Source organism: Ascaphus truei, chromosome 3 (genome assembly GCF_040206685.1).
Source record: "Ascaphus truei isolate aAscTru1 chromosome 3, aAscTru1.hap1, whole genome shotgun sequence".
Lineage (NCBI taxonomy): Eukaryota > Metazoa > Chordata > Amphibia > Anura > Ascaphidae > Ascaphus > Ascaphus truei.
In genome coordinates this window covers 80,053,021-80,125,109 of record NC_134485.1, presented here as the reverse complement: position 1 = coordinate 80,125,109, position 72,089 = coordinate 80,053,021, and the positions used below count along the sequence as shown (strand labels likewise).

General features: G+C 43.7%; 1 protein-coding gene across 2 annotated transcripts; it reads left to right on the top strand.

Moving 5' to 3' along the window:
- The first annotated feature begins 22,286 nt into the window (after positions 1 to 22,286).
- Positions 22,287 to 51,323, top strand: EXO5 (exonuclease 5). 2 transcript variants are annotated; one of them, XM_075594404.1, is made up of 5 exons: positions 22,287 to 22,558; positions 37,045 to 37,103; positions 38,499 to 38,603; positions 43,523 to 43,695; positions 49,979 to 51,323. In XM_075594404.1, the coding sequence occupies exons 1-5, from the start codon at positions 22,356 to 22,358 to the stop codon at positions 50,444 to 50,446; spliced, it is 1,008 nt and encodes a 335-aa protein (XP_075450519.1). In that variant the 5' UTR covers positions 22,287 to 22,355; the 3' UTR covers positions 50,447 to 51,323. The 2 variants fall into 2 exon arrangements, with proteins under 2 accessions (XP_075450519.1, XP_075450518.1); XM_075594403.1 differs by having other exon boundaries at positions 37,045 to 37,319.
- Positions 51,324 to 72,089: the final 20,766 nt, after the last annotated feature.

Sequence of the window (72,089 nt, the reverse complement as noted above, 5' to 3'; positions counted from 1 at the left end):
TGGGGCCTCTGCAGCCACTGCACCCCCCAGAAAAATCTGGGCACGTCCCCCCACTTTGTGCACCCTGTCCTATACTATTAGGATGTCTGACTTGGTATTGACTGAATATAGATCTGTGATGATGACTTGCCAGCATAAAGAACCAGGCTGCTGACTCGACTCATCAATCACATACAGGAGTATCTTTTTGTCTTTACTAGATGCTGTAAAATTGTTTATTTGGGTATTGGGTCATTTTTGGGTTTTTCTCCAGTGGATATATCTTAAGGGAAGTACTGTGGTCATTTAGAACCCCAGGAATGGGCCTGAAGACGGACTCTGACCTGAAACGTTGCTGCCATTATGTTCATTTTCTTTGCTCCCACACCCATTTCCTTTTTTCTATTTTTGAGCTGCCCCCTACCCCCCCCCCCCCCACCTGCTCTCCTATTGTTCATTATCTGTCCTGTAGTCCTTCTGGTTACTCTTAGGCTAAGGACCCGCTGCGGCCGGCGGCGAGCGCGGCTGCGAGCCACCAGCCCCTTTCCTCCAGTCTGGCTCCTTCCGACGAGGCTGACTGCGTGCTGTGACGCATCAGCCGGCCGATGCTGCAAGCTTCTAGTGAACAGAAGCGCTGACGCGTCACGTGGTGCACAAGTCAGCCAATGAGGGAAGGAGGGGAGGGAAGGAGCTACGGAGCAACGGGAGGGAGGCGGCTAGGAGGGAAGTCTGTGAGGCAGCCGTGCAAGGCTCTCCCTCCCCCCTCCCGTGCATACATCATCATCTCCCAATACACGCGTAATGACCCCCTCCCCCACTTCCCATATCCTGCGCTCCCCATTTCCCCATGTTTGCTGATGGGGGACGGGGCGCATGGGAGAAAGGGGGGTGTCTCTGAGTTTGCGGGGAGCTGCAGAGACCGGGTGGGGGGGGCGGGGAGCTGCATAGACCGGGTGGGGGGCGGGGGGGGCGGCAATGTCTCTGCAGCTCCCCACCCCCCCCCGACCCATTTTGGCCACGCCCCCCACACGCAAAAATGCTCCCTATGGACCACAATCCGCCGGTAGTGCCTCTCCACGCGCCGCAGCAGTGCAGTGCTTGCGCACTGACTGAGGCAGCAGGGTCTCGGCCTTATAGAGATTTACTTAGACACTACCTTTTGTCTTTATTGTGTACTTTGCATAGGTTTGCATGGTGTTTACATTGTCCATTTGTATTACTTTCTTTTTGATTAAATATATTGCTTATATCTATGAGTGTGCAGTTTCCCCTCCATCCTTTCTACTGTACTGTATTTTAGTGTTTTGTGGATTCAGTGTCCCTCTCCCCCCCCCCCCCCGGCGTTCCTTGCACCTCTGTCTTCACTTCAGTTTGTTTTTCTTTTTTGGTAGTTCTGATCCTCCTCCTTTGTATTAGATTATTTTCAAGTACTGTCACCATATTCAGGGCCACTGGTGGGTTTTGAATTCAATATCGAGACGCTTTCACGTGTCTATGTACAGTGTATATATATACATATATATATATATATATATATGTATATATATACACTGTCACTATATATATATATAGTCACTTTTTTTACCCACCATAACTTAACTAATGTGTGGTGGATACCTATCCAAGCGTCAAATTGCAAAGCCAGTATTACCAGCCTCACACTGATGACACCCAAAAGATCGAAACAGCTGTCTGTGGGTAGGTTTACTGACTATTCATCTTAAAACAGGCTGTGCTGAAAAGCTATCCAATGCAGCAAGCATAAGCTTATAGGGGTCCATGTCAAAATGGATTTGAAGCAAAAGGTGGCTCATTTACATGTCATTGAGAATTAAAAATATTTTTTCTACTTTTGAGTGCTGCGGATTCTCTATTCCTGTATACTAGACTGGTTGGTGTTCCCTTTCCATCTGCAAGCACCCGGACTGTTGATAAGTATATTTTGGTCTTTATATATAGTGATTGTGTGCACCCAGCCTTTATCTTATATATATATATATATATATATATATATATATATATATATATATATATATATATATATTTTTGGAAAACAAACACAGTAATGTTCTTGAAAATAAAAACAATAATATAAAATACCTAATGGGATGGTAACCAAAAACTATAAAGTACCCCTGCAAATAAATTATAGAAATATAGAAAATAACAAAAAATACTCAAATATGCTATTTGCCACTCTCCCCTGATGGTTATGTTATGTTTTTGCTTCAAGAATTACATGTATGTGGATGACACACAACTGTATCTATCCACACCGAATTTTTTATTTGAGTAACAGTCCCAGGTCTCCAGCTGTCTCATAGCAATCTCATCCTGGATGGCAGCTTGACGCCTTAAAGTCAATGGCCCAGATCTACAAAGCTCTGTTAACTCGGGGCTCATAACGTTACGTTATCAAAATCAGTATGTTCCATGAGGTTAATGCCAATCCACAAAGCTAATTATATGCAAAAACAACAGCTGTTACTTATATCATTAGAATAGGCTTAATAGCATGTCACGTTAGTACTGCTTCGTATTAGCTTAACATGACTCAAATTACACCTGTCTTACCTAAAGGTGGCGTTAACTCCCTGCAGGTCAGGCTCGTCAAACTTAGAATAGCTTGGGGCCAATTCTTAAGCAAGACTCAGGCCACACCAGGAAAAATATAAAATAAAATCACTATAAGTTCCACGTACACTTTTTTCTTGAGCTTTCCTTAATACAAATATGTAAACATCACTGGTATCTCTCTCCCCATCCCCTCTCTCTTTCCCTCTCCCCGTCCCCTCTCTCCTTCTCTCCCCACCCCCTCTCCTTCTCTCCCCATCCCCTCTCTTCATCCAGAGACGTCTGGGGGGGAGAGGCTGTCTCTCTCCCCTCTCACTCTCTGTCCCCCCTCTCTCTCACTTTTCCCCCTGCTCTCTTGCTCACTTGCCACTGTCTTACTCTTTCCCCCCCCTCTGTCTCTCTCTCTTCCTCTGCCCACCTCTTCCTCTCACTCCCTCCCCCACAATACACACACAACACTCCCCTCCCCCACAATATACACATATATACACACAATATCTCCCCACAATACCAACAAAATACCCCTCAAAATCCCCACATTATCCCCCTTCCCCACAAAATAAACACAACACACACAATAACTAAGAATTTTAATCAGTTAGTGTTAGGACCTGCGATATTTGGTCATACCTTGATGTGGCTTGCAGGCTTAAAATGCTTTGGCCAAAGGGTTTAACTAAATGACCTTTTTTCAAGATATAATATATATATATATATATATATATATATATATATATAAGTATTTCACTGTGTATTTCTGTCATATTGGATGTAGCTCTGGGCCTCTTTGTCTTTTGTTGTATACATTTAGCTACGCCCAGTAGCCCTCATTTTGACGCTTATATACATTTACATATACACATATATATATATACATATATATATATATATATATATATGTGTATATATATGTGTATATGTAAATGTATATAAGCGTCATGTATATATATATATATAATGTGGTAATTTGGGGAGTTCAAACAAATCGTTAAAGAGTGGCGCTTAAATCTAATTCAAAGTTACTTAATAAGTGCACATGAATAATTATATAAAATATATAATTGGATATTGAGGTAGACCCTCAATTACTAGTGCTGCAAAGCATATGACCCACTTATGAAAATAAATGCTGCATCCGGATCTATGATGATATTCTGTGTGGGGCTTTTAGCATTAACCCCTAGTTGGAACAAGATCTGGCTAGGAAAATAAGGGATGTCAGGGAAAGGTCCTGAGACCCTCCTAGACCCCTTAATGAATCTAGCAACATATGATCAATTGGACCTGGGGCCCATGCTTGGGTGAAACGCGTTAGAGGCGCAGGGGATTGCCCCCCTCCTCTTGGTTTTTTAATCCATGTCCTAATAAAGAATTTTTAGCCCAGTCCAGCCATCTGCAATCTTTTCCTGCACAGTGGTGCCTGCTGATTCGCCCTCCCTCCTCCGGTAAGGGTGATTTTTCTGCCTATAAAATATATAAGAGTGAGATAAATAATCAGTGATATAACAAGGTGATAAATAAATGCAGCTTCAACCCTTCGTGTAGAGTGTTTTCTTCAATCCAAAAGATGTCAGGTAACCGGATACTGGGGAGCGCAGATGTATATAGAAAAGAACAAACACAAGCATATAGTGCAAATATGTCGGTTCAAGTGGTAGGTAATTTAGATCAATATGTCCCAATGAGATTTGTACTTACAAATTTCTCAAAGGACACATGTACTGTATATAAAGGTTTCTTTGTTAACTCGTAGTTTACATCCAAATCACACATAGATGTGTATGGTGGGACCTTGGTAGGATGAGACAAAAACACTGGACATAGCGCAGACTGTTCAGACTTTATATATTAAAACCAATGTAAAAAAGCACTCACATTTTGCAAATGTAATCAAGCAAATTGGGATAATATTATCCCCGCCAACTGTGTGTCTGCTTCCGCAATTCGAATGGTGTCCGACACCCGTCTTGGAGCGGCAGCGATTAGATCTCCCTGAGTAGTTGGAAGGAACGCCGTCAGTCAGCTGATAGCTCTCCGTGCGTCCTCCCCTCACATCGCTCGGGACCTTTGCGTCTCGCGTCTCCCATGACTCCTGATGAAACCCTCTTGGTGAAATGCGTAGAGTGTCAGTCTACTGTGGTGAGCAGAGGGATACACCGGAGGATTCCAGCCCGCCTATCTTCCCGCGTCCATAGCCGCCACGGAGCTAGTGCAGACAGGAGACGCGAGACGCAAAGGTCCCGAGTGATGTGAGGGGAGGACGCACGGAGAGCTATCAGCTGACTGACGGCGTTCCTTCCAACTACTCAGGGAGATCTAATCGCTGCCGCTCCAAGACGGGTGTCGGACACCATTCGATTTGCGGAAGCAGACACACAGTTGGCGGGGATAATATTATCCCAATTTGCTTGATTGCATTTGCAAAATGTGAATGCTTTTTAACATTGGTTTTAATATATAAAGTCTGAACAGTCTGCGCTATGTCCAGTGTTTTTGTCTCATCCTACCAAGGTCCCAACATACACATCTATGTGTGATTTGGATGTTAACTACGAGTTAACAAAGACACCTTTATATACACGTGTCCTTTGAGAACTCATTGGGAGATCTCATTGTTCTAAATTTGGGGAGTTCATCAGATCTTGCTGGGTATCTGTGAAGGTTAATATTGGTTAATCTCATCAGCTGATGGCCCATCAAGTGAAGTATTAACACTGCAGTGGTCCAATTGAGAAATTGAGAAGCAGAGACCCCTGCAGCATTAATCCTTACTGGGCCACAAAATGTACAGGTTTTGGTGCCGCGGATTTCAGCATGTTGGCCCACGACACCAAAAACAGTATGTCTTGCTACATCTGTATTTACCTTTGCCTTTGGTAATAGAATATACATCTTATTATATATTAGTGAAAGCACTGTATGCCTGTCTGCATCTTCCTGTGTCCCTAGGGGAAATCTCATTGGTCCCTTGGGCCGCCCGCCCCCGCACCTCTCATTGGCCTGAGGCGGAGTGACGACACACACACACACACACACACCTCTTTCTTCCCCCTCGGCCACACATACACTCTCTCTGTCCCCTCTCCCCCCCATCACACTCACCTCCCTCCCCGGAGCTCCACTTACCTCCCTCCCTCCCACTCCACTCACCTCTCTCCCGCTCCACTCACCTCCCTCCCGCTCCAATCCCTCCCGCTCCACTCACCTCCCTCCCGCTCCACTCCCTCCCGCTCCACTCACCTCCCTCCTTGGCGTGGGGACACCCGGCCACCCAAGAGGCGCCCGGAAGCCGCTCCACTCATCTCCCTCCCGCTCCACTCCCTCCCGCTCCACTCACCTCCCTCCCTCCCGCTCCACTCCCTCCCGCTCCACTCACCTCCCTCCCCGGCGGGGGGACACGCGGCCACCCAAGAGGCGCCTGGAAGCCGCTCCACTCACCTCCCTCCCGCTCCACTCCCTCCCGCTCCACTCACCTCCTGCTCCACTCCCCTCCCTCCTGCTCCACTCCCTCCCGGTCCACTCACCACCCTCCTGCTCCACTCCCTCCCGCTCCACTCTACTCACCTCCCTCCCGCTCCACTCACCTCCCGCTCCACTCACCTCCCTCCCGCTCCCTCCCGCTCCACTCCCTCCCCGGCGGGGGGACACGCGGCCACCTAAGAGACGCCCGGAAGCCGCTCCACTCCCTCCCCGGCGGGGGGACACGTGGCTACCTAAGAGGCACCCGGAAGCCGCTCCACTCCCTCTCGCTCCACTCACCTCCCTCCCGCTCCACTCACCTCCCTCCCCGGCGGGGGGACACATGGCCACCTAAGAGGCGCCCGGAAGCCGCTCCACTCCTCCCGCTCCACTCCATCCCGCTCCTCTCACCTCCCTCCCGCTCCACTCACCTCACCTCCCCGGCGGGGGAACACGCGGCACCTAAGATGGCAGCGCCCGGAAGGACCCCCTTCCTCCCTCACGGACTAACTAAGATGGCGGCGCAAGGAAGGAGAGGTGACGTGTGTGTGTGTCACTGTGTGTGTGTGTGTGTCACTGTGTGTGTGTGTCTCACTGTGTGTGTGTGTCTCACTGTGTGTGTGTGTGTCACTGTGTGTGTGTGTGACACTGTGTGTGTCACTGTGTGTGTGTCACTGTGTGTGTGTGACACTGTGTGTGTGTGTCACTGTGTGTGTGTGTCACATGGGGGGGGCAGGAGCGGAGAGAGAGGGGGGAGCGGAGAAAAATACAGGGGGAGTGGAGAGGAGAGACCCGGAAATTTTAACCAACCCACCCCCCTCCTGTCCACTGTCCCCCCCCTCCTGTCCACTGTCCACCCCCCTCTGTCCACTGCCCCCCTCTGTCCACTGCCCCCCCCCTCCCATCCGCTGTCCCCCCCCTCCCGTCCGCTGTCCCCCCTCCTCCCGTCCGCTCTCCCCCCCTCCTCCCGTCTGCTCTCCCCCCTCCTCCCGTCCGCTCTCCCCCCCCTCCTCCCGTCCGCTCTCCCCCCCTCCTCCCGTCCGCTCTCCCCCCCCTACTCCCGTCCGCTCTCCCCCCTCCTCCCGTCCGCTCTCCCCCCCCTCCACCCGTCCGCTCTCCCCCCCCCTCCTCCCGTCCGCTCTCCCCCCCTCCTCCCGTCCGCTCTCCCCCCCCTACTCCCGTCCGCTCTCCCCCCCCCTACTCCCGTCCGCTCTCCTCCCCCCCTACTCCCGTCCGCTCTCCCCCCCCTACTCCCGTCCGCTCTCCCCCCCTACTCCCGTCCGCTCTCCCCCCCCTCCTCCCGTTCGCTCTCCCCCCCCTCCTCCCGTCCGCTCTCCCCCCCCCTCCTCCCGTCCGCTCTCCCCCCCTCCTCCCGTCCGCTCTCCCCCCCCTCCTCCCGACCGCTCTACCCCCTCCTCCCGTCCGCTCTCCGTCCGCCCTCCCCCCTCCTCCCGTCCGCCCTCCCGTCCGCCCTCCCGTCCGCTCTCCTTTCGCCCTCCCGTCCGCTCTCCTTCCGCCCTCCCGTCCGCTCTCCGTCCGCCCTCCCGTCCGCACTCCCGTCCGCTCTCCCCCCACCCTCCCGTCCGCTCTCCTCCCACCCTCCCGTCCGCTCTCCCCCCACCCTCCCGTCCACTCTCCCCCCTCCCCCTCCTCCTAGCGTGAAATTTAACTCACGGGCAACGCCGGGTCTCTCAGCTAGTATATGAATAATTATGCAGCAAGCAGATTGTGTAAGGTGCAAATTTGTTTGTCTTACTGCGTGGAAATCTGTGATGGACAGCAAGTTCTTCTGAGCTAGGACAAGATGAGATGCAATGACAATGAAGACAGCACCTTATTCAATGAACTAATGGAGCTCTTCCTAAACCCAATATACTAATTGGCCATGTGTAGAGGCCTTCATGTTATTTGTATGGATAAAGGATGTACAGTAGTGGTTCAGCAACCCACTATAAATGTGTTGGTAAAAGAGTAACTGGAAAATGGGACATTTGTTTGGAGATGTTTGGGGAATATGTTAACGCAGCAATCACGCACAGAAGCCTACATGAGTTTAACGCATATAATGTTAGTATATTGTCCCCTGATCATCTTTTTTTATGTGTGTTAAAAATCATGATTTTGTTTATCTACCGTATGGCTTCTCGGGTTACAATAGTACACTGCACTGGAGAGCTCTATTTAACCTTCAAGCACTTCATATTTCAAATGGTTATATCTCCTGAACGGAGCATCATATTTGAAAAATAAAAGCAGCATCAAAAAGAACAAGAAGAGCTCTATTTAAGTAAAAAATAATCGTGATCAGCATGGACTGATGTCCCAGTCTGAGGTATAAGGAGTTAGCCAGACCGAATTACAGTATATTTAGACTCATCCATATGGCAATGTAAAGTACATATCCTTTATTAAATTCAAGTTCATCTTGTTTTTGGTGTAAGTGCTCATTGCAGTTCCTTAAATTATTGCACAGCAGGAACATTGATCATTATTCTAACATACATGCACATTCTCTATAAATATTGGTAATTGTTTAAGCTACTTTGTAAATATGGTAAAATGAGACGTTGGGTTTTATTTTCACTAGCTGTTCCTTTTTTTGTGAGAATTTACAGCTGAAGCCCCTCTTCCCTTTTCTGTGTCCCCTTTCCTTACCTGTATTGGCTCTTTGACAATTAAAAGGTGGGATAACAGTAAAAGAAACACTTGGTTGACATTAATTCACTCTTTCAAAGCCCCAGATGAAAAATTAACATATTTTCCCCCAAAGAAACAAAAGCAGCAACATCTTTGCTTTAAGCTTGGATACTTTTGTTTAAGTTACATTTATTTAAGGAAGAGATTTAGAAGATAGATATGTTAGAAGTTCTTCACAATTTTTTTTATTTTTGTCAGCTATTTAAGGGATATACTGCATTCATGTTCTTTAAGTTCCGTTTTCCAGTTCATTCTTTGGCTCAGAGCATCCAAACCTTGACTGTCCTGTGGTGATTGGGCTGCTTCTCTGGTGGTAGTTCATCTTCAGTATCCTTGCATGTACAGAACCATCCACTCCAAGTTCATGCTTTTTTATATGGAGATCACACTTGCCCTCTAGTGGGGAGACAGTGCACAACAGCTAATAATAACATAGGAGTCAATTAAAATACAAAAAAAAATCCACTAATTTAATTTAATTCAATTACTGAAACACTATATAATTAGATAAATAAATTAGGATATTTTATAACAGGTAGTTCAACAATTTCAGGAACTGTTTTTTGTTTGTTACGTATTCTAGATTTTATGTTTTAAAAAAAAACTAACAAAGATGAGGATATTGATGCATAGAAAGGTAATAGTTGATATACACCAGCGGTGGTCAACGCCAGTCCTCAAGGGCCACCAACCGGTCAGGTTTTCATGATATTCCTGCTTCAGCACAGGTGGCTCAATCAGTGGCTCAGTCTTCGCCTGAGCCATTTGTGCTGAAGCAGGGATTCCACTAATGCAAAATTGGTGCAAAGTACCTGATATATTGTCAAGTTTTGTTATTCAAGTAATATACTGTAACAATAATTAATTTATTTCATATAGTGCTTTTCTCCCAATGGAACTTGAAGAGCTTCTCAATTAAATTATAGAACGGGGTACACAGCGCTGTTCATATATAATGTGGCTGCCACAGTCCCTGCTCCGATGAATTTACAATCTACACATTGTGCCTCGGGGAGATAAAGTGACTTGCCCATGGTTACACGGAGCTGACACTGGGATTTAAACCGGGCTCCCCTGCTTCAAAGTCAGTGTCATTGTTTTCAGAATCAGTACTTTTTCTCACTACTCATGCAGCCAAATACTTTAGATCTTTAGAAAGAAAAAAATAATACAAGCGGATGGTCAGAGACCTTTGTGCCAAAAAGTAAATAACCCATTCAATGTTGCCTAATGTATCTTCAAAAGAATATTGGGTTTCTGTTTGTGAGGAAGTGAAGTAAATAAGAACATCACATTCAACAAGTTTAATTACAGTAAATTACAAGTGTCAGGAATCCCATCTTGAAATGCAAAATCAAATCTTGCAAAAAAATAAGCAAATGTGGCTTTGAGGCAAATCAGCAAGAAATTGTCTGACCCACTGACAAACGGCATAGGTTGCCCATACTATGAAGCGTAACAAATATATTGATAGAAACAACCACTGGCGCATGAAATCTGTCAGTACTCCTGGCCCTGTCCTTAAACTAACATATATGTCCAATTTCTCTGAAATGTTCTTCTCCTCCTTTAAACATGCAGTTTGCACCAATTCTCAAAAATAACACCTTGCACCCTACAGTACTTGCCTTGTTAACTATCTTCCGAGTTCCAAGCTCCCTCCTGCCATTTGCTTCATACTTCTTTCAATGTCTGGTCTTCTTTCATATTGTGTTAGTCATTTTGAGTGAGTTTTGTTTGAAACGCAGTTTCAATCATTTCCAAATTAGTTTTTTTTTTTTACTGGTAAATAGCTTTTAGTATTTATTCACAGCCATTAACTTGAATGACTAGTAATGACTGCTAACATCTATTGTTCCTTATAGGGAATAACTCCCATAATCTCATGCCTATCGGTCATGTTAACTACATTACATTAAAAGGTCATTTTCAGAACCATGACCCTGGAATTTCACAGGGCACGGCTATGTCATCTGGCATTGGTAATCATCACCTGATTACAGCCTGCTGCATGTGAACATCACTCTAAAGCGAGTAACATTATACTGTAGCTGTGATTATGGTACAACTGTGCAAAAGATTTTGATTGCAAGACTGGATCATATAATTTGACTGACTTTACAAGATAAAATATTATGGAATAATTATAACTACCTATAAAGATATCTGATTTATTTACTGTAAATAAATTATGTTTTACATAGGTGACACTGAAGGATAAATGTAAACCGCGGGATGTAATTTACAGATGGAACTCTTGGTTAGGGCTCTCTCTCCTTGCGTGTCCCGTACGGCATCCTCCCCTGCATCGAGGGCATTCAAAATGTTCAAATTTTACAAATTCGAACGGAGCAGGGACAACTTGCCGCCAACTCGCCTCGAGGAGGGGAAAATTCCCATGTGACAAGCCAGAGAGATGGCCACGAATTGTCCCTGGAAAGAGGCTCAGAACTAGCAGTTCTATCTGTACATAAATTGCATGAAAGTTTACTTGTTTTTAATTGTGAAACTAATTGTGAGCTACTGTACTAATACAAGCTTTCTTAGTACTTCATTTGGAGTGTGAAACATTTAACCTTAGGTCTGTGTTTTAAAGAACTAGTTCTGTACTGGAGTAAATGTCTACTCCTTTTGTATCTAAAATCCTCTTGCAGCTAAAGCCTCTCTCACTCACTGACTCACACCTCTGGAATGCCCTTCCCCTCAATATCCAACTAGCACCCACTCTCTCCACCTTTAGGACCATTCATCAAACATATCTCTTTAAAGAAGCATATGGGTAGCTCTGCTGTCTGATACTAGACATCTCATATGCACTGACCCATGGCCCTTGCAGACGCACTTACCCGAACACCGTCCTACTGTCTCTGTACGTTCTCCCCATTTACCACTTTGATTGTAAGCTTTTCGGGACAAGGACTTATTTTCCTATTGTTTTATGTTTGAAGTACTTATTTTCCCTGTGTGTTAAAGTATTATGTCACGTGTATTGTAAAGCGCTATGTAACGGGATGGCGCTATATAAATAAAGATATACATACATACATACATACAAATGTATAATTTATGTTAAAGCATTATAAGGCCTGTTTTGTGGCGCATTATTTGAGATTACCTTTTGCTATTTACGTCAAGTGCAGCCACCTCCAAATTCTACATACGTCTGCAATGTTTGACCATGTCAAAATAATACTATGAAAGTGATACTCATAACCAAAAAGATTGAATCTACTTTGAGTACACCTTGCATTGGGCTTAGGGTCTTGCAATGAATTAAAACTATTTTGCTTAACACTTGAAAGGTGCATATTGCCACCGTGTGGTTGACAAAACAGCATAAACATTAGTAGAAACAGAAATCCTCAATATGAGATACAAAGCAGAGCTCTACTCCCAGTATTCTCAATGCAGTAACTTCCATTCATTTAAAGGAATAGTTGAGAGTGCAAAGTTTCAGGTCCCATATGGACCTTTTATCAGGACGAACGCAGTGTTTATGGGTTCTAGTACTGTTGGGTCTGACACTATTCCAGTGTAGGGATGTCCTGGTTTGCTTGTCTACCTCTGCTGCAGGGTGCCTCTTGAGGGAGTGTTCGGATGTGCTGCGGCGGCCTGGCAGCTCAGGCCGCCGCCATGTTGTTGCGCAATAGTAGGTGTGACTGTCAGAGCGGAGAGAGTTCGCGCATGCGCAGTGCAAAGCGCGCAAACGGCTGGCCAATCAGAGAGGCTTTGCAGAAAACTACAACCCCCAGGAGCCTCAGCGAAGTCACCTGACGCCAGGGTGCGAATAGGATTGCAAGGATTGCTGACAGGCAGGAAAGGGAAGCGTGGGGGAGAGACCACGCTAGCCAGAGGGAACCGGAGGAGCAAGGGGAGAGGTAGTGTGTTTGCAGGGGGTCAGTGACCCACCTGCGTAGGCCAGATTCCCCCTTAGGCCCCAGTGTATACCCTGAGTCACCATAAGCTTGTGGTGCTGCAGGGACGCCCTATATAGGTAGCGACAACTAGTCACTTACTGCATAGACAGATAGGGACACAGTGTTGCGGAGCTGCGGTGGTAACAGTCGTTTGGGCCCAAGCTGCTGGACATCATCCACTCGTGGGAGACTGCGCTGGATCGGCGGATCGTTTTCGAAGTTTGTTGCTGATCACCGCAGTGACTGGAAGGTATTTTATAAGTGCACCAACACCGGTACCAACAGGCGCTGATCCCGCCTTGGGGGAGGACTCTTTGGGGACACTGGGTTGAGTGACCAGAGAACTGCGCATATATATATGTACACCAAAGTGGACACGGTGTGGCGTGCACGCGGTGACGGGGAAGTGACATTTCTCTATAGGAGAGTGGCCGAGCCACTTGTAGACGTTATTGCATGTCAGTCAGTTCAATGCTATATCATATGTGTGTTATTACTTATAGTCAGTGGTCGACAAATCACCAAAAAATCTACTCGCCGAACAAAAAAATCTACTCGCCACCTAGTACCAAATGTGTGCTGCTTGGGCCAATAGGAGCTCGCCACGATGTTAAATCCACTCGCCCGGGGCGAGCAAATGTATAGGTTTGTCGAACACTGCTTATAGTTATAAGATAAGGTTCTACTTATGCGTATCAGTAAACGGTTACAAACTGAAGTGTGTTACTATTGTTCTTGCCTAGGGGAATCTCACTCATTGGGGATCCTGGGTAAGTGGAGGCGCTGCCAAAAGTATTATTATTACCCCAGGCTCCCAGTTAGCGGAGGCCCAGATCTCGCTGAGCCAGCAGGTGTGTACAGTACCAGTAGTCACTCTAGAGCAGCAGGAAAGAGGGCTACACCAGTTATTAGGTTGATGTCTTAGGCTTATTATCAAGTCTATACAGTATACAGTGGCGAGAAAAAGTTTACAAACCTCAATGATAATTACGAAAATTCCATAGTGTCTCCATGGTAACCATCTTGAATTAAAACCAGTCTTTTCTTAAATATTTAATAGGGTTTATATTAACCAATTCCATGTCTTTTGAAACAAAATGATGTATGAATTAGATAAACAATGAGTAATTAAGTGTCAGAGTATTTGCAAAAGTAAGCGAACCCCCGGATTTATCAGCTAAATTAAAAGGGATAATTACAATTGGGTGTTTAAATAATTAGATAGATCTTGAGGGGTGTGTTTGGGAGCCCCACCCTATATAAATGTAGCCATGTATCCTCTTGGCTAGAAATCTATCCTGCCTATCACCTACTGTAAGACCTGGTACCAGTGCAGACAGTGTTAGGGTTAATCCAGGTTTTCACCTGCAGTAAGCATCTCCCTTGAGTGATGGAGGGGGGGAGTGGGTGGGACTAGGCCTGTGTTCTGCCCAATCAGGGGCTCAGACCTAAGTCCTTCCCCCTGGGTACATAAGGGTCTGCACAGCCTAAATGTAGGGTTCTCTACCGAGTTGTTCTCTGAGTTGGAAGCGTGGAGCCAGGGTTCTGGCCATCTTCCTTCCCCTTGCGCAAGGGAGTGGGACAACTACCTCTTATTCCACCAGGGAAGATAGATAGACCCTTGGGGCCTCAAGCTCCCTGGGTTGAGTTCATGGACCATCCTACAAAGTATACCGGTTGTATGCTGTATTCTGTTGGAAGAATAAAAGAGCTGTTCCTGTTTTATATATTCCTGCCTGAGAGTGCAGTTATTCAGGGGGAGTACCAGAAAGCTTTCCTGCAGGGACTGCACCCAGTATCTGCTGGGGCCTGCGGAGAATGGAGCCGCTGCACCGAGTTAAGAACTAAGCGAGAAGCCTAAAGCCTGACCTGTCCTGTCGTCCCCACTAACACCAGCGGAAACTCAGTATCCTGTGAGCCTAGCAGGTGAGCAGTACAACAACACCGTCTAATAGTGAAATCTCCCAGAGGGTGGGGGAAAACCTGTTACATAAAGATCAGAAACTTTGTGAGTTTGGTGTTCATCATACAGGTGTGTGGAAACATGTCATGCCACAATCAAAATAAATCTCTGGGGACATCAGAAAAGCAGTTATTGATGCTCTTCAGTCTAGAAAGGGTTACAAAACCATTTCTAAGGATTTGGGGCTCCTCCAATCCACTGTCAGACCAATCGAGAAAGTTCAAGTTCACAGTCTCTCTACCCAGGTGTGGTCAGCCTACCAAAATCTCTCGAAGAACAAACAAGCAAATCACCCAGGAAGTCACAAAAAAACAGAGTTACAGCCAATGATCTGCAGGCCACTCTCGCCTTGGCTAAAGTGAGTGTTCATGACTCAACTATCAGAAAAAGACTGAACAAGAATGGGGTTCATGGAAGGATAGCCAGGAGGAAACCACTGCTCTCTAAAAAGAACATTGCTGCCTGTTTGAAGTTTGCCGAAGAGCACACAGATGATCCATAAGACTTCTGGAACAATGTTCTATAAATAGACAAGTCAAAGGTAGACATTTTGGGCGTCAAGCATGGTGCTGGGAGTATGATGGTTTGGGACTGCTTTTCTGTCTTAGGACCTGGAAGGCTTGCCATCTTTGACACAACCATGAATTCTGCATTGTATCATAAGATTATAGAGGAGAATGTTAGGCCATCCGTCTGTGAGCAGATGGTGAAGCGAAAGTGAGTCAAGACAATGATTCTAAACATACAAGCAGAACTGCAGAAGAAAAAATTCAGCTAGTTATCAACTCTATGTAGTGGTATGGAAATCCTTTTAGGAAGTGTGCGACGGAACTCATTTAAATATACTTTGTATAGTCATTAGCATATCTCCCAGCCAGGTCCCAGAGGTGTTTTCCTTTTTCAGCAAAGGAATGTCTCCCTAAATTATCTGGAGTGACGTTTGAGGGGATATATCTACAACTGGAGACAGGTTATATTCTCACCCGCTCACCCATTGTTCTATGTGTCTGGGAAAAAAAAAAATCAGAAATTATGGATTGCTCTTTTGGAAAGTGATCCATGGAAATTCCTGGATCAAAGGAACCGGCCGATCCAAGGCAGATCAAAATCCGCCAAAAAATACATTTGCCCAGTTCTACTCATTTGCATGGCATTGCCCAAAATCCATATCTGCAGTTTAACCCTTGTGCAGTAAGACAATACAGTGAATGAAGCCGTTTTGGGGAGCTGTGGACATGCAGATATGCTCTTGCCATTTACTATTTTCTTGCATTATTGAAGCTTACAGTACCGTAGCACTGCTTTATTTAATTTCATTGAACTGAATATATGATTGGAATTAAATACCATTGCCTTCTAAGTGAGAAGTTATCATTTTTTGAGACGTCACTTCTGTCTTTGAAAACTCAGGAGTTCAAACTGCAAGAATGAAAGCAGTTTTCTTATGAAACATAAAAATAAAGGCAAAAACATTTTCCCACCATGGTTTGTCATGCCTGAAATTAAAAGTATCATAAATGTAAATTATGACAGATCAAGTGGAACCTTCCTGACATTAACTCTGTGTACTGTTTGAACTTTGTGTTGTGTTAAAAACGACTGAAAGCTTCAGAAAACAAAAAAAATTAAATTCACACAACCTAGAGGTGCTTTCTGTGTGCTGGAGGATCAGCTGTTTTGCCAAATTCAATAAGCCCAGTAGGAAACATCTGACAGTTTTAATGCTGTAGACATAGTTCAGTTCAGTAATTAAAGTTAAAGCTTGATGCATATATCAGCAAAACTGGAAATAGCCTAGAAAGACAATGCCTGCTGCGTTGGAAAGCCAATCATTTCTAGGGGATATGCTGATGAAGCAAAAGGAGAACATAGAAAATCAGTGTTAATTTAGAGAAACAATGATCGTTTAAATTGCACACAGCTAGACGTGCCTAAAGTTAGAAGCAAAGCCGGCATCCATTAGTCCTATTATGGCAATAAAATCAGAGTCAGAATGGTTTGCTGATTGGGTTAAAGTGACACTCCCACTTACAAGGTGCAAAAATGTGTACTGCATTTTTACTGGTAACATTTATACTTAATTTGTTCACATAATTCATTTCATCCCCATTGTAATATTTCTGGAAATTGCTGTGAAATATAGCCGATCCTTTCTGCGACTTGGTAGTTAAATGCTTGCTAAACTGAAAAGATATGACCTTTTTAAATGAGTATTCCTTAAATGTACTGTAGAATATATTGTGGTGCTATATAAAATATGGATACAATAATATATATCCTTGCACACTCCCCCCCAAAAAATGGATGCTACAGTATAATGCACAAATTGTAGGGGTTCCTGTGTATACACAACATGGCAATAATAGGTAAAGAGAAAAGCACCCCATAAACAACAAAAGACATTTTGCTTTTTCAAAAATCAAAGTTTTGGTCTCACACTGAGACCTTCATCACTAGAGACGGGCGGAACATTCCAAATCCATTCCATGGAATTTCTAACATATTTTAGGGCAAATCCACCCCCCGCCAGGAAAAACCGCCCATGAATTTGGCATTAAAAAATCCGAACGGATTGTTAATAATCCGGACTGTTTCCAAAATCCTATTTTTTTTTCTTTAAAAAAATAAAAAACCAGGTTTGAAGTCTGACAGTGTATTGTGGAGCCCAAAATCCTTAGAAATGGTTTTGTAAACCTTTCTACACTGATGAGCATCAATATTTGCTTTTCTGGAGTCCTCAAAGATTTATTTTGATCGTGGCATAACATGTTTTCCCACACCTGTATTGTGAAGCTCAAACTCAGTTTCGGATCTTTATATAATGCTGGAAAAAGTGAAAGATGTGCAGGCTTTTATGTAATGGTTTAAGTTATAATAAAGGGTTAATCATGATGAAATATTGTGTTTTAGAAACATTTATACAGTGCTACAGTAAGCGCTTAGCAACCTAAGCAAAGCATTTGAAGTGTCCTTTATTTATTTTTTAAAGTCCTGCTGTGTCAGCCAAAACCATAACTATGTTACTGTCATGATTGTGTTGCACAAGTTAACTGGCATTGATCTTTTGCCCCATGAGCCACCATAATTGACACTATGACTATGTTCTCTGTACAGCAGGTATGTGTTGCTGGAAAAAGGTGCCGGGCAATACGTTGTGCCTTTTCCTTGCTGGGCTGTTGCAATATAGAGTGTAGGGTAACAGACAGGATGTCAGGGAGAGGGAGAGAGCTCTAAAGTATGCTATGAAAGTGGTACTATCCATCAGCTGACTTAGCTCACACTGCTAGAGCTGCTGCCCAGAATAACAAAGGTTGTGTGGGTTCTAATGCTGTTTTATTCTGACAAGGTGTCTTAGATGTCAACTCAATATACAGTAGTTCTTATGGAAATCCTTTTAGGAAGTGTGGGGTGTGAGTCATTTAAATATACTTTGCAAATCTCATTAGTATATCTCTCAGGTGTGCTCCTTTTATAGAACTTGAGACTCTATTAAAATAGGTATCTTTCTCAAAATCCGCCGAACAGATTACAACAGTTTCGCCTATTTCTATAGTGTTCAAGTTTCTGCCCTAAAAGGTGGCAGAGTAATCTTCTGCATAACAGAGCATATCGGTTTCTGCCCAAATATAGCAGCACCAGATTACAAACAAGAGCAGCCAAGCTCTGGAGAGGCCACAGAGCACACAAGGTAGCAGAACGCCGAAGCTTTGAATAAGCAGGCACGGTGCCCAACCTCTGAATTGGCAGGCAGAGCTCCCAAGCCCCGAAGAAGCTGCAGCATGCTCAAGCTCTGAGCAGGCAGTAGCATCATACAAGACTCATAGCCTAGCTCACTTGCAGGGAGGAAGCCCAATACTCACTGAGAGATATTTGCCAATTAGCCTGAACAGGAGAGTCTCATGAAACAGAAGACTGCCTGCCACACTCAAGGTTTGAAAAAGTTATAAACACTTACCTGCTTCTGAAGTACACATACCGTTATACACTAATCATACCAATCCTGTTTACATTTAGTAGCATGAGGACTCTCCACAGAGGATCTGACAGATCATATAGATCATAGAAGACATATACTGCATTTTGGAATAATAGACGGCACCAGCGTGGCCTATTTGCCTACCCGGGGTCCTACACTCTGGATTGGAGCAGCTTTAAATGGCAAAATCCTCTGACTGCTGTGAGATCCTTTCCAGGTAAGCTGGAGGGCATAGCTTGCTGCTGAATACCACAAAGAAGGCGGCATAATTTAAGCACACTGGCTAGGACAACAGGTAAGCCCACACATGCTTATTTTCCACTGATCAAACGAGGGTATTGTGGACTTTGGAGTGTTCGGGCAAATTGTCTCCCTTGCCCAGGAATAAGGAAGCCTAAAGGCTCCCTGAACAAGATGTACCAGAAAAACAACAAACCCTGTGAGGTCCCTACCATCTTGACCGGTAAGACAACAATAATTGCTACAGTATGAAGAAGAGAGCAGGGAGGCTGATGGAGCCCGATTCATATTTGTCCTCCCCCCTCCCCCCCCACAACTGGGCAGATCTTAATCTCCACTAGTTTGTAGTGGCATAGAGGGACGTAAAGAGAAAAGGAGAGATCGACAACCTCAAAAAACAAAATGCACAAAGTTATTAATGTTTACTGCAACACTGTTTTTGAACATGCCTTGTAATATACCCTTGTTATACTGCTACAGTGTAATGTAACTTCTCTAACATGACATGGTCGGCAAGACAAACAGAGATTGCAATGAGCAAAATAAAATAATGTGTTCCACTTTGAAGTGTCTAGGTTGATATAGCAGCATGGTGTCAATATTTCAGAGACCAGTGTGAGAACCATGAGAAGAGATCTGGGATAGACCTTCTGAAAAGCCGGGTACACAGTATACTGTACAGTAATTGTTATGTTTACGCTCTCAAAATAATAGGTAGGATTCCAATTTTCGTTTGCCAGCATGAGGAGAGGAGCTGTTTTTATTGTTTTTTATTGTTATTAAATGCACTTTTGTTCGTCTTACTATCTTGCTGACTTTCCATTTCTAGGGAATATATGCATTTTTATTTCCCTTTCTTTTATGTGCTGGATTCCATGAGTCAACCATCCACTGGATTCATTTATTAATCGGATTTTTGGGACTCACTTGTCACGTTCACATTAATAAGGACTTTCAAGTTTGGTAACATTCAATATTATTTGTTCACATGTTTTATTGCACATTGATTGTTATTTTGTACACCTTTGGCACCGTTAGGTAACATTTTTCTTACAGTTTATTATCTGGCTAGGGTAGACAGAGTTACAGTACCTAGTTAATTGGCAGACTCTTATTACATTAGGTTTAGTTGTTACTTTTTACACCCTATATAGGTATCATTTATTTTTCATTAGCGCAGCACACAATTTCTTATTTCTTTTTTCTAGTGATCCTAATGCAAACTTTTCCAAAGAAAATGCTTTTTTTGTGTTTTTGAGCCTCTCCTTACTGGGATCTCCCCATGCATATAATCTGTTTTTAAAATTTTGTGCATTAAGTCTGAAGATTTTAAATTCCTAGAATTCGTGAATGCCCTGGCACTTTTTTTAATTTTACAACCCATGTACCACTTCCTTGTTCACTCTAGGTACGGTTACATATTATATATGTACTAGCTTTTGTACCCGTCTTTGCTGTGGCATATCCCATCGCTGCTGGCACATCTCCCCCCCCGTTGGTACATCTCCCCTTGCTGGCGGCACATTTTCCCGCCCCCCCCCCCCCCCATTGGTACATCTCCCCCCGCTGCCGGCACACGTCCCCCCCCCTCGCCCCGCTGGTACATCTCCCCCCGCTAGCTGGCACATCTCCCCCCCTCCGGCTGGCATCTCCCCCGCACATCTCACACCACACACACATCTGAGATTTCGGACATACAAACAAACAGAATCCAACTTAGAATTATAGTATAGATTTAATTAAAACTGTGCTCTCTTTTTTTAAATATACTGTACCTACTGTTTAAATCTTTCAAACATATGGTTCATTTTTTTTTTAAAGTCAGCCAAAGCACCAAGCCTTTTTAAGTCACTCCATTCGGCACAATTTACAATGAGATTTTGCAATCCTACAATGTGCATTGAGATCATGAAAAATCTTTCTTACTGGATTTTTTTTATTGCATCATAAATTCTCCCATCTGGCCATTGTTTCTTCCACACCACAACCCCCAAACATAATTATTTCACTGAATTCATACACAAAAAGGAAATGAACTAGTAAAGAACCCAGGAGTTTTCCAAAATGAACCATACTGGTCTCGTATGCAACCATGTAACAAATAAGGAGATATGCAAAACGAAAAGGAAAGATGAACTTGTTGCAGCCATTCAGAAATTTTAGAAGTACTGTAATGTCTCACAAGGCAGCAATGCACTAACTGCAATGTACATTAACCATCTGTATAAGGTATGGTATTGCCAGTCATTGTAGCAAAGGGAGAGATGGCCTCCTCAATTTGAATTATTGCATGGTTAAAGCAACATTTTAACACTATTGAGTACTAAAGATCTTTTCTCTGGGTTCTGTTATTAACGCATTACATGACCACCCTGTAATACAACCATTGGGGAGCCACTCTAGGCTCTGGCATTACACATTCTTTTCAATAACTTGAATAGAGTGTCAGGGCATACAATACATGATCAGTGCTATTCAGTAGTTTGAATGGCGGTCATCTGCAGGGCAGATCAAACAATGTTGCTACACAGGAGCCGGGGAAGGGTCAAGGACACGGTTCCATTGTAAGGGAAGCAAAGAAGTTAATACACTGCTCCTGCACAAGGCCAGAGAAGCTACAGGAGGTATTCACAAAGTGAACATTACGCTACACCTCTCTCGGGGGCGAAAAAACAACACTTGCATTATTTATTTATTCCAATACTTTTGTTTTGCTAGGAAACAGAGGTTAAAGCGTAAAGCCCAGAACACACAAGCGTTTGCGTACAATTCACATCAGTCAGGCAAGTCACTTTATCTGTCAATCTCTCAAGCACGAACTGCAGCATATTAAATATTCTAGATTGTAAAATTGTGCAGACATTTATTGTGCTTGTATTAAGCAAATATGTTTAGTGCGGCACATCATAGTTGCACAATATAAAAATGAAATACAGGTGTACAATCCAAAGTTCATCTATCTATACATTAGATAAGTTACGGTGGGTAAAAAAGGTGACAAAAAACCTCCACCATATAACAAATAAAAATATTTGTCTTACACAGGTCTTCAACCCTGTTCTTCGCCATTATCACCTAGCATACAGTGCTTCCACTGCAGCAGGAGATTCTGGGAAATTAGTGTGCTAATTTTCATGTCATTTCCCAGAAAAAGCAGGGTGAGAGAGAGTGTGTAATAAAATGTTTCTAAACTGCAAAAAAAGTTTAATTAAAAGTAGCAGTCTGATTTTTTTTTATTTTTAAATCTATTCAACACTCTCTCATAAGTAAATTGGGTTGATGTGGAACTGCTTTAAACTATTTTCTTTGGGCAATAAAGCGCAGTTTCAAGACTGTTGTTCAACACTTCCATAATTACCACGGTTTATACATTATATGATTACATATCACCACTGTGTTACACCAATCATACGTGACTGTGTTACTGGAAGAGCATGCGCACTACGGGTAGAAAAGCAGGAAAGAACCTGAGGGGGCGGGGCCTCGCGGGCGTACGTCACGAGGGCAGCGGAGAAGATGGCCGGGTGCGTCCAGCGTTAACACTTATTAAATGGAGAACTCCATAAGCACCCTGCCCCGCGGCGCCGAGTCAGCAACGATCCCCGCCGCAAACAGTGAGAGGGGCGGTGACGCGAGAGAAGCCGGCGGGTTGCCATGTGGGCGGCGCCAGGAAGAGGACGGAGACGGATTCTCCGACATCAGCGACTCCGAGCTCCTGGCGCTGGAGGAGGAAGCAATGATCGACACTAGGTGGTGAGCTTGGCAACAGAGACATGTAAATATGGGTGTGGCTGGGTGTTTTAAGGCGTGGTTAATGACGTACGTAGCGGCTGCACCGGTAGTACGTCACCAGAGGGCATGAAGTACTAATTAGAATGAATAGGTAATTTAGCATCTCTCCCTCTCTCTCAATACAATATTTAAAAAAAAACATACATGTATATCTATATAATATAATTAAATACACTGCTGCTCTTCTATTCCCATCATCAGAGCCCTTGAAACTCACTTATTAAAATCAGAATGATACCCTTTATTCTTGATTAATTTGTGGTCCCTGGAATGGTGACAGATTTTTAAAAGATACACTGCCTGGTGGCCAAATGGAAATTAAATCCTAGACATGTCTCTCAACTCGCAGCGGCCACACATTTAGCTACCACATTGTACTTTGCAGGAGTGTTTTTTTTTTTTTTACCATGAAATGACTAGTTATCCATAAAGGTAGCACACTTTTTCATCAGATCTGTATAAGTAAGTCAAGAACAGCTGAGGTCAGGTTTAGTATAATCACCTTGAATAAAACTTCACAAATTGTTTACAGCTTCCCCCTTCTCTATCCATTATATTTCTGCTTCATGTAAACGTGTCCTGGTTGAGCCTAATGTGGTAGCTACAGTCATGGCACTTCAGGGACAGTTATTTGAAGGTGACCAACTTCGCTTAGATTGTAAGCTCTCCTGTGCAGTGATTTCCTTTCCTATTGTTTGACGGTGTTGCACTTATTGTATTATTATTATTAGTAGTAGTATTCCCTATATTGTATTGTCTCTAAATCACTGAGTACAGTACCCTGTTGGCGCTATCAGGGCCGCTGACAGATTTCCCGGGGGTCCAGGGCTAGAGTTATGTTCGGGGCGCCCCCCGCCCCCACCCGGGTCATCGGTATTGCGAGGCCCCCGCCCATTTCACATCTCACAAGCCCCCCTATTTCCACCCCCCTCTTCTCAAGTCTTTCTCTCCCCTCCGTCTCACTCCCTCTTCCTCACTCACCCCCCTTCTGCCTCACATGTATTTATCTCCCCTGCGTCTCACTCTTACTCCCTCTTTTCCCTCACTCACTCTCTCTGTGTTTGTGTGTGTGTGCGTGCGTGCGCACGCGGCACCGGCAGCTGCTGCACAGGCGCGCCCGCCCGGTGTCTATTTCGTAGGCGCGCCCGAACGGTGGCAACGGCTCCTGCGCAGAGCATCCGAGGCCTCTGAAACCGCGCCATCAGCCATAACGGCCTCTTCTGCCAGCAGTGACATCACTTCCGTGACTCCAACAAGGCAATTTACTCCAAGGGAAATTTTCATTTGGTAGGTGCCAGCATAGATGTTTCACTTCAAAAGTAGACTTACCTTGGAGATGGTCAGGCCGGGCCCGGTGGCTGCGGGGATCTGGCGGCCGGCGCTGCAAATTGGTCCCAGCTCTCTATCAGCTGCAGGCCTCCTCACTCTGTGTCCTACACCGAGCTTCCAAAGTCAGCGCGCACCGGAAGCTGAGGCCCAGCTTACTTTGGCGCGCTGACATCAGAGGGGCCAGTCACGTGCCGCCATAGGTTGGAAGCTCGGTGTGGGACACATAGTGAGGAAGAGGCCTGCATCTGGTGGAGGGCCGGGGCTTGGCTGCGACCAGCAGCAGGCCTGGCCAGAGCCAATTTGCAGCGCCGGGCTCCCCGCAGTCGCCGGGCTCGGGACACTTGTTCCTTCTGTCCCCCCCTGTCAGCTGCCCTCGGCAGTATATAAATAATGATATACATACATACACACCAATTTTTTCCCAAGGCAAGTGGAGAGGGCTTCGGAGACATATTGTTGGTATTCTCCGATACATATCAATAAATATGGAATCAAAATATGTGTGGCACTGACATTGCCAGAGAAGCATACGTGTTGCGAAGCATTGCAAAGTAAACCTTTTTGTCCTGAAAGAGTTACATTAACCCCTTCACTGCTGGCATCCCAAACCCACCTTGGCAAACTTGGTACCCTCTACAATTCAATATGCCGTTTTGTTCTCCAATGCAACTACAACATACATCGCAGCAAAATGCTCAAAGAACTAGATTGGTCATCACTTGAGTCTAGGCGCAAAGTTAATCTCTCCTGTCTTGCCTTCAAATTCTTTCTGGGCTACCCGTGTATCTGAACATGCTCCTCACCCCTACCATATGCAGCACTTATCATCTGAGATCTGACTCCAAAAGATTGTCCATGGTCCCAAGGTTCAGCAAAGTATCCGGCTGCTCCTCCTTCTCTTACCATGCTCCCCAAAACTGGAACAATCTACCGGAGATTCTCACAGCTACCATCAGTCTAAGTTCTTTCAAAACTAAGGCTGTCTCATATTTTAATCTGGTCTGTAACTACATACACCTACAATTTATATTATCTTTTACTGTGCATGCAATGTCTTGTATATAATGTATACCCTGTTCACTTATGTAACTATGTATTATTTGTCATCATAACTCTATGCCCAGGACATACTTGAAATCGAGCAGTAACTCTCAATGTATTACTCCCTGGTAAAACATTTAATAAATAAATGTTAAATACAGGGTAAGGATTAAAAATAGAAAGTAAAGGCAATTTCCACAAAATATGTTTTGGACCCAAGCATGTGAGCTTTAATAGCTTGTTGTTTTAACTGTACTAATTCCCAATGTTATTGACTTTTCAAGGAGTACATTGTGAGTCATGCTTAAGTAATAATCCCCGAAGAACAGGGCACAAAAATTTGGTCTGAGGCGAAGCCGAGGGTCTTTAACCCAGCCAGGGCATTTTTGGCCAGTAATGCCCTGTTCTGAGGTGATTTCTTACTATTATAGGCTAAATGTAGGCCTTTTTCAGAAAGAATGGACCCTTTTATACAGTTACATAGATTTTTTTTTTATTATTATTAAAATAAAATGGTAAATACATTAAAGCACCTCTATAAACACTTACACTGCAGCTATATATATCCACAAACTGCCGCCCCCTCGGTGTGCACACAGACACACACACAGCACACTGCAGCTCTACACACACACACAGACTGCTGCTACACACAAACTCTGTAGCTACATCCAAACTGCTGCTACACACACATACAGTACAACACAACAGCACCACACACACACACACACAAACTGCTGCTACACACAAACTCTTGAGCTACACACACAAACTCTGCAGTTACACACACACACACAAACTCTGCAGTCACACACAAACTCTGCAGCTACACACTGCAGCTATACACACACACACACACACTGCTGCTACACACACACACACACTGCAGCTACACACAAACACACACACAAACTCTGCAGCAGCCACACACACTCTGCAGCAGCCACACAAACAAACACAAACTTTGCAGCAGCCAGACACACACACACACTAGATAGAAACTGCAGCTACAAACAAACGCTGCAGACAGATACTTACTTTGCAGCTACAAATACACTTTCTCACTTCTCAAATCAACTGTCAGTGGAGCTCTGTTCACGGAGGGGGGGGGGGGGGGGAGTTACTGCCTGGCTGCTGCCACCTGACCAATCCCCTGCCCTGTCTCAGCTGTTCTGACAAAAGGAAAAGCTGATTGGCTAGAAAGAAAACACTTTGCAAGCTGCCAAAAATTCCTGGTATTACTGAATGAATAATGCCCAGAATTGTAACCAATCCGAGAGCAGGGATTCTAATAATGCCCGGAATTTTACAGCTTTAGCCTATAAATCCTGATACTCTAAGATTTTTAGCAAAAATTTGGTAATCTCTATTTGATTAAATTTGCCACATGTAAGAGTCCAACCGAGAGAAGGCACAGTTAAGAACCATGGAAAAACATATGTACATTGCTAAAGGCTTTAGATAAATAATGTTAACAGAAAAACACTGTAGAAACGCTTTTTTTTTTTTTCTGGTTAATATAGAACTAGCTTGTTAAAAGCACAGAATAATAACACAGAAAGCATGACATGGTATATTACAGACCAATCAAGCCCCAATCATTTTCAGGGAGATTCTTCTTTTTTTTACGTAAGTCAGTCTCACAAATCTGTGATCTTGTAGAATTTAATAATTTCACAGTTTGAAATGAGTATGTTTCCATTTAACCTTTAGGGGTACCCTTATAAAACAATCCCCAAACAAAGTAATGCTTGTTTTCTTCGATGGAACAGTGAACTAAATCGCAATTTCACATCACTGGGGCAGATTGCAACCATGTGAACACGTACTGGGAAGACAGACGGCACGCTAGTGCCATCAGTTTTCCATCAGCTAAAGGGTTAAAATGATGTCAAAGATTACATGTATACTACATCATTGTCTAAATTAAATAGGTCTGAAAATTGGCTTGGACAACCTGTGTGAAGGGGTTATATATTGAGGTAATAAATAATAATAATTGTTTGCTGTTGAAGCAGAAGTTCCTCTTCATCATCGCCTTTTTTATTTTTATTTTACTTAGTCGGAACCTGGGCGCCTTCCAGATATTAGATGTTTACCTTTTTTTACTTTGGCAGGGTAAAAAATCTATAATTATAGATATATAGATGCAGCCTGTTGTATCTCTAACCTGCCGCAACACATGTTCTGGTGCACCGCGGACCACATGTAGAGCGTTCACTGCAAAGTGCATAGCATGGGGGAATGGCCCATCAGAATTAACACAGCGGTGGACCCTGCTTCTGAATGGGACTCCTGCTGTGTTAGTGCTACCGGGCTGCCTTAGGCCGCGTTTATGGTGGCAGCGATGGCTCGCGCATGCGCAAAACTAACCTCTTGTCTAAGAGGCAGCCCATAGAGCGCTTGACTGATGAAGCGCGACCGCGCGCGCGATTCAGGAGAAGACAATTTTTGTCTTTGCTGCGTGACGGTTGGGTCACATGCGCGGTTCAGCCAATGAGGGCGAACTGCTCGCGTGACGCTATGCCTCCCCATCGCGCAAACCCATAGAGCAGAAATCACTCTGACATGCGCTCTGTCCCACTATAAACGCGGCCTTAGTCTGGAAGAGACACACAGTGAGAGCAGACCATAATCGGTCACTCTCCCTGCGCACGTCTAACAGGCGATCGCTCTGCTTTTATTTTAATAACATTATTGAAGCAGGGGGTCTCTGGAGCTGAACTGCATTCATTTCAGCCCCGGGGACACCCTGCTTCCCGAGTTACAGGCCCCGAGTTACAGGTATGGGGTGCTGGTATCTCCGCCATGTTTAAATGTACCGGTCACGAGGGCCATGACGCAGGAGAATTAAACATGCAGGAGATTCTGGCACCCCATATCAGGGCCTGTAACCTGGGAAGCAGGGGGTCCATGAAGCTGAAATTAATACAGTTCAGCTACAGAGACCCCCTGCTTCAATAATATGTAATTAAAATAAAAACAGATTCTTCCGCTAAGGCAATGAAGGGGTTAACCCCTCCCGTTACCCACCAAGGGCCAAATACCCCCTTCTCCCAACCCTACTACCCACAATAAAAACCAATACGATTGAAAGCAGAGGCCGCGGGGGTCCTCAGGTTGTCCCCACGGGTGTCTGTGGGCCCTTGGGTGGTTTCCGATGGCCTGCGTTACCAATCCTGTTGCCAAATTTCCCCCCCCAATACATTGAAATACACAACCCCCCCACCCCCCAACACATACTGTACAGTAATGGGCAAAATAACTATTATCCAGATATGTATAATAGCTCATTTGCCTATTATAAAATAAAACATTGCCTTCCTACTGCTATTCAGTAAGCCTTGATAACTGGGCGATAAAAGAATAAATTGCCAAATTTGTGTGCCTTTAAAAAAAAAAAAACTAATCGCTGAGTGAGCGGCGATAAGCCACATATCAGCATGTTCTGAAACTCGTGCAATTCTAGTAGCTAATCGAGATTCTAGAATGGCGAGTTTCTCCCAAAATCCTCACGCCAGGTAAAGTTGGTGGTGAGAAGCTGCTGAGAGACGGCAAGACGGGACCTAGGGGGAAAAAATCTTTTTTTCCTGCATCGGATTGATGCTGGGAGTCTCCAGGGTTGATACCCATTAATTTCAGCACCAGAGACCCCCAGCATGAATCCCATGCAATAAAAATGCATTTACAGGCAAATTTATCCCCATTTTTATGTCGCCAGTTTATTCTTGTTTCCCAAATGCATACCTATCATTTATCTGTATTTAAACACATCTGCCATTTACCTGCCCAAGTTTCCAGTCTCTCCAAGTCCTTATAGAGCGAAATTACATCCTGCTCTGATTCTACTACCTTACACAAGTTAGTGTCATCAGCAAAGATGGAGACTTTGCTCTCGATGCCAACCTCAAGGTCATTAATAAACATGTTAAAAAGCAGGGGTTCCAGTACCAATCCCTGAGGTACTTTACTCACAACTTTAGCCCAACCTGAAAAAGTTCCATTTATAACAACCCGCTGTTGTCTATCCTTCAACCAGTTTTCAATCCAAGTGCAAATATTTTTACTGAGTCCAATTTGCTTTATTGTGTACACCAACCTCTTGTGTGGAACCGTATCAAAAGCCTTTGCAAAATCTAAGCAGACCACATCAACTGCATTACCCTGGTCTAAATTCCTTCTTACCTCCTCAAAGAAACAAATAAGGTTAGTTTGGCATGATCTATCCTTAATAAATCCATGCTGACTATTACTAATTTTTGTTTTCCATTAGGTATTCCTGAATATTGTCCTGCATTAAACCTTCAAGTAGTTTCCCCACTATTGAAGTCAGGCTTACAGGTCTGTAATTCCCTGGTTGTGATCTAGCTCCCTTTTTAAATATAGGCACCACATCTGCTTTACACCAATCTTGTGGTACTGAGCCTGTGGAAATGGAGTCCTTGAATATTAAATGTAATGGTTTGGCTATTACTGAACTTAACTCCTTGAACTCTTGGATGTATGCCATCGGGGCAAGGTGCCTTATTTATTTTTATTTTTTCAAGCCACTATAAACTTCTTCCTCAGTTAACCAATTGTTCATTGATATGGAGGTTGTGGCTTCCTCCTGCGGCACTACAATTGAAATTGATTCTTCCCTGGTAAACACAGAGACAAATAATGTGTTTTAATACCTTTGCTTTTTCCTTATCTCCAATAATCTGCCTGCCCATCTCACACTGAAAGGGTCCTATATTTTCTATTCTCATTTTTTGTTATTAAGGTACTTAAAGAACTTTTTAGGGTTGATCTTACTTTCTATTGCAATCCTTTTTTCATTATTCATTTTTTGCTAATTTGATTGCCTTTTTGCAATTTTTGGTACATTCCTTATAATTCTGATACGATGCCTACATTCCTTCTGACATAAAGAATCTAAGCGCCTCCCTCTTCTTTTTCATTTCCTCCCCTACCTGTTTATTTAGCCACATTTGATTTTGACTTATTTCTTTTATACTTATTACCCAAGGGTATACACTGATAAGTTTGCTTTTCTAACAATGTTTTAAAGATTGCCCATTTATCTTCTAAAATTTTCCCTGCAAAAACATCATCCCAATGTATTACTTGTAGATTAGACGTCAGTTTATTAAAATCTGCCTTTCTGAAGTTTAAGGTCTTTGCTGAACTCAAGTAATCTGTTTTTTGATAACTTATTTCAAATGAGACCATGTTAACAAATATTCAAGACCTGGAACATTTGGGTATTACTTCTACATTGTTTGATATCCAGTATTACCCCTCTCCTGGTTGGTTCCTCAATAATTTGGGTCATGTCATTGTCTTTAAGCACCCCAAAAAACCTGTTTTCTTTTGTTGTAATGCTAATGTCATAGACTGGGGCAATGTCTGGATAATTAAAATCAACTATTATGCAAACATTTCCTAGTTTTGATACCTTCTCCATTTGCAAAAGTATTTTAGCTTCCTCAATCTCACAGATATTTGGTGGTTTATATTATATCCCTAAAAAACATTTTCTTTATACATTTACCTCCACTGCTAATTTCTATCCACAAGGTCTCTACATTTTCATCATTCCCTTCATGAACATATTTCCTTATAATAGGTTTTAGATCCGGTTTAACATATAAACATATGCCACCTCCTCTTCTATTTGCTCGATCCTTCTGAAAAAGGGAATAACCCTCTAAATTAACTGCCCAGTCATGAGTTTCATCCCACCATGTTTCAGTAATGCCTATGATATCATACTGCTTCCTTGCAGCTATTAATTCAAGCTCCTCCATTTTATCTGTCAGGCTTGCATTTAAGATTTTTTTTTCAGCCTGTACTATTATCTTAGCTGCTCCTTCCTCTCTGTGCCAACTTGGTTTAGTCTTTAGAAGTTTTCTAGTATTATCTGTATTTATTGTGGGTGTCTCTGCTTGTCAAACTCGCACGTGCCTCCATAACCCATTGTTTCCTCATCTATTCTATTTAGTTTATCTGTTTCATTCCCCTTCCCATTGGGTAGTTCTCAGAGAGACAGGAAATAGAAGGGATGAGTTTGGAAGCAAACAAGTCTGTGAGATCATCACATGGGTGAAGAAATTAAAATGGCAGTAGGCTGGATATATAACAATTGCCATCTTTGGACAAAGATGGTACTCAGCTGGAATCCAACAGAAATCAAAAGACAATGAAAACGACAAAAAATAAGATGGGAGGATAAAATCTGAAAAATTGTTGGAGCAACATGGAGAAGAGAGGCTTGCCAACCAATCACAGAAATTAGCAACCAGCATATGACCCACAGATAGTACATTAAGTTTTTTGTTTTTTCTTCTGTGTCTTTTTTTTCTGGTTTTAAAATCACTTCAGTATTGCTCAAGGAGAAAATCAGATTTTCGCTAAGATTTTCTTCACCTTACGCCTTTCTTGTCATTTTATACTGTAACAAAAGACTGAAAAGGCTCAAGTAAAATAAAATCTTTAAAATCCCTTCAAATGCTCAGTTTCTGCTATCGGTCTTATAAGAAGTGACTTGAATGAAGGACATTTCAATTACTTATTTTTAGTCTCTTTATGGCAAACATTTTGACATGGAACTCCCAAAAGCAATTGTTTTATCTTTACCTTTTTTGCCTTTGTGAGGATAACAAGTTAAAAAAAAAGTATCAATGTACTCTGCTTCATAAGAAAGATTCAATAACCCTAAAAATATTTTTTTTTTTACCTTTATCTCACATCGATCACGTCTGTTCATGATAGTGGATATACACTACCGACACACTTTATTAAAGTGTGGCCGGTACCGCAAGCCGGGAGATTTCCCGGCTTGCTAGTGGCCGCCCCTCGGCGTGCCGCGCGTCATAGACGCGCGGTCACGCGTCTTCGGGAGCGTGCGCCCCCTGCACGCGCGTCCAGGGGCTCCCCGAGGGAGCCCTTGTGTCCCGCGATCGCGGGACAGCGGCAGGGGGTTCCGGGGGACCCGGCGGACCCGGCAGCGGTAGGGAGAGCGCCCCGATCGGAGGGCGCTCTTCCGCTGCTTCGGCGCGCGCCCGTCACTCTCGGGCGCGCGCCAGGCTACTGCTGCGGCCAAGAACGGGCAAATGCTCGAATAAACTTGGCCGCAGCAGTAGAGTAGATACTTCTCTCCTCTTGAATCAGTTGTCTGTCCTACCAGCTGAGAGGAGGACACTTAATTTGACAGGGTTTTTATTTATTTCCTTACCTGATCATGCTGTCCTCGTGCTGCCTGTGATCTAATTGGGCAAGAGGCTATTACCTAGTGCCATCTTAGTGCCACTTGTCCAGTCACTCAATGGTTTCCCAGAGGCTGTCAAAGTGCCACCTCTGGGACAAAAGCAAGTGCCTGTTCCGTGTGATGTTAGGTCCACATGCCTCTGAACAGCCACTTCCATGGGTGTGTTCAAGGGAGTAGGGATGCTGCTCGGATTTCCGAACTGATGCAGGCAGGTATGTATGTGGCTGTGGTATTTTGTTGTGCTTCTGTACAATGTGCCCTGATTGGCATGTTACATTATTTTGCATCTTTGCTTTCCACTACCCTTGTTTTTTTCCACCTAAGGCCGAGTCCATGCTGCCTGCTGGCTCGCTGAGGCGCGCTGAGGCGCAGGGAAAGCAGGTGCTTTCCCTGGCCTTGCGGTTGCTTACCGCACGCGCCTTCAGGGGGCGGTCCGGGGGCGGGCGCGTCACTGGCCGGGGGCGGGCCAGTGACGTCACGGAGCTGGTTCGCCCTCATTGGGCGAACCGCTCACGTGACCGGCCTGTCTCGCCGGCAAGCGGGGGAATTTTAAATTCCCCCAAGACCTGCGCTTCCGCAAGCACGCGGAAGCGCAGGTGAGCCCCTACTAAAGCCGCTCTAATTGCGGCTGTAGGGGCTCAGTGCTGAGCGGGAGCGCGCCTCAGCGCGCTTCCGCCAGCAAGCAGTTAACATGGCCGAGGCCTAAGGAAATTGTCTCTTTAGATAGACTAAACAAAAGTAACTTTCTATATTACTCTTTAAATAAACTTACAGGTTCCCTCACTCAGTATTTGTGGTCTGCTGTCTTTGAGTGGTGGCTTGCATTCTGTTTGTCTTTTTCTACTATTACTTCCTTGCCTCCCCCATCTCCTGCCAATAAAGCTGATTCCTTGAGGGAGGAATCTGCAACCAGGTCAAACAAATGCATGGTTAAACCTAAGCACATTCATTGCTTGAATTGTATGGATAAATTGGCCAGTGGGTAAACAGGAAAGTTATGCCAAGCCTGTTTGAGAAAGTCTCAGAAGAAGCCTTTTCCCAAATGGCTGTTTTGTTTTTGTTTTTTGTTTTTCCTGGTTCAGGTCTTCAATGCGGAGACTTTTACTGCAGCAAATAATTAATCATTCCAGATGTTGTGGGAGAGGCGCAGACATGAACAGTCTTTTCAAGGTGGTCCGATTTTTATTTATTTTCACTAGCAATTCAGAAAAAGGAGAATTCTATCTGTCTGAATAGTATTGTTTATCATCTGAAGTGGGCGAGTACAAGGAATAACCTTGTGCATTCAATGCAAAGGTTAAATAGATGTTTATTGATAATGGAAGAGCAAAAGAAGAGTTAAATACATTGGGTTTTGCCTTTGAACCAAGAGAGTTATATCCAGGTTTTTTTCGGTGCATGATGTAATTAAAGAGCGTATTATGAATGAGTGGAAGTTTCCTGAGAGAAAATTCTCTTTACCCAGGAGATTCCAGAAAATGTATACATTGAGGGATGAAGAAAAAGATAACTGGGAATTGCCTCCTCTGGAACACACACACACGAGAATTTGCAGGCTTGTTGAAGAGAATGTTTTCAACAGTGGAACTCTAATATAAACCTGCATTGTCATGTTTCTCTCACACTATGAAGGTTTGGTTTGCACAAGTACAATTCTGGTACTTTTGAAGCAAAAGATTTTGAAAGATTCGGCGGTTCTCTAGCAGACTCTCTTGATTTGTATATGGGATGTTTCACTTGACATAACCAGACTGATTGCAAGATCGTCATCTTTATCTATTGTGGCTAGGAAGTCTTCGTGGTTTAAGTCAGCTGTTTTTTTTTTTCTTCTAGAAATAGCACATTTAAATTCCTTTCTCATAGGGCCTTTTATTTGGACCTGAATTGGATGAGATCATTGCTAGGTTATCTGGAAGGAAATGTGTTTTATGTGCCCTAAGACCGTAAACCAAGATATCGAACATCCTTCAGATAAAGTAGACCCAATTTTCGTGATGACTGACCGCCTAGAGGTCCACAAAAATCAGAGTTCTACAGGGTCCAGATAGGCCAAGTCAAGACAAAGATGTGGGCAGGGCTATTCCATGCCGAAATGCTCGACTTTCTGAAATTATGTGGGCCGTTCCAGTAGGGGGAAGACTGTTTAACTTCATGGAGATGGGCCAACCACAGACTAGTTATACTGCAGATAATATTGCATGGTTAAGCTCTGGAATTTGATGAGTTTCCACCAAGAAGAAGGTGTTTTATTTTACAACAAAAGTACAAAATGATCTAAGAAAATCTAAAGACACTAAAGGAATGCATTGGTTCTTTTCTGTAGAATTTTTTTTTTGTTGGAAGTTCAACAGTCTCAGAGAGGATGGTGTTACTCCAGTCAGTTCATGGTCACAATAAAGTGGGTACTGTTAATTTTGGATCACAAGGAACCCAATTTATATCAGGAACTCCCATTTCAAGATTACATAAATTTGTTGTGGAAAAAGATGATTGTCTCACATCAATAGATCTAAAAGACCACTAAGTCTGGAAGGTTTTCCATCTGTAGTGCAAAAATGACATCTTCTTGGAAGAAGCTTAATCTTGTGATATTTTAGAATTTCTTCAAGAAGGCTTTCAGCACAGTTTTAACCTGAGTTACTTGAAAGTTCAAGTTTCAGCTCTATCCTGCAAAAGTTAATTGCTACTGACTAATACATACATGCATTCACCATGGCAGTCGGGAAGATTAAGCCATGATTCATGGACACAGTTCCCACTTGGAATCTCAATTTGGTGTTAGATTAACCGGACCGACGTTTGAACCTTTTTATTGTCGATTCACATGAAGAGGCCATCTTCCTAACTGCTATTACGTCAGCAAGATGAGTCCACTAAGTGCCTTATTTTACAAACTGCCCCTTTTTGTGGCCCATCAGGACAAGATTGTACTTGGAACACTAACTAATCTTTACACCAAGGTTGTGTTTAGTTTTCACATTTATCATGATATAGCTGTTCCCTCTTTATCTCCTAATACAAAGAATACTCTGTGAGAAATGACATGCTTTGAATGTATGTACAGCGCACAAAGGACTTCAAAGACTCTGAGCCCTTTGGTACTTTTTTCTGGCCAAATGAAATGGATGACGGCATCAAGACCATCTATTGCGAGATGGTTAAGACTTACAGTATGATTCAAGGCGCTTATTAGGCGATGGGAAAGCATCAACCAATCAAAACACTTTAAGAGCTCACTCCACCAGAGCATTAGCAGCCTCATGGGCTGAAAAATATCACTGCACCAGAGAAACTGTATAAATCAGCAAGCCGGTCATCTCTGCACACTTTCCCCAAACATTATCAACTGGATTTTCTGGCATCAGCAGATACAAGTTTTGGAAGGAAGGTCCTCCTAAGCATCTTGTTGGATTGTAACTGCTTCGGGATATCCCCAAGGCCTTGCACTGATGCAAGAGAAAATATTTTTTTTGTTTTAACATTCTCGTAGTCCATCCATGTCAGTGCACATTTGGTGCCCTCCCGAAGTAGTCTACATTTCTTTTAGACTTATTTTTTTCTTTTTCTAAGTACTTGACTATACATATACTGTAGGTAAGGCAAGAGGAGAGAAGTATTTACTTTTATACAGCCTCCAAGAATCGGCTGATTATCATGCAGCGACTGAGCGAGAAGAAATTATTGGCAAGAAAAAAAAATGTCTTTTGTAAACATTTATGTTTCTATATTCTTTGAGTTTGTGTAATTCAATCATATCTGGTAATCAGTCATTGGTGTGCCTCTTTATTTTTTTTATTTGCACATGGAAACAGTTTTCTTTCTACTTGTCATTATCACTTTCCATCACTCTCTTTGACCTCCTATAATTTGTTGTCACTCAGTATTTTCCTCTTTTCTTTGCCGCTCTCTGTTTATTCCACTGTTCCTCCTGTCAATCTGAGGCTCCCTTATCTTCCGAGCTACAGATGGTGGCAAATCCTCCGGTTGGGACACAGGCATAAAGCAAGTTATGAGTATTAAGAACACAACCAGATGTGTTGAAATTTGGAATTATAAGTAGGATGAGGAATACTAAAAACAATTTTGTGTAAAAGTACGTTTTTCTGTATTGAAATGTTGTAATGTTGTTTAATATTTGTAAACCCAATTAAAAAAAAGAACACAACCAGAGCCAGCAATATTATAACATAAAATACATACGGTAATTAAAGGGGGGGTGTGGGTGGTTTGTGGTACCAAAAAGTAATGTATACATTAGACGAGGGCAACACCGATTTTTATCAGTATATTCGTGAATGCAGCTCCATTAGAAGTCGAGTAATTTGATATCTACAACTAGAACACACTTGCGTAGGACTTTTTAACTGAGTTAGATTAAATAATTTTAAGGGGTCACTGTAGTTTGCTGCACTACACAGTAAGTAAAGTCTATAGTATGAACCATCAATCGTATAAACAAGATATTTCAGAGAGAGAATCAAGAGATTCTGCTGTAAATCTGGTGGGTGAGTGGGTGGCACAGATTTAAGTATTCCTTCACCGAAAGGGTGGTGGATTCATGGAATACTCTCCCTGCTTGGTATTGACCCAAAGGTTTCATATATCTGAAAAAAACTAGGGATCAAATTGGGTATGTTCTTGTAAAACAAGAAAAAAATGGTCAGGCTATGTAGACCAAGGGGTTCTAGTCCGCAGTCAATTCCTGTCTTTCTACCATGCCATCTAAAGGCCGTATCAATCCTTCCATTGTAGAAAAGGCTATTTGTATTATATCTAGAAAAAAAAGAAGCAACTTTTGTGCTCATCTTGTTTTTCTTATTTGAAGTGATGATGATAATGCAGACACCTCAACTGATCTACACCAGGATGAAATGGGAGGAAAAGGTGACAGAAAACATAATCCTGGTGGCATTTTACAGAGAAAGCAAGTGCCACTAACTCCACTGGACAAATATCATTTGAAGTATCTGTGTGTGACTGACCTGTGCTCCCAGATGTGGTGTGAACAGCAGATGGTGTATGGATTTCAGCTACCAGAGATTGTGCAGCTAAAGAACATGAATGTAATAAATGCAGGAGCTAGTATTCATTTAGCCAGAGGTGAGGGGAAACTGCAGCGTTGGGGGTGATTTGACTTGTTTGTTTTGGGCACTGTGATTTCCAAGGCTATGTCAACTCTTTCCGTGTTAGAGGGGCCTGCAGCTAATTGCTTTGCAAGCCACTATGGCAGCAAATGAGTTAAAAGTGCAGTCTATCCTAATGGGCACTTAAAGTAAATTGCATTTTTCTGAGGGTTCGTTTTAATCCCAATTACCTTATTTTGCTTTTTAATGAAGTGTCAAGAAAAAGTATGAATCAAAAATCTAGAAGGTAAGAAACTGGTACAGACCTACTGTCATTCTAAAACAGCATTTACAGTAAGCTATTAGTAGAAACATTTTGTTAAATGCTGAGTTGAAAGATCAGATTGAAAAAAAAAAAAGCGTAAGATTAACTAGCTTGCAATAAAAAATAGACATTCTACACTGTTCTTTGTACCTCTACATAGTTTGAGACCTGCAAAGATAGTCATCACTTCTCCCTGCTCAGTGAGTAGAGGTGGGGAAGCACTAGGAAAGGCCACAACATCAGAGGGGAGTCACATAATAGTGGGGATGTGGCTAGGTCTGCAAATGTTCTTGCCATATCTTTTAGGGGTGTGGTCACATTAAAAAGGGGTAAACGTGACTGCTAATGAAATGGGAAGATTCGCTTTGCCACTGTTTCAATAACACTTTCCAAAAAGTAAAACAAAAACATGAAACGATTGCATCCAAACTAAGGGTTAAATAACTGCCTGCTTCTTGTGCCTGCTAATCCTTCCCTTTTTGTGTGTGTGTGTATATGTACTGTATACATAAAGATCAATACATTGATAGTTAAAGATTTATGTGTTTTAAAGTTCTGTATACAGGGTAGAGTCACTCACTTTGAACACTGTCATGGATTATCTGGTGCACACCCAGGAGACAATGTGGAGGAATTTGTTCCAGTGAAATGAACGAATGCACAGCGAAGGGGTTAACGCCTGAAACATTGTGCATTGTCTCACTTTTCTGCAATAAAACATAATACAAATGCCCCCTTGACTGTAATGAATTGATTTGAGTGCGACTGGCTCCTTTTCTTCAATGTATTTAATGATTGTTACAGCTTCTGTACTCTGTGTCCCTCCATCACACACAGACACCCCTTAATAGGTATAAAGTGCTAAAACGACCTGTTTATTTACCTTTTCAGAGCTGGAACTGCATGACGTTGTATCAGTAACAACACAAACACGAGAAGATGTCTGGGCTTTAAAATGTCTTAACACCATAACCATGATTCCAGTTTTGCAAGCAGGTATTTTGTAAACGATATCTTCCCACAATAAAAATTGTATTATCGGTAGAGATGTCAAACAAGCAGAAGGTAAAAGAATGTTCTCATTACTGTAATCTTTACTGTAATGCATTCGAGACACACCTTAGCAGCAGAGGTTAAGTATTTCCCCCCTATTGATAACAGTTTGATGTGGCATTGTAGCAGGTGAATCAAATCTCAGCAGCCTAACATCTGGTAACCACTGAGGTTTGAGATGTCATTCGATACAAAACATATTTATCTCGTTATGGTGGTTACAGTATAGTACAAATTGGCAGTCCGTCTACAGTATTTCCTCATGTCTTCAGCGGTGCAACTAAAATGGTAGCAATCTTACACGTGCAACTGGTTAATAAAGAGCTATTTGAATACTTTAGTAGTAAGGAATAAAGGTTAGATAACTTCCCATTGAAGAATGATAGTAATACAAGATTTTTTTTATCTTGATTGTTATATCAATGTAATTTTATAACTAAAAACTGTTGGCTATTATTACTGCTTATTGCATTGCCAACAATGATCATCACACATTTCTTTCCAATACAAAACATATTGCTTAGTTCTTACAGTATACTCCTCTTATTATTCTGTCTCTATTAATCTTAGATCACGTATCTATGTATATGTTTAGCAGTCATCTAGTGTGTTAAAGAATGGAAGTAGCCCTTCCAGAATGACATTTTCATATGTATTATTTTCTAATTGTATTTTTTTAAAGTTGTGCCAACCATGTACAGTACTGAATGCTTTACAGTAATAGTAAATAAGACACTACAGTTAAATATAATACAACATTGGGATTAGTGCAATAGATATGGAAGTAGATTTTGGTGGAAGTGGTGCCTGCCCTTCAGAGTTGACACTGTAAAGAGTTTGTTTGATGACCCACAGAGACATAGGGTAAATATAAGTGCATTGGTTTATTCATCTTGGCTAAGAGGATATGCAGTTATTCAGATTGCCTAATTAAGGACGCAAGTTTTCAAAAGGGTTTGGAAGATTGCTAGGGAAATATCACCAAGCTTTAGCAATTTATTATGCACTGTAAATTCTGTGAGGTGGCTATGGATGGGCAGGGGATTTTACTAGGCTGCCTTAGGCAACTTTTTGCAGATGGCTACATGCCTGTAATTGCCATTCTGTACATTCCTTATCACCCAGTGTGACTGTGTTATCTGCTGTATTCATAGCTATGGGCCGGTGCCACCTTGGCTATTAAATTTACTGTGTGCGTGTCTAGTGTAAGGCTTGGTCCCCGCTGTGGTGGGCGCTGCAGGGACAAGAGCCGCTTTTCAACAGGGCCGGGCCAACTGCAAGAGGTGGCCGCCATGCTGCGCCGTCAGTTTTTCCAGCAGACTGGAAAATTATGCTCCGTACTAGCGGTTGGCCACGCCCCCCGGCGGTTCAGCCAATGAGGGCGAACCTGCCCTGTGACGTCATGGCTGCGGCCCCGTCACTCCCCCATCACGAGCACCCCCCCCCCTGCCTTTCCCCCTGCAGCTCACTGCAGACCGGGGAACTCGGCAGCGCAGACAGTGGGGCCGTAGCCTAAGGGGGCTTGACGGTGGTTATAGAGGCCCCATGCTCTTCCCCACAACAATTAAATTGATTGCTTTGGTAGCGTACTGGGCCTCTATAAGTGTCTCTTACCGGAGCGGCATCTCCTTCTTCTGCAGCATTGCGTTGTCATGGCAACCCGACATCACATGGTGATTCGTCACGACAACGTTGTGGAAGCTGGGCCAGTAAGACAGATATCGTCCAGGCTGATATCGGTCCCAAATCAACCCCTGATTCCTTTGATAGACCATTAATTTCCCCTTTTTTTAGATCAATGACATTGTATCCAGTGCTGTACAGACATACAGACATTCTTTTGGCTCCACTGCATAAAGCCGCAATCCCCAAAATGTGACCACTATTTTTTGAGGTTTGAACCAGGGGTCTTTTAGTAGAGGACTCCGATAGTCATGCAGCTGGAGACTCTCTGGCTGTGGAGTAATTTATTTTATTTAAAAAACCGTGATATATACGACATATTTTGCACCAATTTTCCCTTGTGTAAATGTATTATGAAAGTATTCTACTGCTGTCTTGCACTGTAGTGTGTTGCTATCCCCTCTGACAGCGGAAAGGGTTAACAAGGGGCACATGGAAATTGTGACAATAAATTACTGCATGTTTTATGCAGGATCTTAAAAAAAAGTAGTTTAAGTGCAATTTGATTGACTCTTATACCGATATAAATCGTTTTTCCTCATAACTGTGGTTTACTACGATTCTGCTTCAGTCACAAGAATTGCCAGCAAGGTGACACCCATGACTGCATCTTCCCCAATGCCACGGAAAACATATATTTTTTTTTTTTATTACCATGTCTTGGGTGATGATGAGAACACTAAGGGGCCTATGCAGTAAATGTTCATAAAAAAAATCGTCGGGCAATTGAAATCACCGTTTTTGTGAGTGTTGCTATCACGGTATTCAGAAAGCGTCGATTACCTTTGATAGAAAAATTCCCAAAACGGACGAGTTGCCGCCGGCGATAGGATCGCCTCTCTGAAAAGGCCTTACCCTGCGATTCCTTTCTGCTGCAGAGAGAGCTGCTCAGAATGAGCCGCCTCTCCCAGCGCAAATCTCGCCTGAAATTTATGTTTTTTAATATACATTTTAATACTAGTGTAGATGAGCAGGGGGTCTCGAGAGCAGAACCGCATTGATTTGTGGTCCGGGGACCCCCTGCTTCCCAAGATACAGGCCCTGTTATGGGGTGCCGGTATCTCCCATGCATATAAATGTCCCGCGTCACGTGACGGTGGGAATCAAAAGCATAGGAGATACCGGCACCCCATAACAGGGCCTGTATCTCGGGAAGCAGGGGTCCCCAGACCTAAAACCAACAAGGTTCTGCTCCGGAGACCCCCTGCTCATCTACATTAGTCATAAAAATTAAATGTAAAAGTATTTAGTAAGCACTAATACAGAACCCACCCCCTGTGCCCCCCCCCCCATAAAACCATGATTTATTACATACAGAATTAATACTCCAGGCCGGCGGGGGTCCCTGGGTGGTCCCGACGGGTGTCCGCGGGCCCCACAATGCACCCTGGGGTGTATCCACGGGTGTCTGGGGTCCCCACTAGGCTCTATGGCCTCCAGGTGGTCCCCATGGGGTCCACGGGTGTTCCCTGCGGGAATATATTATATGGGTATGATGAACCACTATGGCACGCAATGGAAACAGGGTGGGTATAGTGGGTCCGGGGTGGTGGTTAGGCCTCCCGTGTGGATAGCTGGGCAGGGTGGGTTAACCCCTTAATTACTATAGCGGTTATTAACTGCTAAGGTGATTAAGGGGCTAGGCGCCAGTAGATTGTATTCTGCTATGTATGCTTTCTGGCAACGGAGGACATGGACCTGCAGTATGCTGATGAGGACGCCCTTCATATTGCATGGGGTAAGTAGAACGGTTTCTATTTACTTTATTTAGGCTGCATGGCTAATGTTGTGTTTAATAATGGGCAAATAATCTATTATCTATATCTGGTTAATAGTTATTTTGCCCATTACTGTATGTGTTGGGTGGGGTGGGGAGGTGTATTTTTGAAATGTTGGCCAGGTTTTAATTTTTTTACATAAAGGATTGGTACCGCAGGGACCCATGGGGGCAACCCGAGGACCCACGGAGGACACCTGCGGGAAAGACATGGGGGACCCACAGATGTGGGGGACCCATGGGGACCACCCGTGGGCCCCCAGACACCAGAGGGTTGACCCAGGGGACCCCGACACCCGCTGGGAACACCCATGAACCCCATTGGGGCCTGCGGGGACCACCTCGAGGCCACAGAGCATAGGGGGATGCACTGTGTGGCCTGCGGACACCAGTCGGGACCACCCGGGGACCCCCGCCAGCCTGGGGTATTAATTCTGTATGTAAAAAAATAAATCGTTGTTTTATGGGGGGGCACAGAGGGTGGGTTGTGTATTGGTGTTTATTAGATATTGTAATGTTTATTGGGGGCCTAGGAGGTGGGTAGGGAAGCTGTTGTGTGTGTTAGTGTTTATTGTGGGTAGCGGGGGTGGGTGAAGGTGGTATTAGCCCGAAGCATGGGTGTTTAGGCCTTGTGGATGGGTAGGGGGGGGGGTTAACCCCTTCATTACCGTAGCGGTATTAACCGCTATGATAATTAAGGGGTTAACTCCATTCGCAACCCCCCTGTAAGGCCTAAACACCCACCAAGGGCCAAATACCACCTTCACCCACCCCCGGTACGCACAATAAGCATGGCACGGTTAACCGCTAAGGTAATGAAGTTGCCTGTAAATGCATTTTTCATGCATCGGATTCATGCCGGGGGTCTCTGGTGCTGATATTAATTGGTATCAACTCCGGAGACCCCGGCATCAATCCGATGCAGGAAACATGCATATTTTTTTCTAAGTCCCGTCTCGACGCTTATCGCCACCCTCCCGCCAACTTTTTCTGAGTGGATTTGGGAAGAAAATCGTCATTCTAGAGCCGCTATAGACGTCGATAACCTACTCGCGACTACTAGAATTGCACGAGTTTCTGAACATTCCAAAAAGCGGCGACAAGTGGTTTATCGCCGCTCACTCTGTGACTTGTTTTTGAACAAAAAAAATTTGGGGGCGATTCAGGCCTTTATCGCCCACTTATCGAGGCTTACTGAATAGCAGTATGCATTTTGGGTGATAAGTGCTTGATAAGTGGCTTATGAACGCTTACAGCATAGGCCCCATAATATGAAAGTGGCTATCTTTCTTCTTTATGCAGCGTTTTGGGGTTTGATTCTGTTTGGTTCTCCACCATGAATTAATGGGTTGTATTGTTTCAACTATGTTCATACAGCATTGTGGTATTTCACATCTATCAGGTGGCCGTGTCCGTGAGTTTCCAGTTTTCGGAGAGCTTGAAGGAGTCTTCTTGGTGGGAGTGATAGATGAACTGGGATACTCCCCCAGAGGTGAGCTGGAGCTGAGAGAGCTGAAAACACGAGCAAACCCATCGCTGCCAGGATCTGCCCAGAGAAGAAGCCACAATTTGCAGGTGAATGGGGGATAAATACAACAATTTAGCCTTTTACCTCAGAGACACGTTATTTTTCTGACTTCCAAACCCCTATATCTTGAGTGTACATATCAGAGTAGAGGCAGTTTAGAAAATAACAACCATAGTATTGCAGGAATTGCATAAAAAAAGAGACTCTTAACCCTTTGCGGTCCAATTAATTTTCACTAAGTGCGCCAGCCGGTCTAATGTAATTTTCGGGGGGAAAAAAACAAACACATACAGCTCAACCCGTTATAGCACGATCCGCATATAACGCGGTTTGAGCGTTATTATTATAATATTGATCGAATATGAAGAAAGAATTATTTTTTTTGCATAAACACACTGCGCCCACTCGCAGCACACTGCGTCCACTCGCAGCACACTGTGCCCACTCACAGCACACTGTGCCCACTCACTGCACACACACCACACTCACAGCCCCCCCCCAACCCCCTACCTCCTGTGTCAGCTGCTGAAGCATCGTGGGGTTGCCTGGTGCCAGGCTGGGGGGGAGGGGAGGGGTCAGTGAGGCTGCCAGAGTGCAGAGCTGCTGATGGGGATCGTGCTGGGCTTGGGGGGAAGGTGGGGAGTCAGTGAGGCTGCCAGATTGCGGGGCTGCTTGTGGGCATCGGTGCCGGGCTGGAGGGGGGGGGTGGTCACTGATGCTGCCGGAGTGCGGGGCTGCTGATCGGTGCCGGGCTGGGGTGGGGGGGTTGGGTCACTGATGCTGCCGGAGTGCGGGGCTGCTGATCGCTGCCGGGCTGGGAGAGGCAGCTGGGAGAAGTGCAAATGGAATGCCGGGGAAATCACCCATTGGACCGCAAGTACTAAAATATTTTGTCGGATATATTCCGACATTCGACCGGAAAGGGTTAATATTTCAAGATGCTAATAGTCATAAATCAAACAAAACATGGAGTTATGGTCCAGAAGAAGATGGGTTGTACAGTCTGGAATATAAGAAAGTAATTTACTGACAAGCAGAATGATGCAGATAGGTGGAATATTAAGAATCACAATAGTCCTATAAAGGAGGCCTGGGTACAGTATCTATTTATCTCTATCTCAATGTCTTTTATAGCGCATATACAGAACGATCTCTGCTCCTATGCGCTTTTTGAAAGCTCCAGAGGTGTAGTAAAGAATCAATCGAGGTTCGGAAAGGCAATTTCAAAGAGTCAAGTCTTGAGCCGTTTTCTGAAAGTAGGATGGTCTTTATTTCTGATGGATATGGGGAGAGCATTCCATTCCTTGGCTCCCTGTACTGAAGGGACATGACCAGCTTGTCTAGTGTGTTTGAATCTGGGGACTTTTATAAGTTGATGGTTTTTGGATCGTAGATGCCAGATGGGTCTGTGGAACTTACATTTTCTTTGCAGGTAGAGGGGTCCTTTGTACAATAGTGAGGAGTTTAAACATTGCTCTTTGCTTGGTGGGTAACTACTGAAGTTTTCTCAATTGAGGGGTGATATGGTTGAACTTCCTGGTGCTACTGATAAGTCTACAGTAACTGCAGTGTTCTGGATCGCTTGGAGAGTAGAAAAAAGGTAAGTCGGCATCTCTATGTAGAGAGCGTTATTGCTGTCCAGTCAAGAAAGGACCAAAGTGACTGTGATGGTGGTCAGGTATATTTTTGTCACAAGATGAGTTATCCTCTTTATCATTCTCAGAGCACTGACTTTAGCTGTGGCGTTGGCTTGGGATGTGAGGGTAGCTTGATCATTCCAGATGACTCATACATTTGTTACTTGTTTTTTGTGTAATGTACAGTAACTGTTGTTACCTATTGAAGGGCTGAGTTTCTGAGCTCTTGCAATTTGTTCATTGGTAGGGTGGTCCTTTGCTTGTAGGATCATTATTTCAGTCTTATGAGGGTTAAGTTGAATTAGGTTAGCAGTCATCCATTCTTGGATGTCATTAAGACCATTGAGTAAGCAAATCGGCTTGTTCTTTATGATTATTGGATGCTCCAATGTATATCTGAGTGTCATCTGCATAAAGATGGAATCTGTCTTTTTGTACTACTGAGATCTGCCAAAGGTTTAATGCAGATGTTGAGGAGGGAAAGCGAGGAGCATTGTAGTACTCCACATGTAACCATTGTGTCCCATATGGGTGGATTGCATGCGGTCATGAAAAAAAGAGATGATCCAGTGAAGCACAGTGTCTCTGAGGCCAGCCACTTCATTATAGTGGTGATAATGTTCTGATTAATAATGTGAAATGCTACTGACATATCATGCGCTTTATCAAGTAGGTGCAGTATATTGTCCCATACAGTGAGGAGGGCCGATTCAGTGACATGTTGGGTTTTGAATCCTGACTGGTTAGTGTTCATATATTATGAGTTTCAAGGTGGAATTGGAGTGGGTAAGTAACGTTTTTCTCGATTTTATTTTTGCTATGGAATGGAATACTTGTTATGGGTCGATAGTTGACAGGATCTTGAGGATTGAGAGGTTTTTTTTAGCAGAGGTTTTGTGATTGCCCGCTTAAGGCTGGTTGGGCCAATTCCTTGCTTAAGTGATGCATCGAAGATGGTGTGGCAAGGATTAATCAAGATGGGGAGACATTCTTGTTGTAGACTTGCGGGGCAAGGGTCTAATCTTGCCAATGATATTGGTAAGGTCTTTGGTGGATGGTGTAAGAAAGTAGTGCGTGCAGTTCCCCAAATACATGATGGAGATGAAAGGGAATTAACAATTGGCTAAATGCTGTAAAAACAGAATCAATGAAATTATTTCCAGCCTTAAACAGTATTTGTTTTTATTTTCTGCGTATACTGTTCAAACTAAAATTGAAAGTACCGGTAATTGACCATGGGGAATTTAGTAAACCCTTTTTATTTACTACCATTTCCTTATTTGTTTTGTCCACCTTGTAAGGTTAAAACCTACATAATTCTAGGAAGCTGTGCAATAGCTGTTCACTAATTGTATAGCCTTAAAGGCATATCAAAAGAACCCAAAATGGGGCATTATCTATTGGCTCCAACCTTCCACCCAGTAACAGATGCTTTGAAGGTCTGTAGTCACTCACAAAAAAAACCCACACTTCTTGGTATCCTTTAGCAGCGGTGAGCAAAGTGGGGGGCACACCCAGGGGGGCGTGAGACTTTTCTGGGGGGGGGCTGCTGCGTTTACAGAGGTCCCGTGCTGAGAGAGCGAGGCCTCTGTAAACTTACTTACCTGGCTCCAGTCACGCGTCTCTATGACAAAGTGCTGTCAAATGATGCCCGCTGCCATGGAGTTGAGACATCAAATGACGCCGCCGGCCAAGTGACACACATCACCCTGCAGGGTCATTTGACGCATCAGTAGAGGTGAGGGGGGGGGGGGCGTGACTGAGGTGCAGAAAAGGTAGGGGGGCGCAGATGCGGAGAGTTGGCGCACCGCTGTCCAACAGACAACTTAACACTTGGAAGCATTAGCCTAGCAGATATGGAAGCCTTACATCTTGCTGCCTTTTTACTCTCTCGTTCTTCAACTTTATTTTATCTTCCTCTCCTGCTACTTTCATTTGGTATTTGAAAGACACTACACTTCAATTGAAAAAGCAGCCTTAGACAAATTGGTGCTCTGATATTGACACCAAACGCTATACAGTTAACTTACTTGGAATAACTTTTGCTATCAATACAAGATGCTAGCCCAGCTAAAGTTGCGTGCAATGAGGTTAGTGGTCCGTAACACCACATAATAATCAGCTTAACCTCAGGCTAGACAGATCCCTCTCTACCATGTTTGAACAAAATTAGAGCTGTAAGAAAGCTACAAACAGAGAGGCATTTTTGATACTAACACTCACAGGAGATCAGTACACCAAATACCTTCTGGGATCACTATCACCAAATACAGGACAAAGTAATTCAATAAACGGAGTTTATTCTGACAGAACCAACAAATACACAAAATACACAGTTATGACATACACTCACCAACTGGGGACCTGCGGGAAGACTCTAGCCTCGATTAGGTGCAGGGAACCGCTTCAAATAGGTTTACCCTGTCCGCTTCACTGCTTCAGGATATCAGAGTGCTGAACACACATGTGGAAGTTGAAGGGGAGCGCAACTCATTCAGTGGTGGATATGTGGAATGAAAAATAAATACAATAGTGCAACACAGTCTCTATAGATGTATCTCCAAATTCAGTAGACTTCTATAAATTCAGAACTCACATTTTATCTGAAATCAACGAGCATGTAACCCAAACTCAAGTGGGTAATGAATGATGTAGTGTATTCGTGTAGATCCTCTCTCTCTCTCTTATCTTAGGGTTCTTGGGGATATCTGGATGTCACTCAGAATGATGTGATGGCAGCCGTATATACATGAGAAAACGGAAAGCCAAACATAGTGTGTACCGTATAAAATGACAATCTTAATCTCTAAAAAAAAATATAGGTGTATGCTTACATCAATAAAACATGTACTGGGCACATAAGAAAAGCAAACTCTGCCTCCCAATTCTCACCCCCTCTCACGAATCTCCCGTCGCGTCACTTCCGGTTTGCCGGCGTTTCGTTTCCGGTATTGCGGCGCAGGTGAGTTAACCGAATTAAGGGGATCCCAGGTGCAGACCAGTGCAGGTGAGTGGCGTCAGCAGGGCGCTTCCGACTCAATGCGTTTCGCTGTTGTCGCTTCGTCAGGAGTCCACACAGCAACCACTCTGACATGTATCTCCAACTGGTCACAGTCAAACTCCACACTCCTTCCCAGAGTGTTCCTCAGATGGACTCTAATGCTCTGATCAGCAGCACCCCTTATATAGCCCTTGGTGGCTATCCTTTACATGGGATAGGGGCTGTTGGCCAATCGGAGCACGGATTGAGTTGGTGCCAAGAAAGCCAGATGAGGGGCGTGCTAAGGCATTCAAGACCTCCTGCTGGGTAGGACCCTCGGAGTCTGGGCAGTACAATGCTCTTATTCCCAGATCTGATCAGCAGCCTTTCACCTCTCCCTAGGAGTCCTGACACCTAGCTGTCCCTGACAAAGCAGGGGTCCCTTCTCCCCTCCCCCATTCCCCCAAGGTATAGGATAATAGTTTTACTTTGATGTAAAATATAAACGTATGGGGGGAATGTTTCACATTATTATTTGAGATTTAAACTCATACTTTCAATTTTGAGGCGAAAATGTTGACAGAATTATATTATATTTACCTTTTAACAACTAACTTACCTGCCTACCTGTATTAAACAACCTTTTAATAAAAACCACATTGGTAAATAACAATCATATGCGTAACATTATCAGACAGTGGTAATGAATGATTGCATCCTGGAGCTAATTTTTTTTTTATTCATCTCCTTAGGCCGCGTTTATAGTGCCGGCGACGCGACCGATGATGTCGCCATTGCAAATGTTATATTTTAAGTTTAGGCGACGTCGCTGGCTACAAGGCCAGTGACGTCACAAAAGGGGGAGTGCCGAGGCACGGAGAAGCTCCTGATTGGCCGCGAGGGGATACTGTCACCGAAAAAATCAAATATCAGTGACTACCAGATTTTTGTTAGCACTGTCGCGCCATCGCGTGCACTATAAGCGACGACAACAATGCATTTGTTTTAACGCGACGGTCGCGTCGCCATCGACGGCACTATAAACGCAGGCTTAGTCATGTAAGCCAAATTAAATCAAGGGAATTATTGAATCACCACCCTTGTATGCACAGCACAACATTGCTTCCTTTTTAAGCTTCATAAGCTGGAAGGTACAATATACAGGCATCAAGAAGTAATGGCTGTGGGCAGTTGTATAGATTATTATTATTATTGTGAAGTTTTAAATCAAAGGTTAAAACCTAAGTTTATTGAAGTGTAGCTTCAGTTCTGTTCCATTTTTTCAGATATGATGCAGCCTTGTTGCCCACACATCCAGTCTTTTCAGAAAGAGAAATACGTTTTTTGTTTATTTTCATTAGGCTTTGACTTTACTGATTTCTTTGACAGTTTGTGGCTGGAGTTCTGTTTTTTGTAGGCAACAATAGCAAGAAGATACTAAAAGCAAAGTGCAAAGTTCAACTGAGCAATCTAATCAGTTTTAAATTGTATCAAATACGAGGAAAGATATTTTTGAGTTGCGCATTGTAGATTGATGCCCTAAACTGTCGTATTGCATTTTCTATCTGTACAGGCCTGGGACATTTATCTGTTGCTTTTATGGTTAAACATTTATTGAAACCATTTTGGGGAATAAATATGTTATGGGCATAAGTAAGGGTGTTGGTTCTGTGTGTGCTTGGAACCCATGGATTTGTATCATTTGCCTTACAGGTGTCTGTGTACAAGCTGCTCTTTGACGGTATGGTGAGTGGGATTCTACAGCCAGAGATCTTTATTCATCATTTGCTTTTGCGGCATGATCAAGCATTGGGGCCACAGGTGAAGGAACATGCCAAAAGAGTTGGGTTTACTATATCTTCATTCAAGGACCTCTTAGAGCTGACGTGTCTGAACCTGACTTTTTCCAACCTCCCCAAGATAGACTGCCTGAAACTTGAATACTGCTATCAGGAGGACAGCACCTCACTGGGATGTGAGCTAGTGAATTTTGAAGAAGAGAAGGTTATGAAGCAGTTGTCATTTTTCTTGTCATACTGGAAAGGGACAAGGGAATTGCTGGGAGTTGACATTGAAGAGGCCTGGAAGTGTAGAACTTGTGATTTTGCTGATATCTGTGAGTGGAGGACAACGAAATCTAAGGAGGCTGCAGAGAGGAACCAGACCAAAAGAGCCAAATGAAGACTTACACACTTCCTATGTGCATAATTTTATGAGATTTGAAATTCACAACAAATGCCTCAATTTGGACTGAACTAATATTTAAACAAAACATTTATATAACAATACAAATGGGAGCAGCACTCACTATTTCCATTATTGATAATCCATTGGTTGGATGCCCATAGATTATCCGCTCATCATCTTCACGGATTTGAATAGTATAAACAAAAATTTTTTTATCACAGTACTCCTGGTTCGAAAATCTTAAAACATCATATCATCTTTATTATAACCCAACAAAAAAATTAACCAAAATGTTTTTAAGAATCTATAGTAAAAATAGTGCAAAAATATAGATACAGCTGAAATAGACTGGTGTATCGATTGAATCTGTTTCAGTTCTGTAATATTGCTTTATTGGACCAATAGGCCATTCCAGCTAGTATTTCAGCTCTGTATTATTGCTGTATGGATACTTTTTTTTCCCCACAATTTTCTCTATGAAATCTTATGTTGATTTAAAATGATTTGGTTACATTTTTGTATTTTTTTTTTGTTATAATGAAGACGATATGATGTTTTAAGATTTTGGTTTACATTTGTTTTTGTTTAAACAAAAAAGTTAGCAATGCTTATATTGCAATGTACAATGCTACCAGCATAGGAATAATGAATTTTGTATATTAATGACCTTGCTCAGAAAAATAAATCAAGAGGAACTATTTACACGAGGGACTATTTACACCTTAAGGACAGTTTAATAACATTGCCTACACTAAAGATGCAGGAAACTACAATATACCTGCTGTGAAGTGATTTTGACTCTTGTGTATTGAATATGAATTTTAATGTACGGAATGTGTAATAATAAATATTTTATACTTTCATATCTATACCCATTCTAGTAGATTATTTTAGTCAAGTAAGAACTCGAAATGGTAAACTACGGACAGTTCTAGAGGATCTTTACCTCTCAGTAACTTATTTGTCTGTAAATCATTAGAGAGGAAAGCTGGCACTCCACGATTGGGTGGAATGGATATTAATCTGTAAGGTTGGGGGTTCAAACGTTTTTTCTTCTGTTTTATGCTTGCATTTCCCATGTGATTTTTCTTTTAAAGTTGCGTGCAGAGAGGTTAGATATCTGTAACACCACATAATAATCAGCTTAACCTCAGGCTAGACAGATCCCTCTCTACCACGTTTGAACAAAATTAGAGCTGTAAGAAAGTGTTACGGCGGTGCTGCCCGCAGACCAGACTCGACCCTATTACTGAGGTGGGGACGTATATGTGCACGCACCCGCAGCAAAAGGAGTGTGTTGTCACGGTTGTGCTCGCCACAAACCTGGGTCGGACCGCGTGGCTGAGGTGGGGTTGTAAAAGCACCGACCTTAGACCGCGCAGGCTGATCCGGATTGCGCAGTTCGTAGTCGTACGTAGCAGGGTTGGGGCTGGAGAAGGTAACATCATCAGTGGACAAGCCATGGTCAGGACTGGAGAGATCAGGGTAAACGCTATTCAAGCAGGAGTTCGGCAACAGGTAATCAGAAGTTCCCCGCTTCAGCTTAGGAGCGTGAGCGCGGGCGTGGGTTCTGCGCGTGCGGCGACCATGGCCCATGGTACTGGTCTCAGGAAGGGATAGGCAGACCGGAGTGGACACACCGCTAGGCAGCACTGGTACACCAGTGCTTCAGCGCAAGAGTCCAGAGCGGGCCTGTGCAAGGAGAGAGAGAGCTACAGAGCTCAGGACTCGGAGACCGGCCTCTTCAAGGGAAGGGCAGCAGGCCTCAGAAAACTGGAAGCTGAAGAACGCACTGGAGAATCCTCTGCTTTAGCACAGGAACCAGGACACGGCCTCTGCAATGGAGAATGAGCAGCAGGCCCCAGGTACCAGTAGATAGGCTCTGCTGTGGAAGTATAGCAGGCCTCAGAAAACAGGGAGCTGAAGTTAACATGGAGAGTACTCCACTTCAGCACAGGAGACAGGAACAGACCTCTGCGTGAACTAGGGAATAGAACTTTGAGAGATTAGTACACAACAGAGCCAAGCCTTAGGGCTTGTGGCAGAACACTTGTGACAACCAGGAATGGTTATGCTCGGCAGGGAAGCATTGTGGAAAAGGTGTCTTTAAAGGTCAGTGAACCAATAGCAGAAGGGGCGTGTGACAGCATTGCTTTAATGAATGAACCCAGGGTGGAGTTGCAGTAAATATCAGGAGCAGTGTTCCAGGGCTACACATGTCTGTAAGGCAAGGCAAACAGTAAACTAAGGTGCGGATCCGTTACACATGTCCGGAGTGTGGTGTTTTAGGCGTTGCAAGGCCAGGTGGTGATAGCTATAGCAATACTTGCCGGTTCCGGTAAAGAAGAGTCGTTGCCGTTAGCCAAGGTCAGGGATATGAGAATTCCGGAAGGTCGGTGTTCAAGCAGGGGTCGTGAGCCAGAGATTGCCGTCCGCCAAGCCGAGTTGTGACCTGAGTGAATGAAGAGAGAAAGTGCCAGAGTAGACATCCGCAAACTGAGACTATGTCGAGCAATGAGTGAGTGTCAGGACAGGCAATATAAAGTGCTGCTGACCAATCAGAAGTGGGGGCAGACCTGGAGGAGTGCGTGTAGCTGTCTTGGATAGGTCCCCTTGATTGGCAGGCATGTGAGTAAGTTTGGTCTGGGGAAATAGCCTGTACGTCAGTTGGAGGCGTGGTTTCACTGCTAGTGCAGTGAATAAATTATCTTCACCCGGCGCGCAAGACAAATGGCAGCCGCATGTGAGAGAGGCGGCCGCGGAGCAGAGGCGGACCACCAGAGACGGCGGGGAACCCCCAGGGCAGCAGGAGATGACGGTGCCGGCGAGGGGGGCGCACCACGGCAGCAGCAGGAGGTAAAGGAGGTGAGGAGGAGTCGCGCTGTGAGCGCCGCGATCCCCGAATCCTTACAGAAAGCTACAAACAGAGAGGCACTTTTGATACTAACACTGTCACGGGAGATCAGTACTTTTAACACCAAAACCTTCTGGGATCACTATCACCAACTACAGGACAAAGTAATTGAATAAACAGAGTTTATTCTGACAGAACCAACAAATACACAAAATACACAGTTATGACATACACTCACCAACTGGGGACCTGGGGGAAGACTCTAGCCTCGATTAGGTGCAGGGAACCGCTTCAAATAGGTTTACCCTGTCTGCTTCTCTGCTTCAGGATATCAGAGCCACTCTGACATGTATTTCCAACTGGTCACAGTCAAACTCCACACTCCTTCCCAGAGTCTCAGATGGACTCTAATGCTCTGATCAGCAACACCCCTTATATACCCCTTGATGGCTATCCTTTACATGGGATAGGGGCGGCAGGCCAATCCGAGCACGGATTGAGTTGGTGCCCAGAAAGCCAGAGGAGGTGCGTGCTAAGGCACTCAAGTCCTCCCACTGGGTAGGATCCTCGGAGTTTGGGCAGTACAATCTCTAACTCCCAGATCTGATCATCAGCCTTTCACCTCTCCCCAGGAGTCCTGACACCTAGCTGTTCCAACCCTTGTTTTACTCCTATCATTTTTATGGGAAGCTTCAACTAAGTGGATTGCTGAGTCTTACACCATAGAAATGACACCAACAGTAGAATATCTCATTTACTTTCTTGCATGGCTGATACCCAAAGCACATTACAGTGATTTACACACAGACCACAAATCGCATCATAAGACAATGCCGGCCAGGGCCGCCAAGGGGGGGAACAAAGGGCATGGGCATCCCGGGCCCCGTGAGTCAGGGGGGCCCAGCCCGTTATATTTAAAAAAAAAAAAAAAAAGTTTAAAAAAAACAGCTGAGGTCCCGCAGGGTGTCCTGCCTGTGGGCCTGGCCCGCCCCGGCCCGCTTCCTCGATCCCCACTTGGGATGGAGGGCAGGGAAGCACCAACCCTGCACCCCCGCGTGCGCCTCCTGCCCCATGCAGCAGCCGCGGGGGATGCTGCAGCTGCCTGCCAGCCTCGCGCCCCGCCTCCAGAGCTTCCCGTGCGCCAACCCAGCAGCAGCCACGGAGGATGCTGCAGCCGCCCGGCATCTCGTCTCCCACCCACGCACGCACTCTCCCACCCACGCACGCACTCTCCCAGTCACTCAGTCACCCGCTCACTCAGTCACTTAGTTGCCCACCCAGTCACCCACCCAGTCGATCACTCAGTCACTTAGTCACCCACTCAGTCACTCAGTCACCCACCCAGTCACTCAATCACCCACCCAGTCACTCACCCACCTAGTCGCTCACTCTCTCACTCACCCAGTCGCTCACTCTCACCCACCCAGTCGCTCACTCTCTCACCCACCAAGTCGCTCACTCTCTCACCCACCCAGTCGCTCACTCTCTCACCCACCCAGTCGCTCACTCTCACCCACCCAGTCGCTCACTCTCTCACCCACCCAGTCGCTCACTCTCTCACCCACCCAGTCGCTCACTCTCACCCACCCAGTCGCTCACTCTCTCACCCACCCAGTCGCTCACTCTCTCACCCACTCACTCACTCTCGCACCCACTCGCACGCACCCAGTCACTCTCGCACCCAGTCACTCACTCACCCAGTCATTCACTCACCCAGTCACTCACTCACCCAGTCACTCACTCACCCAGACAGGCAGTCACCTGTCTTTTGTTGAAAATATAAAAATAAACAGGTTGCATTGTAATGTTTTTTTCTGTATCACAATAAGAAAACAGTTAAGTAAAAGTTGCGCGCTAAAAAAATATTTTTTCCTGGTAGGTGCGCTATGGGTTTAGGGGGGGCTCGCTATGGGTTCGGGGGAAAGGGGCACTATGGGTTCGGGGGCGCTATGGGCTTGGGGGGTGGGGCACTATGGGTTGGGGGGGGGGTTGCTCCTTTCTTTTGTCCCGGGCCCCATGATTTCTGTTGGCGGCCCTGATGCCGGCTTTCTAAACTGGGGGAAGGATTGTCACAGGGAATAAAGAATACATGCTTTGAAATACATTCTTACAGACATGGGTTACATTTACACATTTCCTGTTCTTCCTCAGATATTAAGGTACATTTGGCTGAAATAAGCCTTACATAGGTGGCCAAGTTAAATGGATTTAGGGTTAGCTAGCTGGGCTTGCGCTTTGTTGTGTGATGCCAGCTACCCCTACCGTCACAAACACTATGATATGTAACCATCTACCAGACATGTTTCCAGCCACACTGAGCAGGATCAGGCGCTTCTTTTAATACAGAGTTACTTATGTTAGCTATATACTATAGTTGCAAGACCAGTGACAGTAAGGTATGGGGAGGCATGGGTCAATATAATTACTGCTACATACTAGCTGCTTCTATACATATGTATGGAGACATACCATACTGCAAACATACCACGCCGACTGTAGCAATGAGCAATCCTTGTATGGTTGCACATTAGTGAAACTTTTGCTCAAAAATACTGACAAAGACCTTTCTCTATTTTCCGTGTAGAGACTATTGCAATCAGTACTATCCGTCGTCATTTTTTGTCAACAACTTGTGTTTTAAGTGCACCTAAGGGGATAACTCCAGTGTTAATATAAGAGACCTATATGGTCTTTCTGTATGTATGCATGCATGTGAACAACCGAACAAAATCCCCCCTGGGATAAACACACACGGTCACTGGCAAAGGGTAAAAGGGGTTAACCCATAGTTGCAACTAACTACTAATTATTTGAGAGGTACTTAGGCCTAATGCACGACTTTCTCTGTAAAATAGACTGCCATATTTCCATAGTGGCATCTAACATACCAAGTTAACTCCCCTTTTTAAACATTTAGTTAATAGTTCATCATTTATATGCACCACCTTATTTTAGTTTGATTTACAATTAAAAGTTTAATTTTATTATCTAAACATTTATCATCCTCTACCTAGGGCCTTTAAGTGATCATACCTACCAGGCTCTTTTTCTTTGGTTTACCATAAAATCATTTATACCGGATGTAGCACCAGACCCCGCATTCTACTATATATACTTACCCATATGGCACCAGCTGAGCAGGGGTCCCTTCTCCCCTCCCCCATTCCCCTAAGGTATAGGAAAATAATTTTAGTTTGATCTAAAATATAAAACGCATGAGGGGCATTTTTCACATTTTTATTTGAGATTTAAACTCATACTTTAAATTTTGAGAAGAAAATCTTGACAGAATTATTTTGTATTAAACTTTTTACAACTAAGTTACCTGCCTACCTGTATTACACAACCTTTTAATAAAAACCACATTGGTAAATAATCATATGCGTAACATTCTCAGACAGTGGTAATGAATGATTGCATCCTGGAGCTAAAATGTTCTTTATTCATCTCCTTAATCTTGTAAGTCAAATTAAATCAAGGGAATTATTGAATCACCACCCTTGTATGCACAGCACATCATTGCTTCCTTTTAAAGCTTGATACGCTGGAAGGAACAATATATATACAGGCATCAAGAAGTAATGGCTGTGGGCAGTTGTATAGATTATTATGATTGTGAAGTTTTAAATCAAAGGTTAAAACCTAAGTTTATTGAAGTGTAGCTTCAGTTCTGTTACATTTTGCAGATATGATGCAGCCTTGTTGCCCACACATCCAGTCTTTTCAGAAAGAGAAATAAGTTTTTTCTTTATTTTCATTATGCTTTGACTTTCCTGATTTCTTTGACAGTTTGTGGCTGGAGTTCTGTTTTTTGAGGCAACAATAGCAAGAAGATACTAAAAGCAAAGTACAAAGTTCAACTGAGCAGTCACATCAGTTTTAAATTGTATCAAATACGAGGAAAGATATTTTTGAGTTGAGCATTGTAGATTGATGCTCTAAACCAGGGGTGAGCAAACTTTTTATGCCGAGCCCGCCTTTTCATCCATGAAATTTCTCGGGCCCCCCCTGCCTGATGTAATCAAATCACATGAGGTCAGCACACGTGATGCGTCCCTTTGTAACGCCCTGCCTCGCGTCTACAAAAAAAGTATTTATAACAAATTACATCAATTAAAAATAAATATGATATTTGTCTAATAACGTCCCCATTTATGCTGTATTATTAATCTCTCTCTTCCCGCCACATCAGGACTTCTCTCCCCTCTTCCACAGTCTCACACTCCTCTCCCAGTCTCTCCCTCTCCCATTATTTCTCACTCCCCCTCCAGTGTCTCTTCTCTCTATCCATCCCCTCAGTGTCTCTCCCTCCCCCCACTCTCTCTTTCCCCCTCCCCCTAGTGTCCCTCTCACTCCTCCGTGTCTCTCTCCCTCCAGCCATTGTATGTCTCTTCCTCCCACCAGTTTCCCTCCCTCCCCTCAGTGTCTCTCTCACACTCTCCCTCCAGCCATTGTCACTCCCTCCCCCAGTGTCTCTCTCACACTCTCCCTCCAGCCATTGTGTGTCTCTCCAGCCAGTGTCTCTCATCCCCATGTCTCTTTCACCCCCCTCCCCATGTCACACTGTCACACATTCACCCCCCTTCTCCATGTCACACACTCACACTCTCACCACCCCTCCCCATGTCACACTCTCCCCATGTCACCCCTCCACACTCACCCCCCCCCATGGCACACTCTCACCCCCTCCCCATTTCTCACACTCACTCCCCTCCCCATGTCACACTGTCACACTCACTCTCACCCCCCTCCCCATGTCACACTGTCACACTCTCACCCCCCACCCCATGTCACACTCTGACCCCTACACTCACCCCCCCTCCCCATGTCACACTCTCACCTCCCCCAATCTCTCACCCCGCCTCCCCATGTCACACTCACCCCCCTCCCCATGTCACACTCTCACCCCCCCTCCTCATGTCACACTCTCACCCCCCTCCCCTTGTCACACTCTCACTCCCTCCCCATGTCACACTGTCACCCCCTCCCCATGTCCCACTCACCCCCCATGTCCCACTCACCCCCCCCCAATCTCTCACCCCCCCTCCCCATGTCACACTTTCACACTTACTCTCACCCCCCTCTCCTTGTCACTCACACTCTCACACCCCCCCCCCATGTCACACTCTGACACTCCGTCTCATCACACTGAGGAAGAACTGCAGGAGCTGTGTATCACAGTGCCACCTAATGGCTGAAAGCGAATTTGCAGGTACCAACGGCTTTTACTCTGCTCCTGGCAAAAATCGTCGCCTGCTGCCTCCGCCCCCCTTAAACAATCTTACTCGCCCCCCAGTTTGCGCACCGCTGTTCTATACTGTCGTATTGCATTTTTTTTTTGGTACAGGCTTGGGACATTTACTTGTTGCTTTTATGGTTAGACATTTATTGAAACCATTTTGGGGAATAAATATGTTATGGGCATAAGTAAGGGTATTGGTTCTGTGTGTGCTTGGAACCCATGGATTTGTATCCTTTGCCTTACAGGTGTCTGTGTACAAGCTGCTCTTTGATGGTATGGTGAGTGGGATTCTACAGCCAGAGATCTTTATTCATCATTTGCTTTTGCGGCGAGATCAAGCATTGGGGCCACAGGTGAAGGAACATGCCAAAAGAGTTGGGTTTACTATATCTTCATTCAAGGACCTCTTAGAGCTGACGTGTCTGAACCTGACTTTTTCCAACCTCCCCAAGATAGACTGCCTGAAACTTGAATACTGCTATCAGGAGGACAGCACCTCACTGGGATGTGAGCTAGTGAATTTTGAAGAAGAGAAGGTTATGAAGCAGTTGTCATTTTTCTTGTCATACTGGAAAGGGACAAGGGAATTGCTGGGAGTTGACATTGAAGATGCCTGGAAGTGTAGAACTTGTGACTTTGCTGATATCTGTGAGTGGAGGACAACGAAATCTAGGGAGGCTGCAGAGAGGAACCAGACCAAAAGAGCCAAATGAAGACTTACCCAATTCCTATGTGCATAATTTTATGAGATTTGAAATTCACAACCAATGCCTCAATTTGGACTGAACTAATATTTAAACAAAACATTTATATAACAATACAAATGGGAGCAGCACTCACTATTTCCATTATTGATAATCCATTGGTTGGGTGCCCATATATTATCCGCTCATCATCTTCACGGATTTGAATAGTATAAACAAAAAATTTTTTAGTCCGCACTCCTGGTTCGAAAATCTTAAAACATCATATCATCCTTATTATAACCCAACCAAAAAATTAACCAAAATGTTTTTAAGAATCTCTAGTAAAAATAGTGCAAAAACGTAGATGCAGCAGTAATACACAACTGAAATAGACTGGTGCATCGGGCCGGAAAGGCCCATCAATTGAATCTGTTTCAGTTCTGTATTATTGCTTTGTTTGACCAATAGAAAGGCCATTCCGGCCAGTATTTCAGCTCTGTATTAATACTGTATATATACTTTTTTTTTTTTCACTATTTTTGCTGTGAAATCTTATGATGATTTAAAATTATTTGGTTACATTTTTTTATTTTTTTATAATGAAGACGATATGATGTTTTAAGATTTTGGTTTACATGTTTTTGTTTAACCAAAAGAGTTAGCAATGCTTATATTGCAATGTACAATGCTACCAGCATAGGAATAATACAATTTGTATATTAAAGACCTTGCTCAGAAAAAGAAATCAAGATGGACTATTTACACCATAAGGACAGTTTAATAACATTGCCTACACTAAAGATGCAGGAAACGACAATATACCTGCTGTGAAGTGATTTTGACTCTTGTGTATTGAATATGAATTTTAATGTACAGTACAGGCATACCCCGGTTTAAGGACACTCACTTTAAGTACACTCGCGAGTAAGGACATATCGCCCAGTAGGCAAATGGCAGTTCACGCATGCGCCTGTCAGCACATCCTGAACAGCAATACCGGCTCCCTACCTGTACCGAAGTTGTGCGCAAGCGGGGAGACTATAGAGCCTGTTACAAATGCGTTATTTACATCAGTTATGCACGTATATAATGATTGCAGTACAGTACATGCATCGATAAGTGGAAAAAAGGTAGTGCTTCACTTTAAGTACATTTTCACTTTACATACATGCTCCGGTCCCATTGCGTACGTTATTGCGGGGTATGCCTGTATGTGTAATAATAAATATTTTATACTTTCATATCTACACCCATTCTCCTAGTAGCTTCTTTAAGTCAAGTAAGAACTTAAAATGGTAAACGACGGACAGTTCTAGAGGATCTTTACCTCTCAGTAACTTATTTGTCTGTAAATCATTAGAGAAGAAAGCTGGCACTCCACGATTGGGTGGAATGGATATTAATCTGTGAGGTTGGGGGTTCAAACGTTTTTCTTCTGTGTTATGCTTCCATTTCTCATGTGATTTCCCTTTAATGTCCTCTTATGATCAGATAATGTCACAATGACCCGCACTCTCATGTGCATTGAGTTTCCCTGAATGTCTTACCTTTTTTGCTTCCATTTACAGCTGAGGAGGACTTCTTCCTTCATGACATCGGAGGTGACTCAGGGCAATGCAACTCCTAAACTTTCATATAATTTCAGGGACGTTTAGAACAGGCTTCCAGAAATTGGATTGGATGCCTTTTCAAAAGGCAAGGAAACATGTTATATTATAGATTAGAAAGGATTGCACATCTGGGTGAAAGTGAACTTCTCCTACAGTAAATAGATAGCATTCCGCCATCACCTAAGGCCTCATCCAGGGTGGCGCTGAGCGGGCGGGGCGCGCTCACACTGGCCGCAATGAAACACATTGCTGCAATGTGTGTGGCCAGCGTGAGCAAGTGCTTGCGCCCGCTCTGTGCTTAAAGCAAGCAAATTTGATTTTGCTTCTCGAAGGGCGTCACGTGAGCATTTCGCCCAATGAGGGCGAACCAGCTACGTGATATCATGGTCACGCCCCCAGACGAGCGCTCACCCAGCTGGCCACGAATCACCCGGCCGAGCAGGGCGCAGCGCACGAGCGCCAGCACGCCCGTTCCCTGCCTGTCCGATGGCCTAAAAGCAATCCGTGCTGAAAATATAAATAATTGTGTGTGTGTGTGTGTGTGTGTGTGTGTGTGTGTGTGTGTGTGTGTGTGTGTGTGTGTGTGTGTGTGTGTGTGTGTGTGTGTGTGTGTGTGTGTGTGTGTGTGTGTGTGTGTGTGTGTGTGGTATTAGAAATGAGTGCTACAAAATTAATTTAAGGGCTAATCCTCAAGAGTCCCCCTTGTGCTAATAAAATATGTAATTAAAACAAAATACAATTTAGCAAAACATGTAGGAAAATATGGGTTAATCTCTTCAAAAAGGTACTAGGTTTAATTAGAGATCAAAGACAGTAGTTATTACATTTTAGATTACAATATTATTTTTACAAATAAAGTATACAGTGCTTGTTACGAAAAAGAGAGATTTCAAAAACATACAATATGTAAATATGAAAACCTACTAGTCACCTCAAGAGGTTAATACAAAAATCCACATGTTATTAACAAACCTCTGGCTGAATTCTGATTTGGGGATTCTAAAAAAAAAAAAAAAAACACTTTAAAGACATAACGTTGTCTTTGTGACAAAGAACAGACATGAGAGCCCACCTTTTGTTGTTGAGTTTTATCTCCCACTCATCATTCATGTCATGGTGACATTTCTATGGCTGGAGAGAGAGAGATCCCTCTTCATTGAAGTGCAATCCATCCCTACCAGAAAGATAGCACCTCTCAGGAAAGGAATCCCAGTGACTAAAAACCCCAAACCCTCCTAATTACACCACTAATTAGTCATGCATTAACCTCCCTTGAAAGAGAGAATAATGTTAATCCCAAATCCATTTGAGAGAATAAAATACCGGTATATATATTATAATGGTAGACAAGTGAATAATGGCAAAAAAGTGTCACTTTAGTGTTTTGATTATTACCAAAACCAGCTATGAAGGGATCTTGGTAGTAGAGGAAAGGTACCACTGTATAGTATTAGAGATTGCAGCAAAGACTTAGACAAAGCCATTTGCTGAAGGAGTAACTTGGTGGCACTGTTGCTGTCTTTGAACCGGGTGCACAGCTCTTCATATCGTCCATTGAGTGCTATATAAAATAAAATGTATGTGTTTTTTGTTAGATTAATATTGTTTTCTAACCTAGAATTCTGTGCACAATGTTGACACTGTAATTTCAGGATGATGAGATTACAAAATGATGTAATTGAGATACATAATATAACAAATTGGCGACATTCCTATATTACTTAATCTCTGGCTCTATATACCATACATGTGTTGCCTCACCTTTGTGTTGCTGCTATTTAAATCCCAGTAAGCAGCAGAAATCCAGATCCTTCTCAAAGAGAAACATGAAGGCTGTCAGCGTTTTTCTCCTTCTTGCTGTCCTTGCCATTTGGACAGAGCTGTCTGTGTCTGGTAAGTATATAAGGACAAATGGAGCATTACGTGGGTAATTCTGTATTGTCAGAATCGACTGATCACACTGATCAGCTGAACTCCCCCCCACCCACCCCCCATTCAAATCAATGGGATTTTTGTGCAATTACAGTGTGATCAGCTGCTTCGAACAATATGAAATTACAGTAACCCCTAATGGTGCAATTCACATAAATAAGGGTATTTCTACTGTATGTTAACAAATAACATTTTGGCAGCTGATGCCTTTCTAAAAAAAATTAAAAAAAAAAAAAATATATATATATATATATATATATATATATATATATATATATATATATATATATATATATATATATATATAATGGGGAAACGGGAGTATGAATGTTTCTCTATTCTTCAGTAATAATGTACAGTACTCTGATTTTTGCATGACCCCACACAATCGGACTACCAACTGTTAGTGCAAAAGTGGCAAAGAAAGGGATGTAGGAGTGAGCACAGCAAAAATAGAACAGGCTGGAGGAAAGTGCGTTGCAATTACTTTATTACGGCATAACAGCCAAAAATTTAAAAACACACAAGCAGAATCCTCTGACGCGTTTCATCCCCGCAAGGGACTTTATCAAAGTTGACGTCACTTTGCCCTCTGACGGTCACACTGACGAGACGGAGTAGGTGGACGCAGGGGCTGTTGACACAATGTAGCAGGCAGTTCGCAAGCATCTCGGTCAGGTCGTATGGTCTAGTTGATAGGTTTGATCTCACCTTACTGTATACTGTGCATTTGATCTTACTGTGCACTCTCTCTGCTACACAGTATTGCATGTGTTTACCATACCTATTATGCACCTTTTACATACACTGGAGGTCCTTATTGGTGCTTTATGTTGCCCTTCTGTGACTATCATCTCACACAGGGATAGATGAGCATTTGCCACATGCAATTAAAGCTCCCTTTAGGCACTGAGTGACATAGTGCTGCACCACTTGCTGTGGGCAACACAATTACCACATCACTTGCTCACGACCTGTGACTATAGCAGGGCTCTTCATACTACCATTAGATGTTGGTAAATGACTAGTGCAGTGTTTTGCTGCATTTACATAGTATAGTGTTATTCTATCTGCCTTTGCTTGGTTTCCCTCCTGCGTTATATTGTATAGGATGTACATGTATCAGTCCTTGTTTGAACTATAACAGGCTCTGTTTCTCTGGGGTCACTGTACCCATGATACCACATCGCCTATGTGGTATTGACCCCTATACTTACCCACCATATCCCCATCTCGTCACTGGGGTCTTTTAACTACACTGTATATATTGTGTCACGTTTATGTAACGCTGGACTGCCCGCAGACCTGGCCAGTCCCCAGTACTGAGGTGGGTAAGGGTATAACACGCACCCACAGCAGTGAGGGCATGCCCTGAGAGTGGTAAGGTGCGTTTCTGGGTCTGGTGAGAAAGGGTTAGCCAGATACTTGCCGCGTCCGGGGCGCCAGAGGTCCGAAGGTATAGATCCGAAAGCCGTAGGTCAAGGACAGGAGAGAGCAGCGTAGTGAGGTCCAAAGCCGAGTCCAGGGGGTAGCGAGGTACACGAAGTCTAACGAGAGCCGAGATCAAATCCAAGGGTATCAAACGAGGGCAGGGACTGGAGCGAGAGCTGCAAAACACAAGAGAGCCAGGCATAGACCTCCGTACTACAAGAGCCACAATTAAACTATGCAGAGCGAGGAAGAAGAGGGCAGGCTGGGACTATATATGTAGGGGAACCAATGGGAGTAAAAGGTGGAGCGGGGGCCTGACTGAGCGGCCCCAGGGATAGGCTCAGATGCCTGGCGTGGGAGTCAATGGTGGAAATAGCCTCCAGCTGATGGGAGGTGGAGCCAGGATTGCAGGAGGAGTGTAGAAGAGGACGGGTACGCGCGCGCCCTTTAAGACTCCTGCGCACGCGTCCCGGCAGCGTGTGGGCGGAGGTGGCGTGCGCCGCGGAGGATAGGAGCGGCGCCCGACCAGAGCGGGTAAGGAGCTAGCGGGGAGGAAGCATGGAACGTGCGGCAGTGCTGGGAGCCGGGGTGACGGGGACCCGCTGTAGGGAGCGTGTCCCCCGATCCCTAACAGTTTATCGTCGGATTTTACAGTTTATTATTTTTTTGTTCTATGTTTAGTGGTATCTTAGTACCTCCTGGTGGTCTGTTCCCATTTGAGTGTTTTGTGGTAACAGTTATTATACTGTTACTTTTAGTGTATTTATTTCCCTTTACCTCTATCGTGAGTGCAGTTATTAAGGGCTTGAGTGACCCCCTGTGGTCACTTACCTGTGTTTCCTACATTCTTGATTTTCCCCTTTGCACCAGATATCTATAGTGTTTGTATGGAGAGCGTTGTGTTTTTGTGTGTCTTTGATGTTAATTTACCAGCAGACATTCCCTATCAGTGTACCTTCAGTGCCTCATTGTCATTCAGGCACATACAGTATGCCACATACAGTATACAGTATATTAATCCGATACAATTGCTTGGTTTTTTTTGCCTTTGAATTGATGCTAAGAAATAAATGCAACTGTGTCTGAAGATAATGTGTTAGTTGCGACAAGTTTAGCACCTTTGCATCAGCATAGCCTCACATGAGATGTAATGGGATGTATTTAATTCTGCATATAGGTTATTTACAAGAGCCTTACAACTGATGTGTGTTACAAAATTTAACAAAAAGATTTTTGACTGTGTCTAAATGCATTTTTGGGGAGCTAGATAGTTTGTTATTTTTTATTTTTACTCAGGAAAAAAATGTACCTAAGAACATTCCCCATTGAGGTTAAGCTGTTTTCTTTAATTACATCTGATTGTTTTATCCATAATACAAACCTACGGGGTGGGTGGGCTCAGGAAAATACCATACAGTGAGTATTTACCTCATACTGTACTTAACAATTCACCTAATTACAATGTCTAATTGTAACCAGTGTTTGCTCAATAAAGTATAGTAATTCTTATTTATTTTTCTCTTCAGGAAAACTTGGCATCTGCCCACGGTGCCACCAAGTTCAAACGTTTGTCGCATGTCACGATGGCTGCATAAGTGACAGTGATTGTGATACAGTACAGCACACAAATGCTGCTTGAATGGATGTGCAAAGGACTGTTTGTCCGTCAATGGATATGATAATCCATGCTTAGGATCAATGGAACCCTCTATGTCAACCAAGTGGTAGAGGCAAGCTGGTTTACTGGTTCATACTGTAAAACCATTTTTGGTGTATCAAGATAATTTTTCCTGACATACTGTACAGTCATATTAACCAACAGGCCTCCACAGCTCACTATTGATATATAATGATTTTTTTCTACCTTTCTAGTATATATATATATATATATATATATATATATATATATATATATATATATATATATATATATATATATATATATATATATATATATATATATATATATATATAGCAGAAAATAGCCGTGTTAGTCCAGTTGCGATAGTGCAGAATAAATGAGTTCTTCAGAATTAGGTGATACCTTTTTTATTGGACTAACAATTTATGTCATAGGACAAGCTTTTTTTATATATATAAAGATACTAAAGGTGCTTCAATCAAATAGAAATGGGACTGAAAAGCAATATTTTAAGATAAATCAAAGTAACTTGTGCAGTATCTCTTTATTTGCATAATTTTATGTATTCTTATGATTAACTACCAATAGAAAAACTGTACACATTTGTCTTTTCTTCACTGTCACAGAGAGGTGGAAAAATAAATGATTGGATTTACTATACATGCATTAATGTACACCATTTGTCCTGTTGTCATACATTTTAAAAGCAAAATAAATTAATCAAGAGTGGATAATAATCCCTGTGTCGTGCAATTGCCGGTGGACAGTTTGACATATGCAGAAAAAAATGAAAATAATCAAAACAAAGTATTCTGCTTGCCAATAAAGCACAAACCCCTAAATATACATGTTCTATTCACAAAATGTTAATGTTTTAACGGTTGGACAGGGCAATTTAAAAACATACAGCTGGCAAAGCAAAAGCATACTGTATAAATGTCTAAATGTAAGCTTTGAGTTTTAAGTCTGGCCTTTTGACTTTCATAGTAGGCAGTGGTCGACAAATCAGCCAAAAATCTACTCGCCGAACAAAAAAATCTACTCACCACCTAGGTCCGCCCTCAATCCCGCCCTAGTCCTGCCCCCAGCCCCGCCCCTAGTCCTGCCCCCAGCCCCGCCCCTAGTCCCGCTTTAAAAAAATTAAATTAAATACATTTAATAGATTCCTAGTAAGAACAACATTCGTTTTTGACATAAGTTTATTTATTGTATTACATTATACTACAATTAGTCCTTGTTACGTGTGTGTGTGTGTGTGTGTGTGTGTGTGTGTGTGTGTGTGTGTGTGTGTGTGTGTGTGTGTGTGTGTGTGTGTGTGTGTGTGTGTGTGTGTGTGTGTGTGTGTGTGTGTGTGAATGTCAGATCTAGAAAAAAAAGCCAGATGTGAATTACTATTTTCCTGCACCCCTTAACCAGTGTCTGGATGCCCCCGCATCACAATATCTAAAGCAGCAATCCTTACCTGATCTGCAGTCCCTCAATGTCCAGGTACCCTCATTCCCGCAATGTTATACATTGGAGGGGAGACGTTCCGTACCTGTCTTCTGGGTTAGGGGGGATTCCGATGTCTCCCGTGTGAAGCTTGAGAGTCAGATCTGGAAGAAAGCAGTATAGGTTATTTCGGTGTAGGTATAGGCCAGTTAAGATATATAGCGTAAATAAGATATACAGGTCCAGAATGTGAGACAAAGAAAGTGTGGGTGAGAGACAGACAGAGAGAGTGTGGGTGAGACAGACAGAGAGAATGTGGGTGAGAGAAAGAGAGATACCGAGAGACAGAGAGAGAGACACACGCACACACACAGAGAGAGAGGCACACACAGAGAGAGAGAGCGACACAGAGAAAGCGAACACACAGAGAGAGCGGCACAGAGAAAGCGAACACACAGAGAGAGAGAGAGAGAGACAGAGAGACAGAGAGAGAGAGACGCACACAGAGAGAGAGCGGCACAGAGAAAGCGAACACACATCGACGCACACAGAGAGATAGAGAGCGACACACACACACACACAGAGAGAGAGAGAGCGACACAAACAGAGAGAGAGAGAAAGAGGAGAATGTAGGAAATTCAGCCCTCAATGCAGGTACAGGCATACCCCGCATTAACGTATGCAATGGGACCAGAGCATGTATGTAAAACGAAAATGTACTTAAAGTGAAGCACTACCTTTTTTCCACTTTACGATGCATGTGCAGTACTGCAATCGTCATATACGTGCATAACTGATGTAAATAACACATTTGTAACAGGCTCTATAGTCTCCCCGCTTGCGCACAGCTTCGGTACAGGTGGGGAGCCAGTATTGCTGTTTAGGACTTGCTGACAGGCACATGCGTCAGCTGCCGTTTGCCTATTGGGCGATATGTACTTACTCGCGAGTGTACTTAAAGTGAGTGTCCTTAAACCAGGGTATGCCTGTATATAGTTTGCTGGAAGCATTAATCCCCTTGCAGCATGTGTGTACAGCGTCTCCCCAATGAGCTCCTAGAGCAAGGTGACCCCCAAGATGGGGGGCACCATGAGATGAAAAGAAGAAAAATGCACACAATGCGCACCAGGGATTAAAATGATGTAAAATATTTATTAATAAAACAAAAAATAACTGAGGGGATCCAACCCCAGCTCAGTACACATAAGCTATAGATCCGGGTTAAAGTAAAAATGAACAGAAACCACATCAAAAGTAAAATGTATCTAATTAGACTAAATCTATAAACAACATAACAAATGAAAAAATAAATAATAAAAAGACATGAATGTTCAAAAAAACAGGATGCATGTACCCAGAATTAAGCTAAAATGGTAGCTGAACAAATGCCTGAGGCTGAAAGGGGGAGACGGAGACTTACACTGAAGCCCCAAGCGGGTTCCGCGGTGAACGTATGAGGGTCCGGACCACGCCACCGCAGAGATGTTGCCACCGCCAGAGCTCCCTGCAAATGCCGTCTCAGCCTATCATCATACGCGCATAGTGACCTGTCGTGACCTCTACGCGTTTCGCACAACGTGCTTCGGCAGAAAGAGCGACACACACAGAGAGAGCGACACAGAGAGAGAGAAAGAGAGCGACACACACAGAGAGAGAAAGAGAGTGACAGCGACACACACACACAGAGAGAGAGAGAGAGCGACACACAGAGAGAGAGAGAGCAACACACACAGAGAGAGAGCGACACAGAGAGAGAGGGTGAGAGACAGAGAGTGACAGTGACAGAGAGAGTCACCCAGTCAGTCATTCCTCACACACACACTCTCACACACACACACTCTCACACACACTCACACACACACTCTCACTCTCTCTCTCCCACTCTCACACACACTCACACACACTCTCACTTACACACACACTCTGGCTCACTCATTCACTCACCCTCCTGTGCGCTCTTGCTCTGCCTCTCCTGGGTCTCTCACCCCCGCGTCACTCCTCCGCTCCCATAGTCCTCTCTGCTCAGGGCCTCTGACATCGCTCGTTGCCTCCCAGGGGCCTCTCTGCTCCCCGGTGTCCAGGCCTCTCCTCGGGGGGCTGACAGGTCTGCGGTTCTTGCACCCGCGCAGGGAGGCGGTACCGGCCGGGTCCCCGGGGGCGGCTCCATGTCCCGGTGCCTCGCGTGCACCCGCTCGCTCTCTGAACAGTCTGAGGCAGCGGGGATGCGCGCTGGCACGGAGAGAGAGTGACCAATCACCGTGGAAACCAGTGGCCAATCCGCGCAGAGCAGGGAGCCCACCAATTACAGCGCGAACCAGGGGAGACAGTGGAAAATCCACGCAGAGCAGGGGCGGGGACCAGGGGGAAGGTACCCGCCAATCACAGCGTGGGGCACAGGAGTGGGGATGCGAGGCGGCGATTGGCTGGGAGTCTGTAGACGTGGAGAGCAGCAGCCAATCAGCGGCGAGCAGGAGCCTCAACCAATCACAAGGGAGGTGGGGCTTAGCGTGACATCCAACAATAATCCGGCTTTTTTTTTTTTTCTCCTTCAGTGCGTGGGGGAAATTCACCGCGAGCGGGGAAATTTAAACAGCAGCATGTGCGCTGCTTGGGCCAATCGCTCAAGGGCAATTTCTAGTTTCCCTCGGCGAGTGGGCGACTGGGTTTGTCGAACACTGATAGTAAGAATGGGTAATACCTCCACATTTAATATGTACATATATACACTGTATATGACTTCTTAATCTATCAATGCATACCTGTACCTTAAATATTGACCAATAACAGACTCCGTTCTATTCAACTATCCATAGTTTTTCTATCCAGAGACTAAAAATGGATTGTGTACTGTATGTATAATACTGTCTGATTTACAGATGTTTCTGTGAACCGTTCTGTATTAAATTGTATTACATACATAACATCAATAACTTGCTAGGTGATGCATGATTCAGTTGATGTTAAAGCCCATTATTTACTTTGTTGACACCGTACACAGTACTGGACCTCTGCCTCACTACAGTAAACCTGATACTATGTACAACGCTATGCAAATAAACCACCTATCACACTATGATATGTTTTATGAATTAGAACAACTACCTTTGGAATCCTGGTATAACGTGCATTTAGTTGCTTAAAGCCTCAGAGAAGGACGCAAACTATTTTTTTCCACAATACATGTACTTTTCAATTCTCACTATGAACGACATTGTAAAATATCCAAGTTGATTTCTACCTGGAGAAATGTAAACCCCTTTTGCAGATATTCTTAAATTATAATTTTTTTCCCACCGTTTAATAAATGAGCCATGATCACTACAATTTGGCATCACTAAAATACAACCAATGGTAGCAGATTCCACTCCATACTTTAATGATTTCCAGCAGAGTTCTAAATGACTATTAGCCACGCTTCTTATCACGGGACAAGAGTATAGGTAGCCGGCGCATCAAAGCCAGAGAAATCTTTTTTATGGGTACTGTATATAAATCTCCGCCTGGACCTCTGCACTGTATAAGGTATATTGCAGCATCCCTTGCAAGGGGCAGGGACTAGTACCTAGTGCTCACCGGCACACATATATAGTACATAGAATGTCCCAAACGCTGACTAATGAAATCACATAAGCCCTCAGAGTAACTCACTGTTTGGCTGTACTCTCAGATCCTTCAGTGCAGTCCTTTGCGGTTCTTCTTATTGATTCTGATCCCAATTTATACATACTTTTTATAGTAAGTTCTAGTGCGCCCTCCTTTGTGCCTTTCCTTTAAAAAATTGGAATCACTGGTGCCTTTTTTCTTACTTAGATGTGAGCCCCTAAAATCTGCTAACACCACAGTATGTATTGTGTGTTGTGAGACATTGGGTCTATATTTACAAGGCTATTAAGTGCATTTTTACATTATGAAATAACCATTCAATTACTACTTTCACTTATTTGCAGCTGCAATAAATATTGCTGACAGTTCAATTAAGGATTTAATGGGCAATACATTTCTGATATAATTTATGACAAGCAGACAGGAATTAGTCACAGAACAAGGAGTGTTTCACAGACTTAATGTTAAGGTTGGCACTCATAATATTACTGTAATTTGTTGTAATGACTTTTCGATGGCACAGTGGGGATGACATTTACATTTTATTTGAACACTTTCATATCACAAGACTCCACTGGCACATTTTGATTGGGGTTACCTTCTTTTGTTCAAAGGTGATTGCCATTACTGGAGTCAGAAAGGAATTATTTTCCCCTTATGAGACATCATTGGAAAAATTTTCATTTGTGTGTTTTGTTTGTCTTTCTCTGGATCACTATAAATATAACTATAAATATAGGATGATCATCTCGGCCAGTTAGAATTTAGCAAATGTTGAATATAATGGACATATGTTTTCCAACCTAAACTACTATGTAACTATAGAAAGTATACAAGTTTTAGCAGCACCTAAAAATGAAGCGTAGATAAGTGAATATCTGAATGGTGCACGGGAACAGGGAGGAACCCTGATTCCCTCCAACGGTACAATATAGAACAAACAATTTGTTCCTAGCACTCAACGAAAGAATGATAGAAATAGACTATGTCAAACTAAGAATTTTTACTGATATATAAAGATTGTACAAGGCAAACAACAACACATATCCATGATACGCAAATGACTGCTATGGACTAAATGGCAGATCAAAAACCACATACTCCTATGTTACATAATGCACAGAACAAAAATCCTAAGTGGGGGAAGGGAAACACAGTGGATAGACAAGGGGAAAGAAAGGGGAGGGGGATAACAGGGGAATAAGG

Coding starts and splice junctions, on each gene's coding strand:
- EXO5 (XM_075594403.1), top strand. CDS start 22,356: ATGGAGAACTCCATAAGCACCCTGCCCCGCGGCGCCGAGTCAGCAACG. Junction 37,320..38,498: donor TAGTATTCATTTAGCCAGAG/GTGAGGGGAAAC, acceptor TTACCTTTTCAG/AGCTGGAACTGCATGACGTT. Junction 43,696..49,978: donor GAAGAAGCCACAATTTGCAG/GTGAATGGGGGA, acceptor TTTGCCTTACAG/GTGTCTGTGTACAAGCTGCT.